The sequence below is a fragment of the Mus caroli genome, unplaced genomic scaffold (assembly GCF_978045245.1).
Source record: "Mus caroli unplaced genomic scaffold, Mus_caroli_1 scaffold_3, whole genome shotgun sequence".
Taxonomy (NCBI): Eukaryota; Metazoa; Chordata; class Mammalia; order Rodentia; family Muridae; genus Mus; species Mus caroli.
This window is the reverse complement of record NW_028227258.1, coordinates 66270134-66340786: the sequence shown is the minus strand read 5'-3', so window position 1 is coordinate 66340786 and position 70653 is coordinate 66270134. Positions and strand designations below refer to the sequence as shown.

General features: G+C 47.1%; 2 protein-coding genes, 1 long non-coding RNA gene and 1 pseudogene across 3 annotated transcripts; 3 read left to right on the top strand and 1 right to left on the bottom strand.

Annotated features, from left to right (window-relative positions):
- Positions 1–18298: 18298 nt before the first annotated feature.
- Positions 18299–25872, top strand: LOC115030626 (uncharacterized). Its single transcript, XR_003836224.2, has 3 exons — positions 18299–18462; positions 23804–23905; positions 25733–25872. It is a non-coding gene; the product is annotated as an uncharacterized LOC115030626 (long non-coding RNA).
- Positions 20747–20845, bottom strand: LOC147005522 (U6 spliceosomal RNA; annotated as a pseudogene).
- An 8117-nt stretch (positions 25873–33989) lies between the features above and the next one.
- LOC147005521 (methanethiol oxidase-like) lies at positions 33990–44815 on the top strand. Its single transcript, XM_085835685.1, has 12 exons — positions 33990–34109; positions 37078–37134; positions 37276–37388; positions 37592–37777; positions 38306–38426; positions 40109–40291; positions 40526–40704; positions 42848–42926; positions 43009–43130; positions 43895–43987; positions 44131–44249; positions 44463–44815. The coding sequence occupies exons 1-12, from the start codon at positions 34106–34108 to the stop codon at positions 44623–44625; spliced, it is 1419 nt and encodes a 472-aa protein (XP_085691811.1). The 5' UTR covers positions 33990–34105; the 3' UTR covers positions 44626–44815.
- A 12630-nt stretch (positions 44816–57445) lies between these two features.
- LOC110291878 (methanethiol oxidase) lies at positions 57446–68284 on the top strand. The gene is made up of 12 exons (XM_085835684.1): positions 57446–57565; positions 60528–60584; positions 60726–60838; positions 61042–61227; positions 61756–61876; positions 63562–63744; positions 63979–64157; positions 66299–66377; positions 66460–66581; positions 67366–67458; positions 67602–67720; positions 67934–68284. The coding sequence occupies exons 1-12, from the start codon at positions 57562–57564 to the stop codon at positions 68094–68096; spliced, it is 1419 nt and encodes a 472-aa protein (XP_085691810.1). The 5' UTR covers positions 57446–57561; the 3' UTR covers positions 68097–68284.
- The last annotated feature ends 2369 nt before the right edge of the window (positions 68285–70653 follow it).

Genomic DNA, 70653 nt, shown 5'->3' with positions numbered 1-70653 from the left:
AAGGGCTGCCTTTTTTGTCCCTTGTTGATCTCTACTCATTAGTCCAGTGTTGGCCTTTGCCACATCTTCTGCATATTCCAGAAGGCTGGGGCCTTATTTGTGGGTTATTTCCAGAAAAACACATTGTTTCTAGGAATGTCTCGTCTGTAATCTTTGATGACCTACATAGATGAGCCATCCACATGTTCCTTTCACATCTTGTACGTTTCATAGGAAAAGCTCTCCCTGGATTACTATTAGAGAAGACTTTATCCTTAGGAATGGATTCTTTACTTTAGGGAATGATTTGATCTTTCACAGCTATGGCTTTTTGTGTTGTAATTGTTTGTCTAACCACAACTCAATTGTGAGCATTAAGCTGTATATCTGCAGTAGTTTTAATCCATTCATAAAAGAGGTGTGGAGACAGCCCTTAAAGATCCAATAGCCAAAAAAACAAAACAAAACAATGCCGGGCGTGGTAGCGCACGCCTTTAATCCCAGCACTCTGGAGGCAGAGGCAGGCGGATTTCTGAGTTCGAGGCCAGCCTGGTCTACAAAGTGAGCTACAGGACAGCCAGAGCTATAAAGAGAAACCCTGTCTCGAAAAACCAAAAAAACAAAACAAAACAAAACAAAACAAAGATCCAATAGCCTTTTTGCATTCAACATTAGCATTTTCAAAAGCTAAAGATTTAATTAGAATTTCTGTAGCAGTTGGATCTGATATCGCTCTATTTAAAGCAGTAGTTAATTGAAGTGGAAACTTAAGGGTTCTTTGGAAGGTCGGTTTGGATGGTGTTTTGCTGGGGCGTACATGTGAAGGAACATTTAGCTGAAGAAAACACAGGTGAAATGATGTTCTGCTAAACCAAGCACATGAAACCACACATGATGAAGGATTCTTAGTTAACAACACGCGTGTATTGGTCCGCCTTAAATTTTGTACTCAAGCTGCATTTGTTGGGACTCCATAAAGAAAAACACACCAAAAAGCTTGTGGTGGCGTGCTGCAGTTTCTTGCAGCGTTCATGGACTCGGGCTGATCGGACTAATGTCAGCTGAGACAGATGCACGTGCTGAGGCAAGACCGGTGGAGGACGGACACGTGATGTTTAGAGGGTATAAATAGGACTCCATGGACAGTGATGGAGTCGGAGCTAGGCTTGCTTATAGAGCTAGCTAAACAACTCTTGAGGATCTAGTGTCCCTAAGAGAACTTCTGGTGTTCCTCCTGGTCCTTCCTGCTGACTTGAGTTGAGGCTAAGGCCTGGCTGTCTCTGCTACGTGGTACCACCACTGCTGATTCACATTTGTTACCCCAACTCAACCAAACTGCTGTATCTGTGAAGTGTTTGCAAGGGGATGAGCTGCCTTGCTGACCTGTGAACTGGACTGCCGATTTCCAGACAACACATTCAGGAGTCGCTCAAAAAAAAAAAAAAAAATTCTAAACTGGTTCACTTCCCCCATATCCTTTCTTTCCCACCACCTCTGGTGGTGATAGGTCAAAGGAGAGGTTAAAGCATTTAAGAACCATCATTAAAAATAGGATTTGAAAAAATTAAAGTTACAGTTAATTTTTGTAAAAAGTCAGTGAAAGATTCATGTTAACCGTGGGTTATAAATGGTTCAGCTCGTCCCTGTTGTTCAACCTTGTCTCAAGCATTCCTGGCAAATTGTACGACATTGTTCTAGGACAGCATCATCAAAGGCAATCTAAACTCTCAATTCAAAATATGGACCTTCACCTAGTCATTGATCCTCGACAATATCAATGTCTCTGGTTCTATTTTGGTTGCTCTGTGATTGAAGCCTCATCTTCTACCATGTCAGCCATTGTAACTGAGGGCCAGGTTCTAGGATCAAATATCTCCCATCTTTTGGAGTTATATGACAATGTGGAGCCCAGTTATTAAGCATCTGTTTGACATATGATGAGTGTAAGTCATACCTTGTTACTGCTTCCTTAAACCTCTTTAAATCCTGTGCCTCTATAGGTTGCCATTTGAATTCTTGATAACCCTGTGGCCTAACTCTCTCCAGCCAGTGTTTAACCATGCTAGTTGCAGCTTCTGTGCCCTCAGGCTCTGGTCAGTAAAAGAGTGTACCTCTGAAATGCATTCATCAGCGTGTGTGTGTGTGTGTATGTGTGTGTGTGTACATGTGCACACGTATACACACACACACACACACATGGAAGCCAGAAGACTCTTTAGTCTGATTTAGCAAGCACTACCCACTTTTTAATTTTTGTTTTTGTTCTGTTTGTTTGTTTGTTTGTTTGTTTGAGACAGGGTCTCATTATGTAGTCCTGGCAGTCCTGGAACTCACTATGTAGATCAGGCTGTCCTCAAACTCACAGAGATCTGTATCTGCCTCCCTTCTGGGGTTAAAGGTGTGTATGGCCACACCAGCTTTGTTCTTGTTTTATTTACTTTTATGTTTTGTGTTTGGATGTTTGTTTGAATGTGTGCAGTGCCCAAGGAAGCCAGAAAAGGGTGTCAGAGCCCCGTGGAAATGGAGTTATAGAGAGAGCAGTTGTGAGCTGCTAGGTAGATATTGAGAATCAAACCTAGGTCCTCTGTAAGAGCAGCCAGTGCTCTTAGCCACTAAACCACTCTCCAGCCCTTGCTTTCTTTGACATGGGGTCTCCTACTGTCCTGGCTGGCCTGCAGCTGATCCTCCTCTTTCACTTCCCAAGTGCCATAATTGCTGACGCACACCACCACACCGGCTTTGTGCAGTGCTAGGTTTATATCTCAGGCTTCATAAACGCCAGGCCAGCGTACTGTCCACTCAGCAATTCCCCCAACCTCAATAACCTTGTGTGGGAACTTCTCTTCAGCACCTTCTCTTGCTTATTTCTTTGGAAAGAAAGCTGCTTTTCCAGACTCCAGAAGTCAATAGCCCGAGACAGTTTGCTAGTGTCTCTGCGCCCTCTGCTGTTGGCTCTCTGTAATATTTTGAAACTCATTATGAGTTCCTCAACAGATCATTCCTGTTAGGTTCTCTTCCTTCTTCCCCGGGCCTCTTCACTTGCCTCTGCTGTCCTTGATCTGGGTTTTAGTCTTCTTACTCTGGGACTCTGCCTTAGACTGGGACAATGCTAGTCAACCTCAGGGTTCTTGGAACCAGAGAACTGGAGAGATGCTCAGCTTGTGAAAGTGTCCTCCGAGCAAACCTGACAATCTGTGATGGATCCCTCCATCTATGTAAAAAGCCAGATGCAGCAGTATGCATCTGTGATCCAATGCACATTGAGGACAGAGAGGGGAAGATAAGAGAATCAAAGATAGCTGACAACGACGACCACGACGACGACAACAACAACAACAACAACAATAACGAGAACAGTTCTTGGAATTAACTGAATTAACTGGCAGTGATGGCTCATACTTATAAGCTTAGATCTTGAGTGGCTGAGGCATCAGGATTGCTGTGAGTTAGGGTCAGAGCAGATTACACAGTAAATTGCTGGGATTTGAACTCAGGACCTTCAGAAGAGCAGTCAGTGCTCTTAACCACTGAGCCATCTCTCCAGGCCAAGACATTTCTATTGAGATTAGTTGAGTCTCCAAGTATCTCAGAACTTTTTTGTTTTTTGTTTTGTTTGTTTGGTTTTTGAGACAGGGTTTCTCTGTAGCCCTGGCTGTCCTGGAACTCACTCTGTAGACCAGGCTGGCCTCGAACTCAGAAATCCACCTGCCTCTGCCTCCAAGTGCTGGGATTAAAGGCGTGCGCCACCACTGCCCAGCAGTATCTCAGAACTTGACCCAGTGGCTAGCCCACACACCCTGTGCCTGCCCCCTGCCCTAGCCAGGGGATGACATATTGTTCACATGCTCCTTGCTCAACTAAGGGACTGCATGGGTGATTGGAGCCACACTCTGTCTGCCTCTGGCTTCTGCTTTGTTAGCTCTTGACAGTCTCCTGGTCATTAGCCCGACTGGTGTAGCTACAGACCTCATGGAGGCTGCTGTCTGTGTTGCCTACTTTTTGTGTCAACTGGATATAGATGGAGTCATTGGACAATAGAACCTCAATTGAACATCCCTGTCCACCCCAAGATTGGCCTGTAGGCAAGACTATGGTGCATTTTCTGGACAGATGGTTGATGTGGGAGGGCCCAGTTCAGTATAGGTGGTGCCATCCCTTAGCTGGTGGTACTGGGTGCTAGAAGAAAGCAGGCTGAGCAAACTTTGTGGAGCAAACGACTAAGTAGCACTCCCCCTTGGCCTCTGCATCAGTTCCTGCCTCCAGGTTCCTACCCTGTTTAAGTTCCTGCTCTGACTTCCCTTAGAAACAGAGCGTGACCTTAGAGTAGGCTGAAATGTAAGATGAAACCCTGTCATCTCTGGGCTGCTTAGGCCATGGTGCTCACCCAGGGATCCCTACACTGCAGTGCTGACGAGTCTTATGGTAACCTGGAATAAGCTGGCATTATCTGAAAGGAGGGAACCTCAACTGAGAAAACGTCTCCCTAAGATCCAGTTCTAGGGCATTTTCTTACTTAGTCACTGATGGAGGAAAGCCCAGCCCATTGTGGGTGGTGCCATCCCTGGGCAGGTGGACCTGGGGTCTATAAGAAAACAGGCAGAGGGGCTGGAGAGATGGCTCAGCGGTTAAGAGCACTGACTGCTCTTCTGAAGGTCCTGAGTTCAATTCCCGGCAACCACATGGTGGCTCACAACCATCTGTAACAAGATCTGGCGACATTTTCTGGAGTGTCTGAAGACAGCTACAGTGTACTTACATATGATAAATAAATCTTAAAAAAAAAAAAAGAAAAGAAGAAAAAGAAAGCAGGCAGAGCACGCCATAATAATCAAGTCAATAGCCAGCAGCTGTCCACGGTCTCTGCATCAGCTTTTGCTTCCAGGTTCTGGCCCTACCTGAGTTCTTGTCCTGACTTCCTCCAGGGATGAAGTACAATGTGGAATGTAATCCAAACAAACCCTTTCCTCCGCAACCTGCTTTTGGTCATGGTGTTTCATCACAACAATGGCAACCCTAATGGGACAACCGCTATGTGTAACAAATGCCCCAAGTATCCTGGCTGCTGTGGTGTCGCTTCTAGAAATTTGGCATTTGTCACTGGGCTCACGTTAGAAACACTGACCATAGGGCTTTGTCTACTACTTTACTTGGTTTTTTGTTGTTGTTGTTTTTTGGTTTTTTTTTTTTTTTTGAGACTGGGTTTCTCTGTATAGCCCTGGGAACTCACTTTGTAGACCAGGCTGGCCTCGAACTCAGAAATCTGCCTGTCTCTGCCTCCCAAGTGCTGGGATTAAAGGCGTGCGCCACCACCACCCCGCTACTACTTTACTTAATTACTATCCTATGTGATCTCCTTGCTTACTACTTTGCTTGAATACTTTGTCTTTGATCTGAGAACTGACCATGTTTTGGATGTACCTAGAATGATATAGAAGCAGGCCGGAGAAAAATAAACCTGCTTCAGCCTCAGCACGGGCTGGAGTCCTGTTTTGGTTCTGTCTAGTTGTTTTCCTTCTTTCTCAATCCTCACTCCCTCCCTTGAGACCCTGTTGACTGACTGAGCTGGCTTGGTCATCTCACAAAAGGAGAATGATTGTCTACACATGACGGTAGAGCCTTGCTCCCAAATCACAAAGGTCCCTTCTGTGATTCACATACAGGCCTGCCAAATGCTCTAAACAGCATCCCTATCTGTCCCCAACTCCCCAAGTATCATCCATCTGGTCATATTGTTCAAGAGGTGGACCAGCCTGCAGAGCAGCCAGGACCTGCTGAAAAACCTTTTCCTGTTTTAGACCCGACTCAGGGCAGCAGCTTTCCAAGTCACGTGGTAAATGGGCCTGAGTGACGCACCCGAGTGAGGAATGTGCTGTCTCCAGAATCCAAGTAGGCCTTCTAAACGTTAAGGTTCTTTCTTGATGTTGAGAGGGGCCAGATGCAATAACTTATCTTTCAATTTAAAAGGAATACCTCCACATGCCCCAAATCACTGGACTTCTAAAAATTTCACTGAAGTGAAAGGCCCTTGAATTTTGGGTAGATTTATTTCCCATTCTTGATGTGCACACGTGTTAGCAACAAATTCAAACTGACTGCTACCTCCTGCTCACTTGGTTCAATTAGCACAAAGTCGTCAATACAGTGTGAACCAACATGATTTTTTTTTTTAAGATTTATTTATTTATTATATGTAAGTACACTGTAGCTGTCTTCAGACACTCCAGAAGAGGGCACCAGATCTCGTTATGGATGGTTGTGAGCCACCATGTGGTTGCTGGGATTTGAACTCTGGACCTTCAGAAGAGCAGTCGGGTGTTCTTACCCACTGAGCCATCTCACCAGCCCCCAACATGATATTTTGTGGAAGAGACAGATGATCAGGACCCCTTCTAACTAAGTTATGACACAGGGGTGGAGAGTTAATATATCCTTGAGGCAAAGCTGTAAAGATAGACTGTTGTCCTTGTCAACTGAAAGTGAATTGCTTCTGGTGGCTCTTATGAACAGGTACTGAGAAAAAGGCATCTGCTAGATCAATAGCTGAATACTATGTGCCAGGAGATGTGTTAATTTGCTCAAGTAAGGAAACGACATCTGGTAGAACAGCTGCAGTCAGTCACTGCTTGATTAAGATTGCAATAGTCAACTGTCATTCACCAGGATCCACCTGACTTCTGCACTGGCCAGATAGGAGAGCTAAAGGGAGATGTGGTGGAAACCACCACCCCTGCATCTTTCAAGTCCTTGATGGTGGCACTAATCTCTGCAATTCCTCCAGGAATATAATACTGTTTTTGGTTCACTATTTTCCCTGGCAGAGGCAACTCTAAAGGCATCCATTTAGTCTTTTCAGCCATAATAGCCCTCACTCTACAGGTCAGGGAATCAATGTGAGAATTCTGCTGACTTCTAAGTATATCTACCCCAATTATACATTCTGGAACTGGGGAAATAACCATAGGATGAGTTCAGGAACCCACTGGGCCTACTGTGTGTTGGACTTTAGCCAAAATGCCATTAATCATCTGACCTCCATAAGTCCCTACTTTAACTGGAGGGCCACAGTGGTTTTTTTGGGGGGGATATCCTGGAGCCAGTGTTAATTCAGAATCAATATTCAATTGACCCCAGAAAGTCTCTTGTTTCGTTTCCTCCAGTGTATTGTTGCTCTTGTAAAAGGCCTTATGTCCATCTGAAAAGGAGTGGAGAAAGGCTAACTGTATAACTATTAGGTATTTTATTAAGGTCTTTCCTCAGGGGAACCTGGCTATATTTTCATTCAAAGGGTTCTGGGTCTGCAAACTGGCTCAAGTCTGGAAATTGGTTCACAAGCCGAGATTCCCTTTTGCTATTATCCAGTATGGCCTTTCTTTCACTTGTTTGAAAATTGTTTCCATTTATACAGATCAAACAAAAATGCAGTAGGCTTCACATCTATTTCATGTATGGAAGCATCATGATTGAAAGACCCATACAAGTCATGCCACCATAAAGATCACTTTGTCTGTGCTGACCACTACAGGTCAGGCCATTCTGAACATTGCTTTGTCTGTGATGCTCATTATGGTAACTATGACCACCATGCCATTGGCCATTCAGTGATGTCATTGGGTCCCTGCTACTTTGGGACCCAATTAAACCCATTTAATTGAATTCATCCAACTAAACAGCAGCACCTCCAACCCTAAGGTTGGGTACAAGGAAAAGGGCACAACAATATGCTGCTGATGCCTCTCGAAATTCTGCATTTTATAGGCCTAGTAAGGGGCATTCTCTAGGCCTTCCCATTGGGGAGGGCTATGTTTTACACAGTATACTCATCCAGCATTGCAATTTTCCTAAATATTAAAATTCCCTCATCAGACAAGGTGGTGGTGATGTAGGTCTTTAATCTGAGCTCTCTGGGGGCAAGGCAGGTGGCTCTCTATGAATCTGAAGCCAGCCTGGGCGACAAAGCTAGTTTCAGAACAATCAAGGCTATACAAAGAAACCTTGTCTCAAAAACCAAAACAACAACAAAATCTCTCATCAACATTAATTCAAGGTTTATCAGGCATCTCTAACTCCTTTTCAGTAGGCAATCTTTTGACAAATGCTTCAATCTTTTGACACCTTTAACAGTGTCCACTTCTATATTACACTGAGAACCTCCACTCACTGGCCCACATCAATAAACTCAGCCTGATCTGGTTTTATGTTCCTTCCATCATTATCCCATGCTCTTTTTTGTTTTTTAATAAGATTTATTTATTTAATTTATAAAAGTACACTGTCACTCTCTTTAGACACACCAGAAGAGGGCATCAGATCCCATTACAGATGATTGCGAGCCACTTGTGGTTGCTGAGAATTGAACTCGGGACCTCTAGAAAAGGAATCAGTGCTCTTAATGCTTAGCCATCTCTCCAGGCCCCTATACTCATAAAATCCATTCCCACACATATTTGCCCAGAGTTCTGTTTGAATAAGTTAGCAAACCCCTTAAGCTCCTTAATAGTGTAGGGCAACTCCATGAGAACTACACTTTCTACATCCCCTCTAGGAGCCTGATTAGCCCTAAGTGTAAGCAGATCTTAGGCAACTATTGGTGGGCACTGAGGGACACTGGTATTGTCCTGCCTCGCATCTCCTTCAGAGAAAAATCACTGCTGCCTTAGCAGGCAATAAAGGATTAATCCCTCCCTGAAAGTTGAAAAGGGCCACATTTAAGGGGGAGGGCACGGAAGTACATCTTCTTCTAAGACTTGGGGAGGCTACTTCCTCAGGTGAGATAAATCCTTGAGAATCTAGGGTTCGAAGTTCTTAGATTCAATAGGGTCCTCCTACCCACTCCCATCCCAAGTTACATGACACCCTTCTTTCCCAATTAATCCCCCTATTCAACACCAACATCTGCTGAGGCTGGAACTTGAATTTTCGCTGTAATTCAGCCAACCTGTGAGGACTTCAGTTTGATTTTCTGCAACTTGAGCTCTGTGGCTGCTGGAGAGGAGGTGCTTTTCCAGAACACACATAGAAACCTTTTGTGGTGGTCTGAATGAAGATGGCCCCCATAAACTCATAGGGAGTTGCATTATTAGATGTGTGGCCTTGTTGAAGAGGGGGTATTGATGAGTGAACTTTGAGGTCTCCGATATACAAGCCAAGCCCAGTGTCTCTCTCTTCCTGCTGCCTGTGGATCAAGATGTAGAACCCTCAACTGTTCCAGCACCATGTCTGCCTGCATGCTGCCATGCTTTCTCCTATGATGATAGTGGACTAAATCTCTGAACCTGTAAGCCAGCCCTAATTAAATGCTTTCCTTTATAAGAGTTGCCTTGGTCATGGTGTCTCTTCACAGCAACAAAACCCTAAGACATTTAGACTGCTTATACATATCTGGAATCATATAAATAGCTTAAAGTCAGCTTTATCCGTGAGTTGATTGTTGTCTACTGTATTCTGAGATGCTACAAGTTGGTTAATTTTATCTCAGAGCTCATTTTTCAGTTTATTTTGAGATGCAAAAATAAACTGATGCGACCAACCAGCAGCACCATTTTCCTTTTTCCCACAAATTGTCAAAAGTTTTATTTACAAGTCACCAAATTCATCGCCTCTCACAATTGGTAAACCAGGGTAATCAAAAGCATTTGGCTCCTTAAGTCTGTAAACTAGTTCACAGCATGGGCATTTGGTCTCCAGAGCTTCTAGGAGAGGTTTCAGTAACCGTCGTGCTGGCAAATTGGACATCCTATTCCAGTTATGTAAAAAATTCATCCTTATATTTCTGTACCTCTAGAACTACTTCTGGCATCAAGATTTGTATTAGTCAGGGTTCTCTAGGAACAGAACTTATAGAATGAATACACACATGAGTATATATGTATACACACATATATACATAAAGGGGATTTGTTAGAATGGCTTACAGGCTGTGGTCCAGCTACTCCAACAATGGAAGGTCCCAGAATCCAGTTTTCCAGTGCATAAGGCTGGATGTCTCAGTTTCAGTTTCTGTTAATTCCAGATGTAGTCAACTCGACAACCAAGAATGGCCACCATACTCAGATTCTGCTCAACTCTATCCACAGACACCTTAGGCATTTAATGAATTTTTTCCTGAACTGCAGTACAAGATGGATCTACCTTGAGTTTATATAATCTCTCTCTTCCCACTTTGAGGCTAACAGCACTTGAGGCTAATGTATTCTCAGAAAATGTAATGCACCAGGGGTCATTACAGCATTATTAATGCTGCTGGATTCACAACGTACATTCCAAACCACCTCAGTGCCCAGCCATCAGCCTTTCCCCATCTTTCTACCTTACCTGAAGTTAAGGGAGTTTAAAAGCTGAGCTGAGTTAAGATGCTCTTTATTAACAACCGGATGTCATGCTCCTGGCTCGATGGCGCTCCAGATCCTTTTCTTTTCTTTCTTTCTTTTTTTTTTTTTTTATTTGTTTTGTTTTGTTTTTGTTTTTTGAGACAGGGTTTCTCTGTGTAGCCCTGGCTGTCCTGGAACTCACTATGTAGACCAGGCTGACCTCGAACTCAGAAATCCACCTGCCGCTGCCTCCCCGAGTGCTGGGATTAAAGGCATGGTGTGAGCCACCACCACCCGGCGCTCTTTTTCTTTTAAACTTGTTGTCATCAACGTTGTTGTTGTTGTTTTGGTTTTCAAGACAGGGTTTCTCTGTATAGCCCTTGCTGTACTAGAACTTGCTCTGTAGACCAGACTGGCCTTGAACTCAGATCTGCCTGCCTCTTCCTCCCACCTCCTGAATGCTGGGATTAAAAGTGTGCTGTCATCACCCAGCTAACCTTTTTTTTTTTTTAAGATTTATTTATTATTATATCTAAATTCACTGTAGCTGTCTTCAGACACACCAGAAAAGGGCGTCAGATCTCATTACAGATGGTTGTGAGCCACCATGTGGTTGCTGGGATTTGAACTCAGGACCTTTAGAAGAGCAGTCAGTGCTCTTAACTGCTGAGCCATCTCTCCAGCCCTAAACTTTTCTTTTTTTAATGTGTACTTTCCCTATAGGATGTCTGTTGCCATGTGTGTGACTGGTGCAGAGAAAGGCCAGAAGAGTGTGTTGGGTCCCCTGGAATTGGAGTTACAGATATGAGGTTGCCAAGAATGAAACTCTTGCCCTCTGAAAGCACAGCCAGAGCTCTTAAGCACTGAGCCACCTCTCCAGCCTTGCCCCAAGATTCCTCTATAGGAGCAATGACCTGCATGAAACAGGCATAGTAAACATCTTCCATTTGTCACCAGGGGTTTGCTGCCACTCACGAAGCCACATTAGTACCCAGAAGGGTGGGCACATGTGTTCTCCCCTGACTATGGGGCCCACCAATCCCCTTCTGAACCTCACATGCTGAGAAGCCAGAGCCAGACTTGGAGGAAGTGCCCAGAGGAAAGCAAACTGTTTACACACTGACTCTCTCCCCTGTGTTTTGCCAACATTCCACCTTCAAGTGTTCCTGAACTTCAGTCTTGAGGAGGCTGAGAGGCTCCACACCCAACCATGACAGACTTACCAGCCATGGGAATCTACCTGGTTTTGATATCAAATTTCCCCTAATGCCTCCTGAATCAAACAAAAGCTGAGACTGGAGGTGAGAGGACTTCCTGCCAATGGTGTATATGCCGGGGTTGGAGACACAGCTCAGCAGTTAGGAACACTTGTTACTCTGTAGAGGATCAGGACCCAATTCCCAGCACCCATATGGTAACTCACAACCATCTGTAGCCCCGGTTCCAGGACCCGATCTGCATGCAGGCGAAAAATTCATAAACATGAAGTAAAATAAAGAAATCTTTTTAAAAATAGTATTTATGGCCTAAAGTCAGGTGAGATTACAGTCTGTTTTATTTCTCTAGGGAGTTACTGAGGCTTTAGGCAAGTTTAGGTTCATAACTATTTGTGAGAGTTGAACTGAAGCTAAGTAAGCTAAGTAAGTCATCACGTAATTCACCAGAATAAAAAGAGAACGAGATCGTCAAGAGGTGGTGGAGCACATCTCTCATCACCACACTCAGAGGCGGAGACAGGGGAATCTCTGTGAGTTTGAGGCCAGCCTGGTCTACAGAGTGAGTTCTAGGACATGCAGGGATACACCAAGAAAAAAAACGAGAGAGAGAGAGAGAGAGAGAGAGAGACTATATAATTATTTCAATGGAACAGAAGTAGAGTGTGCTAACATTTAACAGCCATGTATGAATAAATTATTTTTAAAATTATCACACTGGAAGCCTGGAGAGATGGCTCATCGGCTTAGGCCACTCGTTGCTCTTGCAGAGAGGATGGGTTCAGTTCCCAAGGTGGATCACAGCATCTGTAACTCCAGTTCCTGATGCTGTGATCTGATGAGTCATGGTTGGAGAGGTCACATAGGTGTTCATTTGACTAAGCAACAGTAGTGTGGTGTTGTGTTCACACACACACACACACACACCTATGACCTCTCCAACCATGACTTTTTAAACCAGGTTTACATCACCAGGCAAGAATTCCCTCCTGTAGAAAGGACCTCGGATCTAATAATAAAGCCATTGGTTACCACATAAACAGTCACACCACTACTGTACTGTGGGCACATCTTGCCCAGAAACTTAGTACTGCAGCATCCAACACTGACCACTGGATAAGCTACTGATGACTTCTTTCCCCCAGTGACCTATGTGATACCTTTTGGCTATGAGTTAGCCGCTAGGAAAGAAATTTTCAGGTCAGCTCCAACTTGATTTCTCTATTTTGAGTCTTCACAGTACTACGGATCCTCCTGCCTCCAGAATCTAAGATTACAAGCATACACCACCATACTGTTTAGGTAGTGCTGGGGGTGGGGGATCTACCAACCAACGGAGCCATATCCTCCACCTGTACCCCCACCCCATCCTGAATGGGTCAGAGTACTGAGTACTGAAGCTAAGTATTCATACATATGAAGCTTTTATACCTCTCCACCTCCCTTTCTGAGACAGGGTCTTCCCAAGCAGCCTTGGCTGGCCTGGAACTCACTAAGTAGAGGAGGCCAGTCTCAAACTCCCAGAGATCTGCTTGCCTCTGCCTGCCAGGTGCTGGGATTATGGACATGTGCCACCATCAGGCCTGGCTCCCATATTCTAATCAAGCTTTATTTGTCATTATAATTATAGATTCCCACATAGTTATAAGAGTCAAGATCAGGCTGGGCGTGGTAGCACATGCCTTTAATCCCAGCACTCGGGAGGCAGAGGCAGGCGAATTTCTGAGTTTGAGGCCAGCCTGGTCTACAAAGTGAGTTCCAGGACAGCCAGGGCTATACAGAGAAACCCCATCTCGAAAAACAAAACAAAACAAAACAAAACAAGAGACAAGATCAGGCCACTGTCCCTTTTAAACACTTCCACAGCAGCAGTACTTACAGAGGTCTAGTACAATATCACAACCAGGATTTTAACACCAACACAGCCAATATAAGAAGTTTGTTTGTTTGTTTGTTTGTTTGTTTGCCATTCCCCAGCCCATGCTGGCTTCACAGACAACTGCCTTGAGCTCCCAAGTGTTGGAATAAGAGCCATGTGTCACGGTGTTAATATGCAGACCATTCCTGTCACTCCCAGAGTCCCTTAGATGCCAGACTCACTTTGTCCCTTTACCCTGACCTCTTAACTGTTTGCATGAAGTGGTGAGTTTATTACTGTAATTTTGTCATTTCAAGAATGTCCTATACACGGGGCCATGCATTGTGTAACCTTTTACACTGGACTTTTGTCACCGGGCATGTTTTTCAGGTTGTTGTGTATCAATACTTCCTCCTTACTGCTGAGTAATAAGTATGGCGTGACAAGGATTGCTAAAGTCTGTTTAATCATTCTCAAGCTTCAAGGGCATCGGAGTCGTTTTCCTTCCAGTTTTGCCTATTCCAAAAACAACTGCAAAAAGCATTTCTATACAGATTTTCCTGTGCACTAGCCTCACTTTTACAACCGACCCCGAGGCTAGGCTAGGATAGATGGCTATGCTTTTTGTTTCTCTCCTTCCTTTGCTTTGTTAATAGCTCACATTTATGGCGTGTCTGTTACATGCCAGACCCTGTTCTAAGAACTTTACAGGCATCACTTACTTCTCACAATTACTATCTTGGGTATGAGTTAGTGTCTTCCCCACTGGGCAGATGTGGGAACTAATGACAAGAGAGACACACAGCCAGCTTGTGCTAGCATTGAGCCCTTGTAACCTGGGCTGCCCCTTCACCAGTATGTTACACAGCCAGGCTCCAGTTGACCCAACTTCTTTCCTTATGGAGTGGCCCAAGCCCTTCATTCGGGGAGGATCTAAACTTTTGGATGCAGCACCCAGGAGTGTTGCCCTGTGCCGTATCCCCTCTCCTCCCTGACCCCATGACAACACCATTTCCCATCATTTAACATCTTTTCTGCCTGATTACCCAATGGTTTAAAGAGCTCAGAAAAAGCCAGGTAGTCCAATTGAGTTCCTGCATATCAGAGCAAATCTTTTTGGAGTGCTGTTCTAGTTTGTTTTCCATTGCTGTGATAAACACCTCGGCCAAAAGCTACTTGAAAAGGATTAATCACAGTCCATCACTGAGAGAAGCCAAGGCAAGAACTCAACCAGGGTAGGGACATGGAGGCAGGAACTCACGCAGAGACCATGGAGGAATACTGCTTACTGGCTTGCTCTCCGGGTCATATAACTTAAACCTCCCAGAATCACCTGCCGAAGGATGGAACTGCCCACAGTGGTGTGGGTCTTCCCACATCAATCATTATCAGGAAAACTCCCACAGGCCTATATGATGAAGGCATTTCATCATAAAGAGATGAGAGGCCGGGCGTGGTGACGCACGCCTTTAATCCCAGCACTCGGGAGGCAGAGGCAGGCGGATTTCTGAGTTCGAGGCCAGCCTGGTCTACAAAGTGAGTTCCAGGACAGCCAGGGCTACACAGAGAAACCCTGTCTCGAAAAACCAAAAAAAAAAAAAAAAAAAAAAAAAAAAAAAGAGATGAGAGAATGAGGTTCCCTCTTCCCAGACGACCCTTGTTTGTGTTGACTTGACAAAAACAAACAAATAAAAACCCCTACCCATCACAGGTACCAAACCTATAAACCAGTAGACTCCCAAGTCATGGCATACAAGCTAAACTGTCATAAATGGGTCATAAGGTATAATAATCAGAGGCTCCACTTTGGCCTGGACCTCTTCCACCTGAGGCTCATCATGTGTTCTGAGAGAGAAAGGATAGTATAGAAGGGTCGTTGGTTCAAGCCATGTGTTCTGTTGCGGGCACTCCAACCTCCCAAGGCTTGCAATAGCCTGTTTCTACAAAGCCAGCTACTTCTGTGTCTTGACCCTATGGGTCTTCGTGGAATAGCTAAGAAGTATGAATCCCAGAGCCAAGATGTCTGGGTTTGAAAAACAGGTATCACTACTCATTCCACTACCATTCGTTGCCTTTAGACCATTTACAAACGCTTGTCTGTGACCAGGTTCCCATATTCACTACTCATTCCACTACCATTCATTGCCTTTAGACCATTTACAAAGGCTTGTCTGTGACCAGGTTCCCATATTCACTACTCATTCCACTACCATTCATTGCCTTTAGACCATTTACAAAGGCTTGTCTGTGACCAGGTTCCCATATTCACTACTCATTCCACTACCATTCGTTGCCTTTAGACCATTTACAAACGCTTGTCTGTGACCAGGTTCCCATATTCACTACTCATTCCACTACCATTCATTGCCTTTAGACCATTTACAAAGGCTTGTCTGTGACCAGGTTCCCATATTCACTACTCATTCCACTGCCATTCATTGCCTTTAGACCATTTACAAAGGCTTGTCTGTGACCAGGTTCCCATATTCACTACTCATTCCACTACCATTCGTTGCCTTTAGACCATTTACAAAGGCTTGTCTGTGACCAGGTTCCCATATTCACTACTCATTCCACTGCCATTCATTGCCTTTAGACCATTTACAAACGCTTGTCTGTGACCAGGTTCCCATATTCACTACTCATTCCACTACCATTCGTTGCCTTTAGACCATTTACAAAGGCTTGTCTGTGACCAGGTTCCCATATTCACTACTCATTCCACTACCATTCGTTGCCTTTAGACCATTTACAAAGGCTTGTCTGTGACCAGGTTCCCATATTTGACGGGTTACTATGAGGATTAGAAGAAATCATACAGAGCACTCTACATACTGGGTGTTCTAGTTGGGTTTGTTTCCTTGTTTGTTTGTTTTGTTCTGTTCTTTTTACAACTTGACACAAGCTATAGTTATCTTGGAAGAGAAACCCCAATTGAAGTCTTCTGCAGGCAATCTGAGGACCATTTTTCAGATTGATGATTGAGGTGGGAGGGCCCCAGCCCACTGTGGGCCGTGTTACCTCTTAGTAGGTAGCCCTGGGTGGTATAAGAATGCAGGCTGAGCAAGCCAGTAGTCCTCACTTCTCCAGGGCTTTATTTCCTGCCTTGGCTTTCCCCTGAAGATGGACTGTAACATGTAAGCCAAAGAAACCCTTTCCTCCCCAAGCTGCTTTTGGTAATGCAGTTTTACCACAGCAATAGAAAACCAACTAATCGAGCCTCTGAACTGAGAGAGTTGGTCAGAAACCACAAAATGTGGAACACCATAACCACATCTGAAACACACCAGATGCCCACAGATGGTAGACAGGGGTGGCAGGGGGATGGAACAAGGCAAGCAAAGAAACCAAAACCACATTTCTTTGTAGAGGGAACAACACATCTCTACACCTTCTCTGCTGGAAGAGAGCCAGTGTAAGCAGCCCTTCACAGGTGGCAAGTTGGTTTGGTAGCTTCTGTGTGCCAAGCAGACCTTCAGCACCAACCCCATCTGGGGTGAGTTGGTAAGGGGTGTTCTATGCTGTAGAGGGGTATTGGCAACATAGAAGTCTGGGAAGGAAATGAATGTCATCACTGAAGCAGGTGTGTCTTGTCTGCTCATCAGGAGTGGCTTCCTGAGGGCTGATGGGGAGTGGCTCTCTAGCCTGGGTTTTGCCCAGGAGGTCCATTTACAGGCCTCCTTCCCAGCCCCTCTTTCCCTAGCCCTCTGATGTTGCCGCACCCCAGTCTTTGTACCTAACCAAAACCTATGCCCTGTGCTGTGTCAGCCCCAGTAAAGACACGCTCAGGTTGGAATTTGCCCAGTGGAGGATTTTTTTGTCTCCACTAACTTCTAAGACCATCTCTCAAGGAGTTTATCTATTTTTAAATTTATTTTTATTTATGTGTCTGGAGCTAAAGTCACTCAGTAAGGATTCTGGGAACTGAACCTAGACCCCTGAAAGAGCAGCCACTACTTTGAGCATCTCTCCAGCCCTCTATTTATATATGTGTGTTAAGAGACACTTATTCATTATTTGAATCTGATGCAAAGACCACAGATTTACTCATGCACACATGGAATATACATGGATATAAAAATATGTAAATAAATGTAAAAAAAATTTTTTTTTTTTCTGAGACAGGGTTTCTCTGTGTTGCCCTGGCTGTCCTGGAACTCACTTTGTAGACCAGGCTGGCCTCGAACTCAGAAATCCGCCCACCTCTGCCTCCCGAGTGCTGGGATTAAAGGCGTGCGCCACCACGCCCGGCTGCAACCAGTACTCTTAACTGCTGAGCCATCTCATTGACCCTCTCTCTCTGACATAGTTACTGTAGAGCTCACTGGTGCCAAGCACAGAAACATTGCTGTGCCACAGGGTCCCCAGAAATCAGTCTCAAAAGGGCAGTGCCTTAAATCCCAGCACTGTGGAGGTGAATCTCCGTGAGTTCAAGGCTATCCTGGTCTACATATCGAGTTCCAGGCTAGCCAGAGCTGCATAATGAGACTCTGTCTCAAAAGGGGAGAGGGGCTTTACTACTGCAACAGCTACAGTTATATTTAGCACTCACTCTGGGTGCTTCTTGCATATTTTTCTCTCTCAGTTTTTCAAACAAGCTATTCTGTCTCTCTTGCAGAGATAAAACTGAGGTACAGAAAGGTTAAATCCTGTGCCCCAATTCGTACCTAGTAACTGCGGAAGCCAGAACACAAACACAGGCAGTGTAGTTCTAAAAGCTTTGTGGTTTATCTTTTCATAATGGGTCTCTGAGCTGCAGGTGTACAGAGGGAACACCCCCACACACATCCCCTGTACTCCCACAACCCCACCCCACCCCCGTAAGCCAGGCTGGAATGTTCTCTTCTGTGTCTGTCATGCTTGAGTACTCCTGAATCCTCTGCCGTGGGCGGAGAAAGGAGAGGTTGCCCACAAGCTGGCGCAAACCTCCCTCTGCCCTCAGCGCAGTCTCACACTCGCGCTTGAGAGCGCGAGGATCTGCGCTGACTCTATGGGTAAATCAGTTAATCCCTGGCTTGGGGGGAAGGATGAGTCATAAGGTCACCTGGTGTCCCATGATCCTGTGTTGTTTGTTGAGACCCAGAAGCTCCCAGTGGTTCTCAAGGTAAGAGCTAGTACTTTCTGAAGAGAGCTATGTCCACACCCTCAAGGTCGCCAGAGCCATTGCCACGGCTTGCCGGCCTCATAGATAGCCTGGTTTGCTGAGCACCGCTGGATCTGCTGAGTCACAGGCCCAGGTGGCAAATGTGACTGGACTTCATCTGGAAGCAGTCAGAGAGCTTTCCTGTCCGACTCGGAGGACACTGCCCCTACCCCTCAAGTTCCAAGTGATACCCTGGAAGCACTGGGCCTGGGGACTTCTGCAGCTACGCCCCACACTCCACACCCCACATCTGCCTTCCCTGCTCAGCCAGAGCTCACTGTGCAAGGCTTACAGGCACACGCAGAACAGGCACACGCAGAACAGGCACACGCTTGGTCTTGGTTGCAAAGACACTTGAGAGAAACTAACCTTTTGCTTCTCACCAAATACTATTGTTTAAAAAGTGCTAGCGGGGCAGTGGTCTTTAATCCCAGCACTTGGGAGGCAGAGGCAGGCGGATTTCTAAGTTCGAGACCAGCCTGGTCTACAGAGGGAGTTCCAGGACAGCCAGGGCTATACAGAGAAACCCTGTCTCGAAAAAAAAACAAACAAACAAACAAAAAAAAAAAGAAGTGCCGAATGGACTGACAGCCCTCTAAGCAGTAATCCCAAACAGTATGACTGGACGGGGCCTAGTGTGAAGAGCTATCTATGAGACTGAGGGACGTTAGTGCCCAGCGAGGTAGAGGCTCCAGGCCCAAGAATCTGAAGCTGGGTTCTGCCAAGAGTGACTTGACTTTAGGTAACTCTCCCTTTCTCAGCAGCCGCTTCCTGGTTTGTGAATTGGAGCTAATGGGAGCACCCACTTTATAGAGTTGTTTGGGGATTAAGGAGGACTACATAAAGAGCTTAGAGAAGTTAGTGTCAGCCTTTATGGGAGTGGGTGTGGTTCATCCTTCTACGCCAAAGGGTTTAGAACAGTGCTGAGGAGGCATTAAGCGTTTAACAACCAGTAACTGTTATTACTGCCTATATTTTGCCTGCTGGACATTCCAGGTCGTTGCACGAGGCTATAATTCCCATGAGGCTCAGTATGCCACTTTTACCTTTGATGGGTATTGGCAAATAGGCCCCATGGACCCATTCACAAGCCCTGAAGAGTGTGCCCTTTCTTCATAGTCTCGCCAATGCTGAGGCTTATTGTTTTGAAGGTTTATTTTCTTTTTAATGATGCGTAGCTGTGTCTTCCGTTTGTGGGTATGTGTAGGTGCCCACAGAGGCCAGAGGCATCTGATCCCCTGGAGCTAGGATTACAGGTAGTTGTAAGCTGCCTGGGAACCAAACTTGGGTCCTCTGGAAGAGACTTATGTAATCATAACTGCAGAGCCATCTCTCCAGCCTTACTGGGTTTTAATCCTTACCATGTTTGCTCATCTTCTAGGCAGCATCATTATTATATTCTCACACTATTTCAATTTTTAAATTATGCTTAAGACATATGTGTCTTAAGCTCAATATAAAGCTTAGACACATATGACTATCAACCTTCATCACCAAAAGAAAAGGCAAATAAATACATAAGTGTAAAATCTATAAACACTATGAAAAGCAAAATATCTCTAAAATCCAAGCTTTCAAAAGCCAGGCATGGTGGCCCGGGATGGGATACCAGCACCAGAGAGATGGAGATAGAGGGGCTGCCTCAGGTTCCAGGCCATCCAGAGCTACCTGGGAGAGGGGTGGGCCGGGGAATAGCTCAGAGAGTGCTGGCTTGGAGGCACGAGGTCCTGGGTTCACCCCTCAACACCCACAAACCACGGCAAAGCAGCAGGATTAGAGGTGCAAGGTCATCTCCACTATGCACTGAGTTTGAGGCCAGCCTGGGCTACGTGAAAAGCCACCTTAACACACACGCGAGCACACACACACACACACACACGTGAGCGCGCGCACACACACACACACACGCGAGCACACACACACACACACACACACACACGTGAGCGCGCGCGCACACACACACACGAGCACACACACACACACACACAGGAAAAAAGGTGACTATTGTTAGTTATACTTATATGGTAAAAGAAGGTTTATCTCTACAAATTATTTTCTGTTTGCCTATAAATACATAATTGTATATGATATTTAGTCTATCTCATTTAAATTCATACATACATATATAATATACACACATATGTATATGTATGTATATATATTTTTTTTAAATTGAAATGAGGTCATAGTTTTCTCCTCTACCCAACTAACTGCATTTCTTTTTCTTTTCCGTTTCTTTTTTTTTTTTTACACAGAGCACTTCACAAATTCCTGTGCCATCTTTGCATAGGACCATGCTAATCTCTGTATCATTCCATTTTTAGTATCCTGGCTGAGGAAGCAGCTGTATTTCGTGGCTGTCCCTCCATGTCATCCACACACAGACTGCTTCTTGGTGGCTTGATACTGCACATTTACCAAGACGCAGTCATATCAGGGCAGTATCTCTGCTCCGCATCGGCTGCTCAGGTTTTTTCATTGTTGTGGGGTGCTACAGGGATCACCCTGTTCACGCTGCCCTGTTTCAATAGAGATCTCAGGAAATTTGCTAAATGTGTGCATCCTAGAATCACCCCACCATTTTATACTTTTGATAATAAAATAGAAATGCCGGTTCCCACCCACTTCTAACCTTGAATGTTATCAGCTTTAAAGTTTTACTGTTTATTGAAGGGTGGCTGTGTGGTGTCAGGCACCTATGTGTTGATTAGAGGAAACCTTCTGGGAGGGTTTTCTCTGCTTCCACACCGTGGGTCCAGGGTGCCAGACTTGATAATAAGTCCCTTTACCCCTGTCTCCTCAGCTTTTTGTTGTTGTTGTTTGTTGTTATATCACTGAGACAGAGTCTATGTAGCTCAGGCTGGCCTCAAACCCTGAATCTTCCTGCTTCAGGCCCCTAGGTGCTAGGGTCACAGGGGTGCACCATCTACCCAGACAGATACTTTGTAATTTTGACATTCATGCTCACTAGTGCTTTAACACGTATTTCTCTAATCACTAATGAGATCCAGTTTATGTTTCGTGTTTGTCAGCTGCTCAACTTTGACTTTCTGGTCCTAGATTTATTCCCCCTTCTCCCTTCCTCCTCACATTCTTCTTTCCTTCCAACAGAAATGCATTCTTCTCTTGCATCCTTGGGCCAAAAGGGAACTCCCATCAAGATGTCTGCAGGCCCCACTCCCTCTGATGTTTCTGAGGGAGAGCCCCTCCTTGCTGATGCTTAGCCTTGGCAGCACTTGCTGATCTCTGGCTTTCTTTGGCTCAGTGTTAAATCGCTCCAGCTTCTGTCTCAGTAGCCACACTGCTGCCTTCCCTGTCTGTTGTCTTTCCAGCAGGTGGACTGCTGAGTGTGCTCAGCACAGTTGTTTTAAGTTTTTTGAAACCTGGATTAGTTTATTTGAGGATGTGGCCACTGGTAGGTTTCCCATGCTCTGATGGTCCACACCCCTGGGTTATCTAGAAGAAGAAAAAGGAAAAGAAAGATGAGGAAGAAGAAAAAATGGTGACATCAAGTTGAAGGGTAGACATTCTGTATGGTATAGGGGAGAAATGTGGGTGTGGATATAATCGTATTGCATTGTATTCGTGTATAACATTCTCTCCTTTTTTATCATTTCTTTTTTGTTTTCCTTATTTATTTATTTATTTATTTATTATTTTATGTTAGTACACTGTAGCTGTCTTCTGACACACCAGAAGAGGGTGTCAGATCTCATTACAGATGGTTGTGAGCCACCATGTGGTTGCTGGGAATTGAACTCAGGACCTTCGCAAGGGCAGTCAGTGCTCTTACCCGCTAAGTCATCTCACCAGCCCCCATGTATAACATTCTCAACGGATAAAAAATAAGTTAAAAAGCCCTAACAAGTTTGGTTTCTGGGCAGCTTTTGGTCAGTTGGGCAGGCAGTCTGGGACTCCCACGTCTCACACTTTCATCCACAGAGAAAGCTTTCAGTGTTGCTGCAGCATCTGATGGACCCTGGGGAGAGCTTAGTGGCAATGAGCAGCTCCGCACTGTGTAGCAAGACAGATGGGACACACAGGCCAGGTGACCGGTCTTCCTTCTGATCTCAACATCGAACTAAGTCTTCCCGGTACACTGGGAGAGTGATCCCCTGCCCTCTTCCCAGGTAGCACCTAAGTACTGAGGTGAGAAAGGGTGCCCTGGCATCCTTAGAGGGCAGGGATTTGCTCCTGCCTGTCCTGAGGCTTAACAAGGAAACAGTGAATCAGGGTTAGAATGACTCCAGGTCTTCCCAGCCCCAAAGACAAGCGCTTTCATTTTCCTTTGGATATTCTGGGGTTTGAAACCTGTTCAAGATGGGAGCTTTATTAGGGAGTTTGATAGCTTAATTTAAGCCATTAACTGAGACACATTTCTTCACTCCCAGGCTCTTGACTGCGAAGGTGTTAGCCAAGTCTGTGAAGCCAGAGACTGTTGCATAAAAGCTGTTTTATGGCTTTTGTCTCAACTCTTCTGGAGCCAGGCTTGGCACAGTAGGAGAGTCAGAGGGAGGGTGCTCTGGGAAGCTTGGGCCCTGCCTCCCTGTAGTCTGAAGCACCCCTTCCTCTCCCAGGCTGCACAGCTGCATGTTCCATCTCTCCCACACTGGAGGTACAGCAGAGGACCTGACTTCTGAGTCGGCCACACCCCTCTTCACTTAACAGAAGAATCAGGGTCTCACAGTGGTGAAAACCTATTAGTTTAGAAATGATCGTGATATTAGAATATTGTTTATTTACTTACTGTAACAGTTGAAGCAAGGTGTTTATTAGATGTGAAGAAATATACACATGCAACAGACGCAAAGAGAAAGATCCTCTGCAAAGCAGAGAGAGGCAGGACTCATAAAGCCGAAAGTCCCATACGTAATTTTAAAAGAATGTTTTGTTGTTGTTGTTATTGTTGTTGTTGTTGTATTTTTTAAAAAGATTTATTTATTTTATTTATATGAGTACACTATAGCTGTCTTCAGACACACCAAAAGAGTGCATGGGATCCCATTACAGATGGTTGTGAGCCACCATGTGGTTGCCGGGAATTGAACTCAGGACCTCCGGAAGAGCAATTGGTGCTCTTAACCGCTGAGCCATCTCTCCAGCCCCCTGTTGTTGTATTTTTGAGACAGGTTATCACTATGTACCTAAGGCTGGCCTTGAACTCATGGCAATCATGCCTTTTGAGCCCTGGAATTACAGGTATAAGACTCATGACCAATTAAAAATTCTTATTCCTCTTTCTCTTCCTCCTCCTCTCCCTCCTCTTCCTCTTCTTCCTCATCCTCCTCCTTCTTTGAGGCAGGATCTCATGTAGCCGAGGCTGGCCTCAAACTCACTAAGAAGCAGAGGATGAGCTTGAATTCTTGCTCCTTCCGTCTTGAAGTCCTGAGCACTGGGATTGCAGGTAAGCATCCACTACACCAGGTTTTTTGTATTGCTGGGAGTTGACCCTCTACCGACTAAGCTGCACTCCCAGGCAAGGATTCTTATATTAACGATCCGTAATCTAAAATATTTACACAAGGAATAATGCTTAGTGTTATTTATTTATTTATTTATTTATTTATTTATTTATTTATTTAGCTAGGCACAGGAGTACATGTCTTTAACACAAGCACACAAGAGGCTGAGCTGGGTGAACCTCCATAAGTTAGAGCCTACCCTGGGCTACACAGCAAGGTCCAGGGTTATGTAGTGAGATCCTGTCTCAAATAAATGGATAAATAAATAAAGCTCTAAGGTGGAAGTTGGGTGCAATGATATATACCTGTAATCCATTTGGGAGAGGTAGAGGCAGGAAGATTTGTAGTTCAAGGCTAGCCTAAACCATCTATGGGGTTTGAGGACAGCCTGGGCTTCACAATACCCTGTCTCAAAAAGAAATAAATTCAGGACAAGAAAGATGACTCAGCGGTTAAGAGCAGTGGCTTCTGCATCATGAGGGCTGGAATTCAGATCTCAGCATCCACACAGGTTCAGGGGCGGCTCACAACCTGTAACTCCAGCTCCAGGGGATCTGACGTCCTCTGGGCTACTCTGTACCCTGCACACACAGGTGCAAAAATAAATGATAAACCTTAATCATAAAATAAATAGCTAGGTGTGGTGGTGCAAGCCTTTAATCCTAGCCCTTGGGAGGCAGAAGCAGGCGAATCTCTGTGAGTTTGAGGACAGCCTAGTCCACAGAGTGAGTTCCAGGACAGCCAGGGCTACACAGAGAAACCCTGTCTCAGAAAAGAAAAGAAGAAAAGAAAAAAGAAAAAAGGGAGGAAGGGGGAAGGAAGGAAAGAAAGAAAAGGAAGGGATGGGGAAGGTTTGGTGTTTGAGAACATGCTCGGTAATCTTATTTTTACCACATTACAGGTTTGCCAGAAGGAAAAGATGTGGATGACCTGGCTTTTCCCTCCTAGTGTTGTTTTGATCTCTAAGACTGAGAGGGGATGAGTCCATGAGAATTCTTACTGTTAACCTTTATCTGTCTGTTCATCACTGTGTGTGGACATAGTTTGTATGTGGGCACACTGTGGACTACAGGGTCACTGGCCCAGTCTCCTGCCTTTGAGTGGGTTTCTGGGATTGAACTCAGATCTTGAGTGGAAAACATTTACTTGAGATATTTAGCCAGTTTTCTTACTCTTCCCCCTCCTCTTCTTCTTCTTCTTCCTTATCTTCCTTCTCCTTTTTGTGGGGAGGGTATTGGTGAAGCTAGAGCCTTGCATATAGCACTAAACTATATCCCTGATTCTCTTTTTCACTTTTACTTCAAGACATGGTTTCACCCAAGTTGCCCAGGATAGTCTTGAATTAAACCTGTAGCCCAGGCTAGTCTTGAATTTGTAATCGTTTGCCTCAGCCTGTGCCACCAGACCCAACTCTTTATGGGTTTTAGATGAGGTCTTCTATAGCTCAGACTGTCCTCAAACTCCCTGCATACCTGAGAGTGACTTTGAGCTAACCCTCTTGCCTCTCTCTCAAGTGCTTGGTTTTCAATCATTCACCACCACCAGATAGTTGTTTAACCATCTTATAAAAAGTTCTGAAATTCAAAAGTCTACTGCTTGGTAAGATTATATGGATAGCTGATTGCCTAAGCTACTGAATAGAAGGAAAAAGCCAGGGGAATATGCCCAGTATCAAAGGTGAAATTACATGGTACTAAGCCCATTTCATGTGCTTTCTCTTTGATGTCTGGCACTGCCTAAGATGTTTATGGTATCTATCACCTTTGTAGGAGCACCCCAGACTCCAGCACAGCCGTGGTTATTTCTCTGATATTCCTGCAGTGGCTTACTCCCACTGAGATAAGATCTGCAGCGCTGGGGATGGATGCAGCCACTGGTATAGAACACTTGGTGAGCACACAGGAGGCCCTGAGGTTCATCCCAGCAACGAATGAACCTGTCATGGTGGTACATAACTGTAATTCCAGAACACAGGAAATGGAGGCAGGAGGGTCAGAAATCTAAGGTCATCTTCAGCTAAATAGGAAGTCAGAGGTCAGCCTGGCCAGAGATTCCATCAACGGGAAGGAAGGAAGGAAGGAAGGAAGGAAGGAAGGAAGGAAGGGAGGGAGGGAGGGAGGGAGGGAGGGAGGGAGGGAGGGAGGAAAGAAGGAAAGAAGGAAGGGGAAAAGGAAAAGGAGAGGAGGGAGGGAGGAAGGAAGAGAGGGAAAGAGGAAAGAAGAGAGGGAGAGAGAGAGGTCAGCCTATAATTAATCTAAGAGACAGTAAGCCCTTTCCCACTTCCTATATCAAAACACAACTTTTGATTGATCTTTGTTGTTTGGGTTTTTTTTTTAAAGATTTATTTATTTTATGTGAGTACACTGTTGCTCTCTTCAGACAGACCAGAAGAGAACATCAGATCCCATTACAGATGGTTGTGAGCCACCATGTGGTTGCTGGGATTTGAACTCAGGACCTCTGGAAGAGGAGTCAGTGCTCTTAACTGCTGAACCATCTCTCCAGCCAGATCTTTGTTGTTTTGTTTGAGGCTTTCTGTGTGTCTGTTTTTAAGATGGGGATCTAATGTAGTCTGGGCTGGCCTTAAAATGGCTGTGTAGCTGAGGAGAACCCAGAACTCCTGATCTCCAATTCCTGGGATGGGACAGGCCTGAGTCCCCATACCTGGCTCTCGATTAATCTTTGTATCATTGTCTGCATACAAACAGGGTGGTGGCTTTATGATGTGTTAACTTAGAATGAATGGAGAACAGACTTACTTGTGAAAGACAGAGGGAAATTTGAGAATAGAGCAATTGGGTTTTTTCACCCCTTTTTGCGTTGTGCTGGATTTTAAACTCAGAGCCTCAGGCATGGTATGTCCCACCACTGGGCTGCACTTCCAGCCAATAATTACTTTTACTTGCTTTTTTTTTTTTTTTTTTTTGCGTCTAATGTGTATGTGTGTGCACATTCATGTGTGTGAACATGGGTGGTTTGGTGTCATGGAACATTTTTGGAAGTCAGGGGACAACCTTGGGTATCAGTCTTCAGCTTGCCCCTCGTTTGACAGGGTCTCTAGTTTTTAGGTGCCTAGAGCTCTCCTGTCTCCACCCAACATCTCTCCTCCGGGGCACTGGAAATGCAGATACACACAACTGCTCCTGGCTTCACGCATGTTTTGGGTATTCAAACCTAGGTCCTCTCACACGTATGACAAGGTTTCACCAAACTGACCCATCTCCCCAGCCCAACAACTGCTTTTTAAAACACCGAACACCGGAGCCTAATCGTGAGGCCACAGCCCCCACTCAGCTCTGCTCGATATGAGGCAAGTTCTGATTAAAAAAAAAAAAAAAAAAAAGCTATGGTGCACCATGAGGAATTTAAAGAGTTGCCCCAGAGATAAGATTGCAGCCCAGAGGTGAAAGGAAGCTGCCCTAAACGCAAAGAAAGAAACTAGAGATGCTGAGTTTGAAGCACCAGAAATAGCCAGATAGGATGGTACTTGTAAGTATTTGGAGATAGGAACACTGTCCTGTGGTTGCTCTCCCAATCAGCTCTCCACAGGAGCCTGGTGTTATCCTGAGCACCAGGGTGTGAACTCATTCTTGTTCAGAAAAAAACACGAGGTAAACTGTGGGGAAACCAGTTCAAATGTAAGACAAAGAAACATGCTGCCTTCCACTGAGTTTGCCCAGGGCTGTGCTTGAGCTAACTGTTGAGAGCCTGGCCTGGCCTGGCCTGGTGTCAGCCACATTGGGCAACAGGTTTAGTCTCCAGTGCTCCCTTCCTCTGAGGGTGTGTACTTGGTCCTTTCATATGAGGAAAAATGAATAGAACACAATCCAAAACTCTGCATAGCTGGGAAAGATCTCAACCTGTGCAGCCAGGCCTGCCTCAAGCCTCTGCACGCTGTGTCTTCATGTTCCAGATATTCTGCACATACGAACCTTCTCACACTTTACATATGAGATGACCCTGCGGAATAGGGCACGCTACACTGTCTTAGATACACTTATTATGCTGTAATGAAACACTATGGCAGAAAGCAAGCTGGGGAGGAAAGGGTTTAGTTAGGTTACTATCTTGACTATAATCCATTGAAGGAAGCCAAGGCAGGAACTCACACAGGACAGGAACCTGAAGGCAGGAGTTGATGTGAGGCCATGGAGGGGTGATGCTTGCTGGCTTGCTCCTCATGGCTTGCTCAGCCTGCTTTTTTATAGCACCCAGGATCTCCAGGCCAGGAAAGTTGCCACACACAATAACCATCAATCACTAATTAAGAAAATGCCCTACAGGGTTGCCTATAGGCCAATCTTATGAAGGCAACCCCTCCTCTCTGATGACTCTGGCTTGGGTCAAGATGACATAAAACTAGTCATATCCTGCCTTTATTTATATTTTTCCCTTAATGCTTTTATTTGAATTTTTCCTTATAAAAGGACCACGTGCTTATTTAAAACACACACACACAAAGTATATAAAATGACAATGGGAACCCCTCCCCTCCTTCATCTGCTCAGGGTAGGTGACAACAGGTACCACTGAGGCTGTAAATCTCCCCAGTTGCTCTGCTGCAGGGACAGGGTCTGCCCAGGCCTCACTGTTCCACCAAGAAGACCTCCTTTCTCAGTCCTGTACACAGCCACTTCTTCACTTCGGTTCCCTCACAGAGAACCAGGCTGTCTGTCCTGGGACTTCTAAGAAATGAACCCCCATAGTCTTAGTATTCTTTCAGGATCTTCCACCTCCCAGGCTCCCTTTCCCCTCAAGACAGAAAAAAAGCGAAGGAAACACAGAGATCTCGGCCGGGCTGCAAGAACTGTGTGTCCTGGGTTAGGGAGGCTGTTAAGCCTCCTGCTCTGCATCTCCCAGTGGCCTTGACCCTGTCTGGGCCCTTCACCTCCTCACAGGCACCAAGAGGATGGTCTGTCCTAAAGACTAGATAGATGTACTGATGCAAGCCAATTACTCGTTTTTCCCTCCCTATATCTTGTCTTTTGTGGGTGTCTATGCACCTGTGTGGTCCTGTGTGCACCTGGGTATGCAGGTGCAGTGCACAGAAGTTGACCTTGGCTTTTTGTGCTAGTGCTGAGGACCAAACTCGGATCCTCACTCTTACAAGATGCCTTGCTCATTTCCTGTTGTGACAAAAATACTCTAACAAAAGCAATTGAAGAATGGGAGGGTTGGGCTGGAGAGATGGCTCAGCAGTTAGAAGCACTGACTGTTTTTCCAGAGGTCCTGAGTTCAATTCCCAGCAACCATATGGTGGCTCACAACCATCTGTAATGGGATCTGATGTCCTTTTCTGGTGTGTCTGAAGACAGTGATGGTGTACACTCACATATAAAGAAAAAACTGGAAGAACTGTTCTGGGGAGAAGGCTCAGCTGCTAAGAGCACCTGTGGGCCTGAGTTCAGTTCCCAGAATGTACATGCAGGCTCACAGCTCTCTGTAATTCCAGTGCTAGGGGACTGACACCCTCGTATAGACATACATACAGGCAAAATACCAATGCACATGAAATATAAATAAATCAAGCTAGGCGGTTGTAGCTCATGTCTTTAGCCCCAGTACTTAAGAGGCAGACAGGTGGATCTCTGAGTTTGAGGCCAGCCTAGTTAGTCTACAGCGTGAATACACAGAGAACCCCTGACTCAGAAATTAATTAATTAGCTAATAATTTAAAAAGAGCAAGAGAGGGACAGGTGGTGACAGTGCATGCTTTTAGTTCCAGCAGTTGGGAGGCAGAGACAGGTGGATCTTTGGATTCAAGGCCAGTCTGGTGTACAGAGAGAATTCCAGGACAACCAGAAGTACACAGAAGAACCCTGTCTCAAACAAGAAGAAGAAGAAGCAAACGACATAAAACAAAAAGGGAGGGCTGGGGCTGGGGCTGGGGCTGGGGCTGGGGCTGGGGCTAGGGAGATAACAGCAGTTAAAAGCACTTACTGTTTTTGCAGAGGACCTGGGTTCCACTCCCAGCACCCACATGGTGGTTCACAGCCATCTGCAACTCCAGTTCTAGGGGTCCAATATTCTCTTCTGGCTTCCTTGGGCACTAGACATACACCTGGTGCAAAATAATTGCAGACAAATATTCATACATATAAATCTTTAAAGAAACCCGGCAGGGAGTCAAAGAGGCAGACCTTGAAGCACCTCCTCACAGTGCACCTGTGTTCAGGGAGACTCGGGAGCCGGAAGCTTGCCGCTAGCCTTCTCCATTTTATTCAGCCTAGGACCCAATTGAGAAAAAACAGGCAAAGAGACAAAAGCATCCTTCTTCCCTGGCCTGACATAGGCATGCAGCAGAAAGCCTGGCCCAGATGAGCACTGGGTCTTCCTGCCTCAAAGATCTGGATTAGAAGTGGATCTTCCCGCTTAAAATTATGCCCCCCCCCACAAAAAAACAAAAAACAAAACAAAACAAAAAACCTCACAGGTGTGCTTCTCCATTTTTGGGTTTTAGTTAATTCCAGATGTAGTCAAGTTGACAGCCAAGAACAGCCATCAGAATCTGAGACTTTGAATTCATGATTCTTATATGGCAGCCTCCAGTGACACAGAATTGCAGGCTTAACCACCAGGCACGGTTTTGTTTGTTTGTTTGTTTGTTTGTTTGTTTGTTTTTTGTCTTCTCACTTTAAGGTTTTTGTTTTGTTTTGTTTTGTTTTGTTTTGTTTTGTTTTTCGAGACAGGGTTTCTCTGTATAGCCCTGGCTGTCCTGGAACTCACTTTGTAGACCAGGCTGGCCTCGAACTCAGAAATCCGCCTGCCTCTGCCTCCCGAGTGCTGGGATTAAAGGCGTGCGCCACCACGCCCGGCTTTAAGTTATTTTTGAGCACCAGTTCCAGTGTCTCCCTCCCTTCTCTTCACTGGGTTTAATTTTTTTTTTTCACCATCCTCCCATCTTGCCCATCTCAAAGCCTGTTAAGTGGGCCCAAGGAGGGTGGCTGAAGATGAGTGTAAGAAGGTGCCCAGGTAGCAGCCTGACCTCCTGTGGCATGCCCTGTGTCAGGGCCTCCACTTCTGTTCTCAGAGCCCAGGGCCGAAGTTCACAAGCAATATTAACCAGACACTAGATCCTCTGTCTCCTCCGTAGTAGCTGCCATGGCCTGGGCTTAGAAATAACAGCAACAAATGCAGGCCCCGCCCCCTGGTCCTCCAAGCCCATTGCTGTGGTCCGGTATTGGCTGGCTGGCAGCAAACGGGGTTAGCTTTGGGGATGTCCTTGCTACCACCACTGGCTGTGAATACCATAGTTGGCTTCTGGCTAGAGAAGGGCAAGCTAGATTGGGGAGTGAGCCCTTCGGCTCCTGAGAAGGACTGGCAGCAGCTGCTGCTGGGAGTGGGAAGAGTTCCTTCCAGCCCCACTCTGGAAGCCCAAGGCCCTGGGGTGGTTCTGTCCATAGCTGGCTTCTCTCCCTGGACTGGATTGGACAACTTCTCCCTAAAACAGCTTCATTAGCTCTGAAGCAAGATGTCAGTGAGAAAAACAGCAGACAGAAGTTAGGGGTGCTATGGAGAAACTGCCAAGACCAGCCAGGTCAGAGTGCAGGGCCAGGAATGAGCTCCTTGTCAAAACAGACTCAAGGACAAACAAAACTCGCCAGTGCCTCCTTTGGATTTATTGATTTAGGAGGGCAAGTAAGGGAGCAGCCTCAGAGCAGATGCACACACTGGGCCAGCTTTGCAGCCTCAGGGCAGATACACACACTAGACCATCTTTGCAGCCCCAGGGCAGCTGCACACACTAGGTCAGCTTTGCAGCCTCAGGGAAGATGCACACACTGGGCCAGCTTTGTTGGCTGGCTGATGGTGGACAGTGAAGAAGATACCACAGCAAGCCAAGAGATTCATTTTTGTTGATTAATTTTCTCTACCCCCTTAAATCATTTTAAAAATATATTTATTTAACCCGTATGTGTGTGCCTGAGCTTATGGATGTACACCATGTGCCCATGGAGGCCAGAAGAGGGCATTAGATTTCCTGGAATTTGCATTGCTTGTGAGCCACCCATTTTTGGGTGCTGGGAACTGAACCTATGTCTTCTGCAAGAGCAGCAAATGCTTTTAAACACTGAGCTAAATGTATCTCCAGCCCCCACTTACATCGTTTTCAGTGAACTTTTGTAAACTCCAGGTTTAGAAGCTTATGCCTTGAATCCACAGAAGGTCTAGCTTGGCATTTACTGTGTAGACCAGGCTGGCCTCTGACTCCATGTCGAGATTACAGGAGTGTGCTACCAAAACTTGGCTGGGGAACTTTATGATAGGGAAATGACCTTTCTGACAGGCTTCTGAAGGAAGGTGACCAGTGCACTGAGCCCTGTTTTGCACAAACACACACACACACCCTGCAACACACACCTTCCTTTCTTCCCTTCCACAAAATGCATTTACATCTGATACTCTACACAGTGAGTTAATCCAGAGAAACTCCTCTCAGGCTGGGCTAGCTTCTTCCTTCAGAAGTAAAAGGTGGCTTACAATGTGTCACGTGAGCTCCAGCCCTGCCACCAGAGGCCTGCCTTCTATCATAACTGTACCTAAGGCAATTTCTTCTGGTGGTTATCTTGAGCCCATGTTACCCATTTCCCTATTCAATGAGAGCCTCACTCAGAGCTTTTATCTAAGATGAAAGTAGTGTCTACCAACAGTTGGATTCCCTGAAGTGTGTGGACAGGAGCCTTCCCTGGGCAAGCACCTCACGCTGAGGACAGTGGCAGCCCCTGCTCCATGGTAGAGACGGTTACATAGTCCTCCTGCTGAGTCCTTCAAACCCACACTTTCCTAGGTGAAGGGCAGCACTGCACGGAGGTTAACAGGATCAGGCCTCAGCCTAGCTTTGAGGAGCCCTGTTAATGGGCCTCAGTGAGAGAGGATATGTCTAATCCTGTTGGGACTAGATGTCCCAGGATGGGGTGACCCAAGGTGGGGGGGAGGAAGTAACAGGGGGAGGTATTTATCAGGGCAGGACTGGGCAGGACTGGGTGGAGAGGAGGGGGAAGGGGGCTTCAATCCGGATGCAAAGTGAATAAAAATAAATAAATTACTGAAAAAAAGAAAGAGTTCTTCAGCAAGCAATGATTTACTGGTGTATATTACAGCCACAGGCTTAATAACCTGAGCAGACACTCTTCAAGCTAGAGGACCCACCCCAAGACAAGCAGTGCCCCTGAACATTTTCTGTCGCCACCCAATTGGGGACAGTTGGCCTCCTCTCTGACCCTGCATCCAACCCCTCAGGGCAGCAGACTCTGTGGCAGGGGAAGGTAGTTCACTTTCACCTTTTGAGGTTTATGAGGGTAACTGGCAGTAATAGCAAGCACTAGGCTTTCTCCCACTTCAAAGCTCAAGGCTAATGAGTGGTTCTGGGGAAAGTGGGACCTAGGCTCACCCCTCAGCCTTGGCTCTGTGGGCAGCTGCTGTGGAAAGGCCTGGGGGAGGGGTCTCGGTGATCAGAACTGTTTTTTTGGAGCATGAATGTCTAGAAGAAGAGGACAATCTTCAGATAAGGCTGGCTTTTGATGCAGCAGTGGGAACAAACAGGTCCTCAGTCCTGGGTACCCTGAAATGTCCACGGGCATGGCCAGACACATAAACGAGCGTTTGAAGGCACAGGAACATGTGAATGCATACATATAAACACTCCTCTCACACAGTTCCTGCTCACATGGGCACACACAAGCATATACACGTCCAGGCAGAAGCACATACAAATTCATATCCATGCATACACAAACATAAAGGCACATGCATAGGAACCCACAGGAGAAGGCTACACAGGCACACAAACTTAATACAGACCCAGGTACCCACTAATGGCCCAGATGTTTTTTGCATGTGTATATACACGTACACATGTGCACACATGTGCACAAGTGTGCGTGCGTGCGTGCACACACACACCCTGTAATTTGAACAGCCAGGCCACTTGACAGCTTCCTGGCTAGCTGCCCTTTATAGTTTACCCTGGAAGGCAGCCAGGTCCCTCCCCTTGCTCCACCTCTCCCCCAATTGGTTGCATAAATTCCCTCCCTTTGCCCCTTGCCTGTGCAGTCTGCACTTATTACCAGCATTGGTCTCTGCTGAGCCTCTGCTCATTCCTGGCAAATCCTGCAGGACCCGAGTGTCAGCCAGCCAGCAGCATGGGTAAGGAAAAGGGTCTCAAACCATGTGTAGGCTGCCCTTAGTTTGGAGGGTCCTCCTCCTACCAGGAAATGGCCGGGAACTGTGGGGAGGACAGTGACGAAAGAGTTGGACTCTTGTTCCTACCCTACAGGCATGCGCATAGCAGCTCAAGTGAAAGCTTCATGCACACTATTTTTCAGCCTAGCCTAAATTCTAAGGAACAGAAAGGGACCGCCAGAAATGGTGGTTTGTGAATCCTACCCAACCTCGGTAGGGGAAGGGGCAGGGGCAGTGCAGCTTGTCACCCTAGTAAATTCTGGTTTTAGCAGGGGGTCAATGGGTTGGGGGGGGTGTTACAAAAGAACAATCATCACACTCTGGATCTCTCAAGCTGCTTCATATCACCAGTCACCGGGGGAAGTCAGGGGCAGCCACACTAGCGCACTGAGGGCCTGATTCTGTGTTCTCCCAAGTCCCACAGCCCTCTTATCCTGTGAGTTCCTGGGTATCCGTCTGAGAGCCTGGGTTTGGGAAGGAAAATTGAGGCCCTGCTCCCCTTATTGCTGGCTCTTCCCAAGGCTAGTAGAAAGACCAGTGGCCATCCTGGCACAGAAAACCCACTTGAACTTTGCCTGGGTTCCCCAAACTCAAAATGGCATAGATCTTGCTTAAAATGCTTAAGACTGGAGGATGCCACACAGAGAAAGATGGTGCCCCAGGCGACCTAGCAGCCTGGACCAAGCCTTGGGTGGCAGGAAAAACCTCCTCTTCTTAAAGATGTTTGATTTTATGAACATTTCTGTATACTCATGTGTAGCACATACGTATCTAGTGTCAACCAGGGCCAGAAGAAGGTGTCAGACTGTTCTGAGTTCCATGGGTGTGTTCTTCATCCCGGAGCCATCTCTTGAGCCCTAGAACAGCATTTGTTGTTGTTTTTGTTGTTGTTAGAGTTCTTTGTTTGTGGTTGGTTGGTTGGTTGGTTTCTGAGACAGGGTCTCACTATGTAGCTCTGGCTGATCTGGAACTCACTGTATGTAGATCAGGCTGACAGAGATCCTCTGGCCTCTGCCTCTTGAGTGCTGGGCTTCAAGTGTTGCATCCCTTTAAGTCAGTGTGTGGCAGCTCATGCCTGTCACCTCAGTGCTAAGGAGACTGAGGCAGAAGGAATTTGGGGAGATCGGGCTCCCCGACTCCAACGCTGTAACTGCTTCCCTACTTCATATACCTTCTCGATGTGGATCTCCCAGCTGCAGAAGAGGCTGCTCTGGCCTTGAGGCTTCCTTATCATTTCCTTACATGTTTACTTGATGTTGTCTGCATAGGTGTTTGGCTTGCATTTATGTGCACCATATATGTACCTTTATGTGTGTGAGGCCAGAGAGGGTGTTGGATCTCCTGGAAGTGGAGTTACAGTTCTTTTTTTTTTCCAAGACAGGGTTTCTCTGTATAGCCCTGGCTGTCCTGGAACTCACTCTGTAGACCAGGCTGGCCTTGAACTCAGAAATCTGCCTGCCTCTGCCTCCTGAGTGCTGGGATTAAAGGCGTGCACCACCACGCCCAGCTGGAGTTACAGTTTTTAACCACCATGTGGATGCTGTGAATCAAATCTGGGTTCTTCATAAGAGCAGTCATTGCTCTTAACCTGAACCATGTCTCTAACCTCTCTCTGGCCTGCTTGTGGACCTGGGTCAGGGCAGGGGGCAGAGCACAGTCCTGTGAGCTCCACTTCAGAATTTCTTTCAACCTACATGAGCCTGTTCAACCTCCACAGTCTGGCCCACACTCAAAAAGCTGGAATCTTGGCAACTGTCTTGTCAGACTGTAGGGTCCGGAAGGGCCTCTCCCTACAGCTGTGGTCACTAGGAAAATAGAAAGAAGTCTAAGGACACACAGCTGGCATAAGTCTTGACCAACACACACACTCACTGGGGTTGGATTGATTGTGTAATCCTGAGTGTGACCAGCAACCCGGCTCAGGACCCCAGCTGGATGGAGGAAGTTCCTGGGTCCTGCTCTGGCTGAATTTGGTGGAAGATGCAGCCTTCCCATTCTTGAAGGCTGCTCCTCAGAATAGACCTCAGAAGGCTGCCTACCTGGTTTAGGTCTCACAGAGGCCCCTCCGGGATTTTGTTTAATCATGTTGAACCAAAAGCCTTTCAATGCTAGGCAAGTGCTCTATCACTGAGCAGCTTCCCTTGGTGGGTCATTTGATTTTAAGATTTAGTTTGTGAGTGGTGTGTGTGTGTGTGTGTGTGTGTGTGTGTGTGTGTATGCCCTTGTGAGTGGTGCAGCCCTCAGAGGTCAGAGGCATCTGACCTCCCCAGAGCTGAACTCTGTGCTTGCTGGTAACTGGGGATTGAACTGCTGAGCCTCCCCAACTCACTTTTGCTTTTTTGAGACAGGGTCTTTCTATGTAACCCTGACTGTCCCAAAACTATGTAGACCAGGCTGGCCTTGAACTTGCAGATCTCCACCTGCCTCTGCTTGCTGGGATTAAAAGCATTAAAGGCATGAGCCCTGAATCAGTTTTTGCTATATAGCAAGGCTAGTCTTGAACTCATGCTCCTCCTGCTTCTGCCTCCCTATAGCCGTGTGCCCATCCCCCTGTGGTGCTCTCACTTATCTCTTCTTCACATACAAACTGGAAACCGAGTTACATAATTTGCCCAAGTTCTGCCCAAGACTGGCCAGGTAGGCTACGGCAGGAATCGAAGTCAATGTTATGATTACTGAGGACACAGGCTCTGCCTCACCTCCTCCAGTCCACTTCCAGGTCATGTGGTTCCACTCTTCAACTTCACCCTCATCAGAGATGGGGGACTGGGTTGGGGGATGGGTTGGGGGTACTGGGCCAAAGTGATGGGGCTGAAGTAGGGACCTGGGGCACCAGTGAATCTGCCTTGCCTGCCAGATGTGTCAGGCTGCATAAAGAGAGAATCACACTCCAAAGCAGGCCCCAGCCAACGTGTTCCCATTATTTCTACAGCTACAAAATGCACAAAGTGTGGTCCAGGTTACCCCACCCCTGTGGAGGCCATGAAAGGTAATTGCGAATCTAAGGGCCAGCGTCCCTCTGCAGACCCCAGGGTAGGGTTGGGGGACTGCAGATCTACCTTTACCCCTCTGATCCTCCCTGAGCTGCCTCTGCCTGGTGGATTACCACAACCTGCTTTCTACTTTCCAGGACCCCGAGAGGAGATTGTCTACGTGGCCTGCATTTACCGGAACACAGGCACTGAAGCCCCAGATTATTTGGCCACTGTGGATGTAGACCCTAAGTCTCCCCACTATAGCCAGGTGAGGTGAAGCATGGTCACTAGTGTCCCTGAGACTCCCACCACAGCCCCGGTTCCCTACCTCCACCCTCCTTTGTCCTCATGGTAATGGAAGCTATTCATTGCACAGGGTGCTGAACTGAAACCCTATCTATGCCTAGTCAAAAATGAGTCTGTAAAGGCAGGACCTGGGCAATCAGCACTTCCTGTCCCTCTCCATCCTAGGTCATCCACAGGTTGCCCATGCCCTACCTGAAAGACGAGCTGCACCACTCAGGATGGAACACCTGCAGCAGCTGCTTTGGGGACAGCACGAAGTCACGCAACAAGCTGATACTGCCTGGTCTCATGTCCTCCCGCATCTACGTGGTGGATGTGGGCTCTGAGCCTCGTGCCCCGAAGTTGCACAAGGCATGTCCTCTGTCCTTGTGACTAGCTGTCTCCAGATTTGACACAGGGTCTGGCTCAGCAGCAGGGATGAAGGGCACACTTCAGAGGGCTCCTGAGCTGGCACCATCAAGCAAGTTTCAAGCATGGGCTGGGATGCCAGGAGAGGAGGTTTCTTCTTTGAGCATGGTGTCAGAGCCAGCTAGCTCAGGGCTTCCTCTCAACACGTCATTGGATATCCATCCTCTGCACCAGATGCTCAGAGCTGACTGCTGAGGGTACAGAGCTAACAGTGGCCTGGGATGGGGCCCCAGGAGATGGGAGTGCCTTCAAGAGGGACGAGGGAATGTCAATGCTCTCTGACTGAAGACTTACTGGTGGTTTCTCTGCCTCTTCCTTGCTGGTCTCCGAGTTACCAGACTGAATCTGTGCTGTCTTCCCTCAGGGAGAGGAAAAGGAGGCAGGGCCCACAGACAAAGCAGGGAGAATGACAGCAGGTAGTGGAGACTCCTGGCTCTGTAAAGTTCTGACCCTATTCCTCACCTTCTCCAGGTCATTGAAGCCAGTGAAATCCAAGCCAAGTGCAACGTGAGCAGTTTGCACACCAGCCACTGCCTGGCCAGCGGAGAAGTCATGATTAACACCTTGGGGGATCTCCAGGGCAATGGCAAAGGTACCTGCTGGCACTGTGGACTTGTAAAATCTCAGCAGCTAAGAAGTGCGGAAGGCATCCCTCTGTGTGGGGAACAGAACCAAAGCCTGGGGAGCAATAGAGTGAGACACCAGGGGGAACTGGCTGAGTCTTATCCAGCATCTAACATGTCAGCGAGTGACATCAGTTGTTTCAATTATTACTACAGTGATGAGGCTGAGCCTGGTCGTGTGGGGTATAAGTTCAGCTATTTTCTAGGTCATAGCAGAAAGATCACAAGTTCAAGGCCTGCCTGGAAAACTTAGCAAGACTTTGTCTCAAAATACAAATAAAAGAAGGTTGGAGTTATAACCCAGTGGTAGAGCACTTGTCTACATTCTTGAAGTCCCAGTTTCAACCATCAGTACACACACACACACACACACACACACACACACACACACAGGATGATCTGTAACTGCATGGTCAGGAGTCTGCCATAAGGATGTAAACTTGCATGTGAAGTTAGAAGTACCTATGTAACATAACTCTGGCCTTTGTGAATTCATGAACAACCCTCACAGCCCTTGTCTTACGGGTTGTTTTGTTGGTTTTTGTGTGTGTGTGTGTGTGGTTTTTGTTTGGTTGTTTGGGTTTTTTGTTGTTGTTGTTGTGTGTGGGGGGGTTGTTTGTTTTTTTGGTTTGTTTTAGTTTTTAATATAACTGGGCATATGATGCACACATTTAGTCTCAGCATTTGGGAGGCAGAGGCAGGAAGAACTCTGTGAGTTTAAGGTCAGTCTGGTCTACATAGTGAGTTCTAGGTCAGCTACATGGAGAAATCAGGTCTCAAGAAAGAGGGAGAGGGCTGGAGAGATGGCTCAGCGGTTAAGAGCACTGACCCGCTCTTCCGAAGGTCCTGAGTTCAAATTCCAGCAACCACATGGTGGCTCACAACCATCCATAATGAGATCTGATGCCCCCTTCTGGGGTGTCTGAAGACAGCTACAGTGTACTTACATATAATAAATAATTAAATAAATCGAAAGAAAGAAAGAAAGAAAGAAAGAAAGAAAGAAAGAAAGAAAGAAAGAAAGAAAGAAAGAAAGGGAAGGAAGGAAGGAAGAAAGAAAGAAAGAAAGAAAGAAAGAAAGAAAGAAAGAAAGAAAGAAGAAGGGAGGGAGAGAAGAGGGGGGAGGGTGAAAGGGAAGGAGGGAAGAAAATTGAATGCACAAAGGATAGCTGGCTGGAAGGAACTGGAGCTTTGCCTGTAGCTGCTTGAGATTCTTTTTTTTTTGTTGTTTTGTTTGTTTGTTTGTTTGTTTGTTTCGAGCAGGGTTTTTCTGTAGAGCCCTGAATGTCCTGGAACTCACTTTGTAGACCAGGTTGGCCTCGAACTCAGAAATCTGCCTGCCTCTGCCTCCCAAGTGCTGGAATTAAAGGTGAGCGCCACCACTGCCTGGCACTGCTTGGGATTCTTACTGGACCAACAAGGCTTAGACTCTGAGAAGAACCCATAGTGGTTGTTTCCCATCCACTGTCAGGTGCAGGAACATCCATTTTAGAGATGGCAGGGGTCAGGGAGGCCCTTACTCTGTACTCTTCTAGCAGCTTCACCCTTCTCTTAGAGGGCTTGGGAAAATGTTCTCCCTCTGAACAGACAGGGAACGGTGGGAAAGAGTGATGGCCCACCACTTCTACATAAGCCCCTTTTCCCTGCTCAGGGAGTTTTGTCCTGCTGGATGGGGAGACCTTCGAGGTGAAAGGGACATGGGAGAAGCCTGGGGATGCAGCTCCACTGGGCTACGACTTCTGGTACCAGCCTCGACACAATGTCATGGTCAGCACTGAATGGGCAGCTCCCAATGTCTTCAAAGATGGCTTCAACCCGGCTCATGTGGAGGCTGGTGAGAATCACCCTAAGGGCAGGCAGGGGTCCACAGCCCCTTGGTCCACAGCCTCTGCTTTCAGCTCTCTACCCTACAGCAGATCTGCACTTGTCTTGCTTAGGATGCTCAGATCTGCTCAGGAGTCCTCTGTGCCCATTCCAGCTCCCCATCCTAGCTGGCACCCTGCCCCGGCCCATGCCCTCCCACCCTGACCTGAGCCCAGCCTCTGGTCCCTGTCCCCTCCCTGCTCAGGGCTGTACGGGAGCCGCATATTTGTGTGGGACTGGCAGCGCCATGAGATTATCCAGACCCTGCAAATGAAAGATGGGCTGATACCCCTGGAGATCCGCTTCCTGCACGACCCAACTGCCACCCAGGGTTTTGTAGGCTGTGCCCTCAGCTCCAACATCCAGCGCTTCTACAAGAATGAGGTAACTTTGACCCCTGCCTTCCACCCCACCCCCAACACTCAGCTATGAGAGTCTCTCTCACAAGGACCTCCTCCCAGACTTCAGTGTCCATGGTTCTTGGCCCCACCAGCCAAGGCTTCCCCAGGAAGCAATGCTGCCTGCTATCTGTGCTGGGCTAATTTCTACCTTGCCTGAGTCTGTCTTCTGTTGCTGTAACTCAGCAACTGAGTGTCATACGCAGAATAAGGAATAGAGGTTTATGTAGCTCATAGGTCTGAGGCTAGGCCCTCCAAGGTTGAGGAATAGCATCTGGTAAAAGCTCTCATTGGGAACTCTGCCTCTAGGGACTTTACTGGATGAGAGAGCCATCTGCAAGTAACAAATTGGCTTTGTTGATTGATTCATTTTCAAGACAACCATAAACATTCTCATGGGTGAATCCATCTTCTGTGAGCTCTGACTTAATTAAGTAAAGGTCCCAACTAGTCACCAGGTGGTGAGTGGTATTGAACCCCAGCACTTGGGGGAGCAGAAGTAGGTGAAGCTTTGTGGGGGCCAACCTTGTCTACGTAACAAGTTCCAGACCACCCAAGCCCACATAGTGAAACCATGCCTCATGAGACAAACAGAAGCTGGAGAACTGGCTCATCAGTAAGCATCTGCCACTCTTCTGGGGGACCTGGCTTCCATCCCCAGAATTCACATGTGGCTGACAACTGCCTGTAACTCCAGTTCCAGGCAATCTGAGTTCTCCTCTGGCCTCTGCAGGCACCAGGAAGGTATGTGGTGCACAGATATAGATGTAGGCAAAATACTCCTGTATATAGAACAAAGTAAAAGCAAATTAAGTTAAAAACAAACAATAACTAAAACAAAGAGGTCCCAGCTACCCAGTTAAAATGTAACCTTAGCACTTGGGAGGTGGAGGCAGGAGAATTGCAAGTCCAAAAAATAAAAAGACACAATTAAGGTCTCACCTCTTAATTCCTCACAGTGGTAATTAAATTTCACCATGACTTTTGGTAGGGATACTCGAAACCTAACTGGCCATATTGATAAATTCATTCAAAACCTAAGGCTGGACACCTGGGATCCCAGCCCTTGGAAAGTGGAGGCAGGGGGACCAGGAGTTCAAGACCAGCCTCAGCTACAAAGTGTCTGAGGTCAGCTTGGGCTACATGAAACTGTCTCAAAAAGGAAAAAATAAAAATCTACTTAGCGAGTGAAAGGAACGGAATTGACTCAAAACACAACAAGATGGAGTTCTCAGCACTAAAGAGATTTATTTGCCCCGGAGGGACAAAGAGCAGGGACAAAAATACAAAGGCAGAAGATAGAGGGCTTGGTGGAACATTCTTTTAATCCCAGTACTCCAGAGGCAGAGGCAGGGAGATCTCTGAGTTCAAGGCCAGCCTGGTCTATTGATCCAGTTCCAGGACAGCTAAGGCTACAAAGAAAAACCCTAATCAAAAAAAAAACAAAACAAAAAACAAAAAACAAAACAAAACAAAGAAAAAAAAAAGACAAAAAAAAAAAAAAAAGAGGAGGGAAGGGACAGAAAAAGGGATGGAGGAAAAGGGGTAGGATGAGGGAGATGAGGGAGAAGAGGGATAGGAACAAGGGAGAGAACAGGGATATCTGCCATGGAGGGACAAAGGACTGCCTCTGGATAGAGAGGAGACAGATGTAGCCCGTAGGCAAATGGCAGATTATAAAGGTAAAAGAGAAACCTCTTGTTAGGATGAGTTGGTTCATTTTAATTAGGCATGTTAATTAGGTGACCAAGGGGGCCTTTGATGTCTGGACTTCAATACTTTGATAGCTGGACCTTTGTGGTCAGCCTCAGGAGGCGGAAGTGTCCAAAGGACGGAATAGGCCTTGGTGACTAGCTTTAGGAATGTAATTGAATACTTTTTAGCAAGAAGAAGGGTGAAAGGTGAAACCTGTTGGCGCCATGTTTGCCATGCTCTGACCTGCTAGAGCCCTTCAGTGGGCATCTGTGTTAGACACTCTGACAGGGATTGGTGATGCCATGGTGAGGCAGTCAAGCTCTTTGCCCTCCTGGCTGAGGTCCCCTTCCCTGCAAGCCAGGAGAACCAGCATTTCTTCCCCCCCCCCCCGTCCCCAGTTCTGATAAGTACCTTCTCTCCTTTCCCCAATGTAGGAAGGCACTTGGTCAGTGGAGAAGGTGATCCAAGTGCCCTCCAAGAAAGTGAAGGGCTGGATGTTGCCAGAAATGCCTGGTGAGTGCCCACTAGAGAAAGCAGGTTGATTCCTGGCCTGGGAAGAGAGACAGACTCCTTACAGCCCCTCAATCCTGCTTAGGTTTGATCACCGACATCCTGCTGTCCCTGGATGACCGTTTCCTTTACTTCAGCAACTGGCTGCATGGGGACATTCGGCAGTATGACATCTCTAATCCACAGAAGCCTCGCCTCACTGGGCAGGTAGAGGCACTAGCAAAAGCTGCTGGGGGCTGATAAGGAAAGAGCAGGAAACGCAAAACTGTGGGCAAAGGGATAGGCCCAGGACTGGAGAGCCATGGCTGAACACAGGGACTGTGTCTGACAAGAAAGGGATGGTCTCTGGGTATGAAGGAGCATACCTTTAAGGCCAGCCCTAGAGAAATAGGTGGATCTCTGTGAGTTCAAGACCAGCCTGGATTACATAGTGAATTTCAGGCCAGCTAGAGTTACACAGTGAGATGGTCTCTTAAACAAAACACACACACACACATGGGAAGAGATTCTAATGAGGCAATGTCCACACCCATATGAGTTACTCTTGTTACTGTGATTAAATACTCGACCAAAACAAAGGAAGGAAAGGTTTATTCTACCATGGTCAGAAGGTGTGCTGATAAAGTGTATTTTACAGGAGGCATGAGTTGATTGCTGGTACTCACCTGTCTTCTCCTTTTTGACAGTCTAGAATCCCTGTCCACGGGCTGGTGCCACTCACATTCAGGGTGGATCATCCCTTCTAGTTACACCTCTCTATAATGCCCCACAAACAGCCCAGAGTGTGTGTGGTGGGGTGTGTGTGTGTATGTATGTGTGTGTGTACGTGTGTGTGCACATATGTGTGTATGTATGTGTGTGTGTGTGGTGGTGGGGGTTTGCTGACTCTAAAACTCAGTGAGTTTGGATCATGAAGATGATCACTACATCTGTAACCGTTGTCCCCCTTTCCCTCTGAACCCTGCTTCCAGATATTCCTTGGAGGCAGCATTGTTAGAGGAGGCTCTGTGCAAGTGCTGGAGGACCAAGAGTTACCCTGTCAGCCGGAGCCCCTAGTGGTCAAGGTGAGAACTTCTCCCTGCTCCCTCAGAGTCATGCTCAAGAAATGTCTGGTTGGATGCTTTGGGATCCAGCTGGTATGCCAAGGGGCACCAGTTGCTTAGGCCATTTGGGGGTTACTTAGAGTCTGACCTCTTGTTTCCCCAAGGGAAAACGAATTCCTGGAGGCCCTCAGATGATCCAGCTCAGCTTAGATGGCAAGCGTCTTTACGCCACTTCATCACTGTACAGCACCTGGGACAAGCAGTTTTACCCTGACCTCATTAGGTGAGAAGCAGTGTGGGGGCTCATTTCTCCAACTGTCTTCTCCCACAAGCATCACTTGGCCTTCTGAAGACTCCTCAGGAACTCCATCTGTACCCCACCATACAGATGGCCCACGGACCCTGTCCCATCCCCAGGAACCAACTATACTCACAGAATCCTGGGGTGTGGGGTTGGCTACATACAACTTCTAGCTTACCTCTTCTTCTCTTCCAGGGAAGGCTCCGTGATGCTTCAAATTGATGTAGACACAGTAAATGGAGGGCTGAAGTTGAACCCCAACTTTCTGGTGGACTTTGGGAAGGAGCCCCGAGGGCCAGCACTGGCTCACGAGCTTCGTTACCCAGGGGGTGACTGCAGTTCTGACATCTGGATCTGAAGGCTGGCACTAGGGCCCCCCCTCCACATTCTGAGCCTGCCTGGCTTCACTCTGCTCTCAGCCCCAACTCTCCAAGGCCACTCTGAGACCAGCGAGATCTGTAGAGCAGCACCTCTGTACGGTTGCTTGTTGTTTGTGCTTTTCTTAAGTGAGCTCCTGGAAGCACCAAGAAATAAAATGCTGAAACTTCTCTCAGATCACCCTGTGATGGAGGGGGAGTGGGTTGGGTCCTCTGCCATGGCCAGTTTCTTGTGTAAAGAAGCCCTGAAGAGGACTTCAGGGGGTTGTGGTGACGAGTGTATGCCAGTGACTCCAGCATGAGTCCAATGCTGTCAAACATTTCTGTTCTGTGGCCATATATAACCATTTAGGGGGAGGATTGCCACAGGAAACCTGGGTGAGCAAGTCAATCAATATTTTAAGACTATTTTGGCATATGTATATGGTGTGTGTGTGTGTGTATGGGTATGGTATGGAAGTGTGTCACTGTATGGGTAAGCCTCGAGGTCTCCCATGCTCAGGCTCCACTCAGTGTGAAAGATAGTCTTCTCCTGGCTGCCTTTGAATCAAGATGTAGAACTCTCAACTCCTTCTCTAGCACCGTGTCTGCCTGCATCCAGCCATGTTTATAATGGACTAAACCTCTGAAACTGCATGCCAGCCCCAATTGCATGTTTTCCTTTATAAGAGTTGCCTTGGGCCAGTCAGTGGTGGTGCACGTCTTTAGTCCCAGCACTTGGGAGGCAGAGACAGGTGGATTTCTAAGTTTGAGGCCAGCCTGGTCTACAGTGTGAGTTCCAGGACAGCCAGAGCTACACAGAGAAACCGTTTTCAAAAACCAAAACCAAAAAAAAAAAAAAAAAAGAGTTGCCTTGGAGATGTTAATGTCACATGAAATCCTATCTTTCACATGCCTTAGGTAACATCCTGTTAAAACATCTGGACTTCTTTTTTTTTTTTTTTTTTTTTTTTAAAGATTTATTTATTGATTATATGTAAATACACTGTAGCTGTCTTCAGACACTCCAGAAGAGGGCGCCAGATCTCATTACGGATGGTTGTGAGCCACCATGTGGTTGCTGGGATTTGAACTCTGGACCTTCGGAAGAGCAGTCGGGTGCTCTTACCCACTGAGCCATCTCACCAGCCCCACATCTGGACTTCTTGATCTTTATGGAAATATTCCTTTTTATGAAACATGTTTGCATTTTTACATCCTTTTGACATGATTTTCTTCTACTTAGTGGTTTTCGTTCCTTTTCTTTTTGTTTTGTTTTGTCTTGTTTTGTTTTCAAAGTTTTTTTTTTTTTTTTTTTTTTTTTTTCTGTACAGCACTAGCTATCCTGGAACTCACTCTGTAGACCACGGTAGCCTCAAACTCAAGAGATCCACCTGCCTCTGCCTCCCAAGGGCTGGGATTAAAGGTGTGTGTCACCACTGCCCCCAAGGGTTTTCTTTCCTTCTTAAGGACAAAAGACACAGGAGCATTATTGATTTGCTTCCTGTGGTGAGAACTTTTGCCTTGAAATGGGACTGTATTATCTCTGTCCTTCTAATGTTTGACTTGGGAAACCAGTGAGTTTCCTAAGCTCCCTTATGGAACATGGGTGAAGGGTTACCGACAGGTGTGTGGGTGACCCAAAAGGCGCTGTACTGAAAGTCTTCACCCACTATATATAATGGCTTCCCCACTGCTGCATAGGTGAAGCCCCCTCCCCCCGCCCAGTCTTCCCAGTCTATATATTTTAGCTTCTCTCTAAGACCTTGAAACCACATGCAATTAGGGAAGAATTGCATACAATGGGCTGGATACTCAGGTGAGGGTCCAATGACTCTCCTTAAGCCCCTTGTTCTAAGAAGGAACCAGCCTAGATGTGACAATTTTTATTAACTGTGTGTGTGTGCCTGTGAGTGAAGAGGCCAGTAGAGACCAGAGATGTGAGATCCCACTAGAGCTGGGGATACAGGTGTTGTGAGCTGCCTGATGTGAGTGCTGAGAACTGAACCTGAGCTACCTCTCCAGTCCCCAGGTGAGGATCCTTTATAAGCAGATACACCTGGTCTTATGAAGTGTCTGTGTGTCTGTGTATGAATATAATCAAACCATGTCTGGAACTCTCAAATACTAAATCTTTAAAAACATGGTGCTAGAGTTGTTGAGGTTTTGTTTTGTTTTGTTTTTTTAAGCAGAGGGGCCTCTCCATCCTCTCCATGTCCCGACAAAGAACAGTCTTCTACTTTGTTATTATTGTTGCTACTGCTGATTTGGTGCCCATAGTCTGGAGAACACAGACCACAACAATCTTAAAGAACCTGGAGATGGATGGCACTGGCCTGTTATTTTCCTTAGCCTTTCTATGTCACTGTAACTGCAAAGTAAAAGCAACAGCAAGCAAACCCAGAGGAAAAGCTGAGGGCAAGCATGGAACAGAGCAGTCTCAGGAAGGGAAGGAATAGTCTATCAGAGAAAAACAGGCTTGGAGATACCCGGCGGAAAGAACAGGCATTGCGGTGCAGCAGAGCCCGAATTTCCAGCCTCCGCCCGAGGAGATGGATCTTTCTGCCTCGAGCTGTTGTAGCTGCCCACTTAACAGTAGTTTGGCCAGCATTTGGGAGGCAGAGGCAGGCAGATTTCTGAGTTCGAGACCAGCCTGGTCTACAGAGTAAGTTCCAGGACAGCCAGGACTACAGAGAAACCCTGTCTTGAAAAAACAAAAAACGAGAGAGAGAAAGAGAGAGAGAGAGAGAGAGAGACCCACAACCATCTGTAACGGGATTTGATGCCCTCTCCTGGTGTGTCTGAAGAGAGCAATAGTGTGCTTTTATACATAAAATAAATGAATATTTTTTAAAATGACAGAGAAAGATCAGAAAGTATGCCATTCATGGTGGCATATGACTGTAATCCTGCCACTTGGGTGATGCAGAAAGGAAGATCAGGAGAAGGCATAGAGTTCTAGGTTAACTTGGGCTATGCAAGACTTGTCTCCAAATAAAAGAATAACATTTTTGAATAATAAAAGGATAACCAGAGCATATATGCATCGCAACATCTAGATGCAACAGAAATTACACAATACCACCTAAAATATCCTTGATAGAAAAATTAAGATAAGCTGATGACACCTCTAGATTTCTTTTTTTTTAATGTAGTTTTTTTTCTTTTTTTTTTTTTTAAAGATTTATTTATTTATTATATGTAAGTACACTGTAGCTGTCTTCAGACACTCCAGAAGAGGGCGCCAGATCTCATTACGGATGGTTGTGAGCCACCATGTGGTTGCTGGGATTTGAACTCTGGACCTTTGGAAGAGCAGTCGGGTGCTCTTACCCACTGAGCCATCTCACCAGCCCCACCTCTAGATTTCAATGGGGCTCCGGAGAAAGACAGGGATAGGAGAACGAGCCTCAGAAAACTATGCAGTCTCTATTTTGCAGTTCCTGGCTTTGGTAACACTGACATCAAAGAATGGAGTTAGTAGTGTTCCTTCACCTTGTATTTTTGTTTGTTTTTTGAGACAGGGTCTCTTCATGAAGCCCTGTTTGTCCTAGAACTCACTCTGTATGCCAGGCTGGACCTCAAACTCACAGTTCTGCTTGCTTTTGCCTCCTGCATGCTGGGACTAAAGGCATCCTCCGTCACCCCCCACCCCCCGACTTCACCTTCTAACCTTCTATGTGTAGCCTTGGCTGTCCTGGAACTCACTGTGCAGACTAAGCTGGCCTTGAACTCGGAAATCTGCCTGCCTCTGACTTAGGAGTGCTGGGTAAAAGAGGCACGCCCCACCACTGCCCTTAAAGGAAAGGCTTTTATAAACAGCTTCCATCTCAATGTTTGTAGGATGTGATAATTTTATTACAGGGCTTAATCTTAGTAGATAATGTGAGTTGAGAACACCTTTTATTTCTTCTGAGTTATGCAGCTTTTCAGAGTTTAATCTTTCACAGTAATTTCTAATGATGTTCTGAATTTCATTGGAGTCCATTGTAGTGACACCCTTTGACCTCTGATTTTATTGTGTCTCTTCTTTCTTCTTGTTAGATTAGCTAAAAGTTGCTTATCTTACTAACTTAAAAAAAAAAAAAAAAAAAGCCAGGCGTGGTGGCGCACGCCTTTAATCCCAGCACTCGGGAGGCAGAGGCAGGCGGATTTCTGAGTTCGAGGCCAGCCTGGTCTACAAAGTGAGTTCCAGGACAGACAGGGCTACACAGAGAAACCCTGTCTGGAAAGACAAAACAAAAAAGAAAGCAGTCCCAGGGAGTACAACCCTGCTGGAGGTATTATGACACCCGACCTCAAATTATACCATAGAGCGATAGTGACAAAGACAGCCTGGTCCTGGCAGGAAATAGGCAGTAGACCAATAGTCTACTGCTTGGTAAGATTATATGGATAGCTGATTGCCTAAGCTACTGAATAGAAGGAAAAAGCCAGGGGAATATGCCCAGTATCAAAGGTGAAATTACATGGTACTAAGCCCATTTCATGTGCTTTCTCTTTGATGTCTGGCACTGCCTAAGATGTTTATGGTATCTATCACCTTTGTAGGAGCACCCCAGACTCCAGCACAGCCGTGGTTATTTCTCTGATATTCCTGCAGTGGCTTACTCCCACTGAGATAAGATCTGCAGCGCTGGGGATGGATGCAGCCACTGGTATAGAACACTTGGTGAGCACACAGGAGGCCCTGAGGTTCATCCCAGCAACGAATGAACCTGTCACGGTGGTACATAACTGTAATTCCAGAACACAGGAAATGGAGGCAGGAGGGTCAGAAATCTAAGGTCATCTTCAGCTAAATAGGAAGTCAGAGGTCAGCCTGGCCAGAGATTCCATCAACGGGAAGGAAGGAAGGAAGGAAGGAAGGAAGGAAGGAAGGAAGGAAGGAAGGAAGGAAGGAAGGAAGGAAGGGAGGGAGGGAGGGAGGGAGGAAAGAAGGAAAGAAGGAAGGGGAAAAGGAAAAGGAGAGGAGGGAGGGAGGAAGGAAGAGAGGGAAAGAGGAAAGAAGAGAGGGAGAGAGAGAGGTCAGCCTATAATTAATCTAAGAGACAGTAAGCCCTTTCCCACTTCCTATATCAAAACACAACTTTTGATTGATCTTTGTTGTTTGGGTTTTTTTTTTTAAAGATTTATTTATTTTATGTGAGTACACTGTTGCTCTCTTCAGACAGACCAGAAGAGAACATCAGATCCCATTACAGATGGTTGTGAGCCACCATGTGGTTGCTGGGATTTGAACTCAGGACCTCTGGAAGAGGAGTCAGTGCTCTCAACTGCTGAACCATCTCTCCAGCCAGATCTTTGTTGTTTTGTTTGAGGCTTTCTGTGTGTCTGTTTTTAAGATGGGGGTCTAATGTAGTCTGGGCTGGCCTTAAAATGGCTATGTAGCTGAGGAGAACCCAGAACTCCTGATCTCCAATTCCTGGGATGGGACAGGCCTGAGTCCCCATACCTGGCTCTCGATTAATCTTTGTATCATTGTCTGCATACAAACAGGGTGGTGGCTTTATGATGTGTTAACTTAGAATGAATGGAGAACAGACTTACTTGTGAAAGACAGAGGGAAATTTGAGAATAGAGCAATTGGGTTTTTTCACCCCTTTTTGCGTTGTGCTGGATTTTAAACTCAGAGCCTCAGGCATGGTATGTCCCACCACTGGGCTGCACTTCCAGCCAATAATTACTTTTACTTGCTTTTTTTTTTTTTTTTTTGCGTCTAATGTGTATGTGTGTGCACATTCATGTGTGTGAACATGGGTGGTTTGGTGTCATGGAACATTTTTGGAAGTCAGGGGACAACCTTGGGTATCAGTCTTCAGCTTGCCCCTCGTTTGACAGGGTCTCTAGTTTTTAGGTGCCTAGAGCTCTCCTGTCTCCACCCAACATCTCTCCTCCGGGGCACTGGAAATGCAGATACACACAACTGCTCCTGGCTTCACGCATGTTTTGGGTATTCAAACCTAGGTCCTCTCACACGTATGACAAGGTTTCACCAAACTGACCCATCTCCCCAGCCCAACAACTGCTTTTTAAAACACCGAACACCGGAGCCTAATCGTGAGGCCACAGCCCCCACTCAGCTCTGCTCGATATGAGGCAAGTTCTGATTAAAAAAAAAAAAAAAAAAAGCTATGGTGCACCATGAGGAATTTAAAGAGTTGCCCCAGAGATAAGATTGCAGCCCAGAGGTGAAAGGAAGCTGCCCTAAACGCAAAGAAAGAAACTAGAGATGCTGAGTTTGAAGCACCAGAAATAGCCAGATAGGATGGTACTTGTAAGTATTTGGAGATAGAAACACTGTCCTGTGGTTGCTCTCCCAATCAGCTCTCCACAGGAGCCTGGTGTTATCCTGAGCACCAGGGTGTGAACTCATTCTTGTTCAGAAAAAAACACGAGGTAAATTGTGGGGAAACCAGTTCAAATGTAAGACAAAGAAACATGCTGCCTTCCACTGAGTTTGCCCAGGGCTGTGCTTGAGCTAACTGTTGAGAGCCTGGCCTGGCCTGGCCTGGTGTCAGCCACATTGGGCAACAGGTTTAGTCTCCAGTGCTCCCTTCCTCTGAGGGTGTGTACTTGGTCCTTTCATATGAGGAAAAATGAATAGAACACAATCCAAAACTCTGCATAGCTGGGAAAGATCTCAACCTGTGCAGCCAGGCCTGCCTCAAGCCTCTGCACGCTGTGTCTTCATGTTCCAGATATTCTGCACATACGAACCTTCTCACACTTTACATATGAGATGACCCTGCGGAATAGGGCACGCTACACTGTCTTAGATACACTTATTATGCTGTAATGAAACACTATGGCAGAAAGCAAGCTGGGGAGGAAAGGGTTTAGTTAGGTTACTATCTTGACTATAATCCATTGAAGGAAGCCAAGGCAGGAACTCACACAGGACAGGAACCTGAAGGCAGGAGTTGATGTGAGGCCATGGAGGGGTGATGCTTGCTGGCTTGCTCCTCATGGCTTGCTCAGCCTGCTTTTTTATAGCACCCAGGATCTCCAGGCCAGGAAAGTTGCCACACACAATAACCATCAATCACTAATTAAGAAAATGCCCTACAGGGTTGCCTATAGGCCAATCTTATGAAGGCAACCCCTCCTCTCTGATGACTCTGGCTTGGGTCAAGATGACATAAAACTAGTCATATCCTGCCTTTATTTATATTTTTCCCTTAATGCTTTTATTTGAATTTTTCCTTATAAAAGGACCACGTGCTTATTTAAAACACACACACACAAAGTATATAAAATGACAATGGGAACCCCTCCCCTCCTTCATCTGCTCAGGGTAGGTGACAACAGGTACCACTGAGGCTGTAAATCTCCCCAGTTGCTCTGCTGCAGGGACAGGGTCTGCCCAGGCCTCACTGTTCCACCAAGAAGACCTCCTTTCTCAGTCCTGTACACAGCCACTTCTTCACTTCGGTTCCCTCACAGAGAACCAGGCTGTCTGTCCTGGGACTTCTAAGAAATGAACCCCCATAGTCTTAGTATTCTTTCAGGATCTTCCACCTCCCAGGCTCCCTTTCCCCTCAAGACAGAAAAAAAGCGAAGGAAACACAGAGATCTCGGCCGGGCTGCAAGAACTGTGTGTCCTGGGTTAGGGAGGCTGTTAAGCCTCCTGCTCTGCATCTTCCAGTGGCCTTGACCCTGTCTGGGCCCTTCACCTCCTCACAGGCACCAAGAGGATGGTCTGTCCTAAAGACTAGATAGATGTACTGATGCAAGCCAATTACTCGTTTTTCCCTCCCTATATCTTGTCTTTTGTGGGTAAGTGTCTATGCACCTGTGTGGTCCTGTGTGCACCTGGGTATGCAGGTGCAGTGCACAGAAGTTGACCTTGGCTTTTTGTGCTAGTGCTGAGGACCAAACTCGGATCCTCACTCTTACAAGATGCCTTACTCATTTCCTGTTGTGACAAAAATACTCTAACAAAAGCAATTGAAGAATGGGAGGGTTGGGCTGGAGAGATGGCTCAGCAGTTAGAAGCACTGACTGTTTTTCCAGAGGTCCTGAGTTCAATTCCCAGCAACCATATGGTGGCTCACAACCATCTGTAATGGGATCTGATGTCCTTTTCTGGTGTGTCTGAAGACAGTGATGGTGTACACTCACATATAAAGAAAAAACTGGAAGAACTGTTCTGGGGAGAAGGCTCAGCTGCTAAGAGCACCTGTGGGCCTGAGTTCAGTTCCCAGAATGTACATGCAGGCTCACAGCTCTCTGTAATTCCAGTGCTAGGGGACTGACACCCTCGTATAGACATACATACAGGCAAAATACCAATGCACATGAAATATAAATAAATCAAGCTAGGCGGTTGTAGCTCATGTCTTTAGCCCCAGTACTTAAGAGGCAGACAGGTGGATCTCTGAGTTTGAGGCCAGCCTAGTTAGTCTACAGCGTGAATACACAGAGAACCCCTGACTCAGAAATTAATTAATTAGCTAATAATTTAAAAAGAGCAAGAGAGGGACAGGTGGTGACAGTGCATGCTTTTAGTTCCAGCAGTTGGGAGGCAGAGACAGGTGGATCTTTGGATTCAAGGCCAGTCTGGTGTACAGAGAGAATTCCAGGACAACCAGAAGTACACAGAAGAACCCTGTCTCAAACAAGAAGAAGAAGAAGCAAACGACATAAAACAAAAAGGGAGGGCTGGGGCTGGGGCTGGGGCTGGGGCTGGGGCTGGGGCTGGGGCTGGGGCTGGGGCTGGGGCTAGGGAGATAACAGCAGTTAAAAGCACTTACTGTTTTTGCAGAGGACCTGGGTTCCACTCCCAGCACCCACATGGTGGTTCACAGCCATCTGCAACTCCAGTTCTAGGGGTCCAATATTCTCTTCTGGCTTCCTTGGGCACTAGACATACACCTGGTGCAAAATAATTGCAGACAAATATTCATACATATAAATCTTTAAAGAAACCCGGCAGGGAGTCAAAGAGGCAGACCTTGAAGCACCTCCTCACAGTGCACCTGTGTTCAGGGAGACGCGGGAGCCGGAAGCTTGCCGCTAGCCTTCTCCATTTTATTCAGCCTAGGACCCAATTGAGAAAAAACAGGCAAAGAGACAAAAGCATCCTTCTTCCCTGGCCTGACATAGGCATGCAGCAGAAAGCCTGGCCCAGATGAGCACTGGGTCTTCCTGCCTCAAAGATCTGGATTAGAAGTGGATCTTCCCGCTTAAAATTATGCCCCCCCCACAAAAAAACAAAAAACAAAACAAAACAAAAAACCTCACAGGTGTGCTTCTCCATTTTTGGGTTTTAGTTAGTTCCAGATGTAGTCAAGTTGACAGCCAAGAACAGCCATCAGAATCTGAGACTTTGAATTCATGATTCTTATATGGCAGCCTCCAGTGACACAGAATTGCAGGCTTAACCACCAGGCACGGTTTTGTTTGTTTGTTTGTTTGTTTGTTTGTTTTTTGTCTTCTCACTTTAAGGTTTTTGTTTTGTTTTGTTTTGTTTTTCGAGACAGGGTTTCTCTGTATAGCCCTGGCTGTCCAGGAACTCACTCTGTAGATCAGGCTGGCCTCGAACTCAGAAATCCGCCTGCCTCTGCCTCCCGAGTGCTGGGATTAAAGGCGTGCGCCACCACGCCCGGCTTTAAGTTATTTTTGAGCACCAGTTCCAGTGTCTCCCTCCCTTCTCTTCACTGGGTTTAATTTTTTTTTTTCACCATCCTCCCATCTTGCCCATCTCAAAGCCTGTTAAGTGGGCCCAAGGAGGGTGGCTGAAGATGAGTGTAAGAAGGTGCCCAGGTAGCAGCCTGACCTCCTGTGGCATGCCCTGTGTCAGGGCCTCCACTTCTGTTCTCAGAGCCCAGGGCCGAAGTTCACAAGCAATATTAACCAGACACTAGATCCTCTGTCTCCTCCGTAGTAGCTGCCATGGCCTGGGCTTAGAAATAACAGCAACAAATGCAGGCCCCGCCCCCTGGTCCTCCAAACCCATTGCTGTGGTCCGGTATTGGCTGGCTGGCAGCAAACGGGGTTAGCTTTGGGGATGTCCTTGCTACCACCACTGGCTGTGAATACCATAGTTGGCTTCTGGCTAGAGAAGGGCAAGCTAGATTGGGGAGTGAGCCCTTCGGCTGCTGAGAAGGACTGGCAGCAGCTGCTGCTGGGAGTGGGAAGAGTTCCTTCCAGCCCCACTCTGGAAGCCCAAGGCCCTGGGGTGGTTCTGTCCATAGCTGGCTTCTCTCCCTGGACTGGATTGGACAACTTCTCCCTAAAACAGCTTCATTAGCTCTGAAGCAAGATGTCAGTGAGAAAAACAGCAGACAGAAGTTAGGGGTGCTATGGAGAAACTGCCAAGACCAGCCAGGTCAGAGTGCAGGGCCAGGAATGAGCTCCTTGTCAAAACAGACTCAAGGACAAACAAAACTCGCCAGTGCCTCCTTTGGATTTATTGATTTAGGAGGGCAAGTAAGGGAGCAGCCTCAGAGCAGATGCACACACTGGGCCAGCTTTGCAGCCTCAGGGCAGATACACACACTAGACCATCTTTGCAGCCCCAGGGCAGCTGCACACACTAGGTCAGCTTTGCAGCCTCAGGGAAGATGCACACACTGGGCCAGCTTTGTTGGCTGGCTGATGGTGGACAGTGAAGAAGATACCACAGCAAGCCAAGAGATTCATTTTTGTTGATTCATTTTCTCTACCCCCTTAAATCATTTTAAAAATATATTTATTTAACCCGTATGTGTGTGCCTGAGCTTATGGATGTACACCATGTGCCCATGGAGGCCAGAAGAGGGCATTAGATTTCCTGGAATTTGCATTGCTTGTGAGCCACCCATTTTTGGGTGCTGGGAACTGAACCTATGTCTTCTGCAAGAGCAGCAAATGCTTTTAAACACTGAGCTAAATGTATCTCCAGCCCCCACTTACATCGTTTTCAGTGAACTTTTGTAAACTCCAGGTTTAGAAGCTTATGCCTTGAATCCACAGAAGGTCTAGCTTGGCATTTACTGTGTAGACCAGGCTGGCCTCTGACTCCATGTCGAGATTACAGGAGTGTGCTACCAAAACTTGGCTGGGGAACTTTATGATAGGGAAATGACCTTTCTGACAGGCTTCTGAAGGAAGGTGACCAGTGCACTGAGCCCTGTTTTGCACAAACACACACACACACCCTGCAACACACACCTTCCTTTCTTCCCTTCCACAAAATGCATTTACATCTGATACTCTACACAGTGAGTTAATCCAGAGAAACTCCTCTCAGGCTGGGCTAGCTTCTTCCTTCAGAAGTAAAAGGTGGCTTACAATGTGTCACGTGAGCTCCAGCCCTGCCACCAGAGGCCTACCTTCTATCATAACTGTACCTAAGGCAATTTCTTCTGGTGGTTATCTTGAGCCCATGTTACCCATTTCCCTATTCAATGAGAGCCTCACTCAGAGCTTTTATCTAAGATGAAAGTAGTGTCTACCAACAGTTGGATTCCCTGAAGTGTGTGGACAGGAGCCTTCCCTGGGCAAGCACCTCACGCTGAGGACAGTGGCAGCCCCTGCTCCATGGTAGAGACGGTTACATAGTCCTCCTGCTGAGTCCTTCAAACCCACACTTTCCTAGGTGAAGGGCAGCACTGCACGGAGGTTAACAGGATCAGGCCTCAGCCTAGCTTTGAGGAGCCCTGTTAATGGGCCTCAGTGAGAGAGGATATGTCTAATCCTGTTGGGACTAGATGTCCCAGGATGGGGTGACCCAAGGTGGGGGGGAGGAAGTAACAGGGGGAGGTATTTATCAGGGCAGGACTGGGCAGGACTGGGTGGAGAGGAGGGGGAAGGGGGCTTCAATCCGGATGCAAAGTGAATAAAAATAAATAAATTACTGAAAAAAAGAAAGAGTTCTTCAGCAAGCAATGATTTACTGGTGTATATTACAGCCACAGGCTTAATAACCTGAGCAGACACTCTTCAAGCTAGAGGACCCACCCCAAGACAAGCAGTGCCCCTGAACATTTTCTGTCGCCACCCAATTGGGGACAGTTGGCCTCCTCTCTGACCCTGCATCCAGCCCCTCAGGGCAGCAGACTCTGTGGCAGGGGAAGGTAGTTCACTTTCACCTTTTGAGGTTTATGAGGGTAACTGGCAGTAATAGCAAGCACTAGGCTTTCTCCCACTTCAAAGCTCAAGGCTAATGAGTGGTTCTGGGGAAAGTGGGACCTAGGCTCACCCCTCAGCCTTGGCTCTGTGGGCAGCTGCTGTGGAAAGGCCTGGGGGAGGGGTCTCGGTGATCAGAACTGTTTTTTTGGAGCATGAATGTCTAGAAGAAGAGGACAATCTTCAGATAAGGCTGGCTTTTGATGCAGCAGTGGGAACAAACAGGTCCTCAGTCCTGGGTACCCTGAAATGTCCACGGGCATGGCCAGACACATAAACGAGCGTTTGAAGGCACAGGAACATGTGAATGCATACATATAAACACTCCTCTCACACAGTTCCTGCTCACATGGGCACACACAAGCATATACACGTCCAGGCAGAAGCACATACAAATCCATATCCATGCATACACAAACATAAAGGCACATGCATAGGAACCCACAGGAGAAGGCTACACAGGCACACAAACTTAATACAGACCCAGGTACCCACTAATGGCCCAGATGTTTTTTGCATGTGTATATACACGTACACATGTGCACACATGTGCACAAGTGTGCGTGCGTGCGTGCACACACACACCCTGTAATTTGAACAGCCAGGCCACTTGACAGCTTCCTGGCTAGCTGCCCTTTATAGTTTACCCTGGAAGGCAGCCAGGTCCCTCCCCTTGCTCCACCTCTCCCCCAATTGGTTGCATAAATTCCCTCCCTTTGCCCCTTGCCTGTGCAGTCTGCACTTATTACCAGCATTGGTCTCTGCTGAGCCTCTGCTCATTCCTGGCAAATCCTGCAGGACCCGAGTGTCAGCCAGCCAGCAGCATGGGTAAGGAAAAGGGTCTCAAACCATGTGTAGGCTGCCCTTAGTTTGGAGGGTCCTCCTCCTACCAGGAAATGGCCGGGAACTGTGGGGAGGACAGTGACGAAAGAGTTGGACTCTTGTTCCTACCCTACAGGCATGCGCATAGCAGCTCAAGTGAAAGCTTCATGCACACTATTTTTCAGCCTAGCCTAAATTCTAAGGAACAGAAAGGGACCGCCAGAAATGGTGGTTTGTGAATCCTACCCAACCTCGGTAGGGGAAGGGGCAGGGGCAGTGCAGCTTGTCACCCTAGTAAATTCTGGTTTTAGCAGGGGGTCAATGGGTTGGGGGGGGTGTTACAAAAGAACAATCATCACACTCTGGATCTCTCAAGCTGCTTCATATCACCAGTCACCGGGGGAAGTCAGGGGCAGCCACACTAGCGCACTGAGGGCCTGATTCTGTGTTCTCCCAAGTCCCACAGCCCTCTTATCCTGTGAGTTCCTGGGTATCCGTCTGAGAGCCTGGGTTTGGGAAGGAAAATTGAGGCCCTGCTCCCCTTATTGCTGGCTCTTCCCAAGGCTAGTAGAAAGACCAGTGGCCATCCTGGCACAGAAAACCCACTTGAACTTTGCCTGGGTTCCCCAAACTCAAAATGGCATAGATCTTGCTTAAAATGCTTAAGACTGGAGGATGCCACACAGAGAAAGATGGTGCCCCAGGCGACCTAGCAGCCTGGACCAAGCCTTGGGTGGCAGGAAAAACCTCCTCTTCTTAAAGATGTTTGATTTTATGAACATTTCTGTATACTCATGTGTAGCACATACGTATCTAGTGTCAACCAGGGCCAGAAGAAGGTGTCAGACTGTTCTGAGTTCCATGGGTGTGTTCTTCATCCCGGAACCATCTCTTGAGCCCTAGAACAGCATTTGTTGTTGTTTTTGTTGTTGTTAGAGTTCTTTGTTTGTGGTTGGTTGGTTGGTTGGTTTCTGAGACAGGGTCTCACTATGTAGCTCTGGCTGATCTGGAACTCACTGTATGTAGATCAGGCTGACAGAGATCCTCTGGCCTCTGCCTCTTGAGTGCTGAGCTTCAAGTGTTGCATCCCTTTAAGTCAGTGTGTGGCAGCTCATGCCTGTCACCTCAGTGCTAAGGAGACTGAGGCAGAAGGAATTTGGGGAGATCGGGCTCCCCGACTCCAACGCTGTAACTGCTTCCCTACTTCATATACCTTCTCAATGTGGATCTCCCAGCTGCAGAAGAGGCTGCTCTGGCCTTGAGGCTTCCTTATCATTTCCTTACATGTTTACTTGATGTTGTCTGCATAGGTGTTTGGCTTGCATTTATGTGCACCATATATGTACCTTTATGTGTGTGAGGCCAGAGAGGGTGTTGGATCTCCTGGAAGTGGAGTTACAGTTCTTTTTTTTTCCAAGACAGGGTTTCTCTGTATAGCCCTGGCTGTCCTGGAACTCACTCTGTAGACCAGGCTGGCCTCGAACTCAGAAATCTGCCTGCCTCTGCCTCCTGAGTGCTGGGATTAAAGGCGTGCACCACCACGCCCAGCTGGAGTTACAGTTTTTAACCACCATGTGGATGCTGTGAATCAAATCTGGGTTCTTCATAAGAGCAGTCATTGCTCTTAACCTGAACCATGTCTCTAACCTCTCTCTGGCCTGCTTGTGGACCTGGGTCAGGGCAGGGGGCAGAGCACAGTCCTGTGAGCTCCACTTCAGAATTTCTTTCAACCTACATGAGCCTGTTCAACCTCCACAGTCTGGCCCACACTCAAAAAGCTGGAATCTTGGCAACTGTCTTGTCAGACTGTAGGGTCCGGAAGGGCCTCTCCCTACAGCTGTGGTCACTAGGAAAATAGAAAGAAGTCTAAGGACACACAGCTGGCATAAGTCTTGACCAACACACACACTCACTGGGGTTGGATTGATTGTGTAATCCTGAGTGTGACCAGCAACCCGGCTCAGGACCCCAGCTGGATGGAGGAAGTTCCTGGGTCCTGCTCTGGCTGAATTTGGTGGAAGATGCAGCCTTCCCATTCTCGAAGGCTGCTCCTCAGAATAGACCTCAGAAGGCTGCCTACCTGGTTTAGGTCTCACAGAGGCCCCTCCGGGATTTTGTTTAATCATGTTGAACCAAAAGCCTTTCAATGCTAGGCAAGTGCTCTATCACTGAGCAGCTTCCCTTGGTGGGTCATTTGATTTTAAGATTTAGTTTGTGAGTGGTGTGTGTGTGTGTGTGTGTGTGTGTGTGTGTATGCCCTTGTGAGTGGTGCAGCCCTCAGAGGTCAGAGGCATCTGACCTCCCCAGAGCTGAACTCTGTGCTTGCTGGTAGCTGGGGATTGAACTGCTGAGCCTCCCCAACTCACTTTTGCTTTTTTGAGACAGGGTCTTTCTATGTAACCCTGACTGTCCCAAAACTATGTAGACCAGGCTGGCCTTGAACTTGCAGATCTCCACCTGCCTCTGCTTGCTGGGATTAAAAGCATTAAAGGCATGAGCCCTGAATCAGTTTTTGCTATATAGCAAGGCTAGTCTTGAACTCATGCTCCTCCTGCTTCTGCCTCCCTATAGCCGTGTGCCCATCCCCCTGTGGTGCTCTCACTTATCTCTTCTTCACATACAAACTGGAAACCGAGTTACATAATTTGCCCAAGTTCTGCCCAAGACTGGCCAGGTAGGCTACGGCAGGAATCGAAGTCAATGTTATGATTACTGAGGACACAGGCTCTGCCTCACCTCCTCCAGTCCACTTCCAGGTCATGTGGTTCCACTCTTCAACTTCACCCTCATCAGAGATGGGGGACTGGGTTGGGGATGGGTTGGGGGTACTGGGCCAAAGTGATGGGGCTGAAGTAGGGACCTGGGGCACCAGTGAATCTGCCTTGCCTGCCAGATGTGTCAGGCTGCATAAAGAGAGAATCACACTCCAAAGCAGGCCCCAGCCAACGTGTTCCCATTATTTCTACAGCTACAAAATGCACAAAGTGTGGTCCAGGTTACCCCACCCCTGTGGAGGCCATGAAAGGTAATTGCGAATCTAAGGGCCAGCGTCCCTCTGCAGACCCCAGGGTAGGGTTGGGGGACTGCAGATCTACCTTTACCCCTCTGATCCTCCCTGAGCTGCCTCTGCCTGGTGGATTACCACAACCTGCTTTCTACTTTCCAGGACCCCGAGAGGAGATTGTCTACGTGGCCTGCATTTACCGGAACACAGGCACTGAAGCCCCAGATTATTTGGCCACTGTGGATGTAGACCCTAAGTCTCCCCACTATAGCCAGGTGAGGTGAAGCATGGTCACTAGTGTCCCTGAGACTCCCACCACAGCCCCGGTTCCCTACCTCCACCCTCCTTTGTCCTCATGGTAATGGAAGCTATTCATTGCACAGGGTGCTGAACTGAAACCCTATCTATGCCTAGTCAAAAATGAGTCTGTAAAGGCAGGACCTGGGCAATCAGCACTTCCTGTCCCTCTCCATCCTAGGTCATCCACAGGTTGCCCATGCCCTACCTGAAAGACGAGCTGCACCACTCAGGATGGAACACCTGCAGCAGCTGCTTTGGGGACAGCACGAAGTCACGCAACAAGCTGATACTGCCTGGTCTCATGTCCTCCCGCATCTACGTGGTGGATGTGGGCTCTGAGCCTCGTGCCCCGAAGTTGCACAAGGCATGTCCTCTGTCCTTGTGACTAGCTGTCTCCAGATTTGACACAGGGTCTGGCTCAGCAGCAGGGATGAAGGGCACACTTCAGAGGGCTCCTGAGCTGGCACCATCAAGCAAGTTTCAAGCATGGGCTGGGATGCCAGGAGAGGAGGTTTCTTCTTTGAGCATGGTGTCAGAGCCAGCTAGCTCAGGGCTTCCTCTCAACACGTCATTGGATATCCATCCTCTGCACCAGATGCTCAGAGCTGACTGCTGAGGGTACAGAGCTAACAGTGGCCTGGGATGGGGCCCCAGGAGATGGGAGTGCCTTCAAGAGGGACGAGGGAATGTCAATGCTCTCTGACTGAAGACTTACTGGTGGTTTCTCTGCCTCTTCCTTGCTGGTCTCCGAGTTACCAGACTGAATCTGTGCTGTCTTCCCTCAGGGAGAGGAAAAGGAGGCAGGGCCCACAGACAAAGCAGGGAGAATGACAGCAGGTAGTGGAGACTCCTGGCTCTGTAAAGTTCTGACCCTATTCCTCACCTTCTCCAGGTCATTGAAGCCAGTGAAATCCAAGCCAAGTGCAACGTGAGCAGTTTGCACACCAGCCACTGCCTGGCCAGCGGAGAAGTCATGATTAGCACCTTGGGGGATCTCCAGGGCAATGGCAAAGGTACCTGCTGGCACTGTGGACTTGTAAAATCTCAGCAGCTAAGAAGTGCGGAAGGCATCCCTCTGTGTGGGGAACAGAACCAAAGCCTGGGGAGCAATAGAGTGAGACACCAGGGGGAACTGGCTGAGTCTTATCCAGCATCTAACATGTCAGCGAGTGACATCAGTTGCTTCAATTATTACTACAGTGATGAGGCTGAGCCTGGTCGTGTGGGGTATAAGTTCAGCTATTTTCTAGGTCATAGCAGAAAGATCACAAGTTCAAGGCCTGCCTGGAAAACTTAGCAAGACTTTGTCTCAAAATACAAATAAAAGAAGGTTGGAGTTATAACCCAGTGGTAGAGCACTTGTCTACATTCTTGAAGTCCCAGTTTCAACCATCAGTACACACACACACACACACACACACACACACAGATGATCTGTAACTGCATGGTCAGGAGTCTGCCATAAGGATGTAAACTTGCATGTGAAGTTAGAAGTACCTATGTAACATAACTCTGGCCTTTGTGAATTCATGAACAACCCTCACAGCCCTTGTCTTACGGGTTGTTTTGTTGGTTTTTGTGTGTGTGTGTGTGTGGTTTTTGTTTGGTTGTTTGGGTTTTTTGTTGTTGTTGTTGTGTGTGGGGGGGTTGTTTGTTTTTTTGGTTTGTTTTAGTTTTTAATATAACTGGGCATATGATGCACACATTTAGTCTCAGCATTTGGGAGGCAGAGGCAGGAAGAACTCTGTGAGTTTAAGGTCAGTCTGGTCTACATAGTGAGTTCTAGGTCAGCTACATGGAGAAATCAGGTCTCAAGAAAGAGGGAGAGGGCTGGAGAGATGGCTCAGCGGTTAAGAGCACTGACCCGCTCTTCCGAAGGTCCTGAGTTCAAATTCCAGCAACCACATGGTGGCTCACAACCATCCATAATGAGATCTGATGCCCCCTTCTGGGGTGTCTGAAGACAGCTACAGTGTACTTACATATAATAAATAATTAAATAAATCGAAAGAAAGAAAGAAAGAAAGAAAGAAAGAAAGAAAGAAAGAAAGAAAGAAAGGGAAGGAAGGAAGGAAGGAAGAAAGAAAGAAAGAAAGAAAGAAAGAAAGAAAGAAAGAAAGAAAGAAAGAAAGAAAGAAAGAAAGAAGAAGGGAGGGAGAGAAGAGGGGGGAGGGTGAAAGGGAAGGAGGGAAGAAAATTGAATGCACAAAGGATAGCTGGCTGGAAGGAACTGGAGCTTTGCCTGTAGCTGCTTGAGATTCTTTTTTTTTTGTTGTTTTGTTTGTTTGTTTGTTTGTTTGTTTCGAGCAGGGTTTTTCTGTAGAGCCCTGAATGTCCTGGAACTCACTTTGTAGACCAGGTTGGCCTCGAACTCAGAAATCTGCCTGCCTCTGCCTCCCAAGTGCTGGAATTAAAGGTGAGCGCCACCACTGCCTGGCACTGCTTGGGATTCTTACTGGACCAACAAGGCTTAGACTCTGAGAAGAACCCATAGTGGTTGTTTCCCATCCACTGTCAGGTGCAGGAACATCCATTTTAGAGATGGCAGGGGTCAGGGAGGCCCTTACTCTGTACTCTTCTAGCAGCTTCACCCTTCTCTTAGAGGGCTTGGGAAAATGTTCTCCCTCTGAACAGACAGGGAACGGTGGGAAAGAGTGATGGCCCACCACTTCTACATAAGCCCCTTTTCCCTGCTCAGGGAGTTTTGTCCTGCTGGATGGGGAGACCTTCGAGGTGAAAGGGACATGGGAGAAGCCTGGGGATGCAGCTCCAATGGGCTACGACTTCTGGTACCAGCCTCGACACAATGTCATGGTCAGCACTGAATGGGCAGCTCCCAATGTCTTCAAAGATGGCTTCAACCCGGCTCATGTGGAGGCTGGTGAGAATCACCCTAAGGGCAGGCAGGGGTCCACAGCCCCTTGGTCCACAGCCTCTGCTTTCAGCTCTCTACCCTACAGCAGATCTGCACTTGTCTTGCTTAGGATGCTCAGATCTGCTCAGGAGTCCTCTGTGCCCATTCCAGCTCCCCATCCTAGCTGGCACCCTGCCCCGGCCCATGCCCTCCCACCCTGACCTGAGCCCAGCCTCTGGTCCCTGTCCCCTCCCTGCTCAGGGCTGTACGGGAGCCGCATATTTGTGTGGGACTGGCAGCGCCATGAGATTATCCAGACCCTGCAAATGAAAGATGGGCTGATACCCCTGGAGATCCGCTTCCTGCACGACCCAACTGCCACCCAGGGTTTTGTAGGCTGTGCCCTCAGCTCCAACATCCAGCGCTTCTACAAGAATGAGGTAACTTTGACCCCTGCCTTCCACCCCACCCCCAACACTCAGCTATGAGAGTCTCTCTCACAAGGACCTCCTCCCAGACTTCAGTGTCCATGGTTCTTGGCCCCACCAGCCAAGGCTTCCCCAGGAAGCAATGCTGCCTGCTATCTGTGCTGGGCTAATTTCTACCTTGCCTGAGTCTGTCTTCTGTTGCTGTAACTCAGCAACTGAGTGTCATACGCAGAATAAGGAATAGAGGTTTATGTAGCTCATAGGTCTGAGGCTAGGCCCTCCAAGGTTGAGGAATAGCATCTGGTAAAAGCTCTCATTGGGAACTCTGCCTCTAGGGACTTTACTGGATGAGAGAGCCATCTGCAAGTAACAAATTGGCTTTGTTGATTGATTCATTTTCAAGACAACCATAAACATTCTCATGGGTGAATCCATCTTCTGTGAGCTCTGACTTAATTAAGTAAAGGTCCCAACTAGTCACCAGGTGGTGAGTGGTATTGAACCCCAGCACTTGGGGGAGCAGAAGTAGGTGAAGCTTTGTGGGAGCCAACCTTGTCTACGTAACAAGTTCCAGACCACCCAAGCCCACATAGTGAAACCATGCCTCATGAGACAAACAGAAGCTGGAGAGCTGGCTCATCAGTAAGCATCTGCCACTCTTCTGGGGGACCTGGCTTCCATCCCCAGAATTCACATGTGGCTGACAACTGCCTGTAACTCCAGTTCCAGGCAATCTGAGTTCTCCTCTGGCCTCTGCAGGCACCAGGAAGGTATGTGGTGCACAGATATAGATGTAGGCAAAATACTCCTGTATATAGAACAAAGTAAAAGCAAATTAAGTTAAAAACAAACAATAACTAAAACAAAGAGGTCCCAGCTACCCAGTTAAAATGTAACCTTAGCACTTGGGAGGTGGAGGCAGGAGAATTGCAAGTCCAAAAAATAAAAAGACACAATTAAGGTCTCACCTCTTAATTCCTCACAGTGGTAATTAAATTTCACCATGACTTTTGGTAGGGATACTCGAAACCTAACTGGCCATATTGATAAATTCATTCAAAACCTAAGGCTGGACACCTGGGATCCCAGCCCTTGGAAAGTGGAGGCAGGGGGACCAGGAGTTCAAGACCAGCCTCAGCTACAAAGTGTCTGAGGTCAGCTTGGGCTACATGAAACTGTCTCAAAAAGGAAAAAATAAAAATCTACTTAGCGAGTGAAAGGAACGGAATTGACTCAAAACACAACAAGATGGAGTTCTCAGCACTAAAGAGATTTATTTGCCCCGGAGGGACAAAGAGCAGGGACAAAAAGACAAAGGCAGAAGATAGAGGGCTTGGTGGAACATTCTTTTAATCCCAGTACTCCAGAGGCAGAGGCAGGGAGATCTCTGAGTTCAAGGCCAGCCTGGTCTATTGATCCAGTTCCAGGACAGCTAAGGCTACAAAGAAAAACCCTAATCAAAAAAAAAAACAAAAAACAAAAAACAAAACAAAACAAAGAAAAAAAAAGACAAAAAAAAAAAAAGAGGAGGGAAGGGACAGAAAAAGGGATGGAGGAAAAGGGGTAGGATGAGGGAGATGAGGGAGAAGAGGGATAGGAACAAGGGAGAGAACAGGGATATCTGCCATGGAGGGACAAAGGACTGCCTCTGGATAGAGAGGAGACAGATGTAGCCCGAAGGCAAATGGCAGATTATAAAGGTAAAAGAGAAACCTCTTGTTAGGATGAGTTGGTTCATTTTAATTAGGCATGTTAATTAGGTGACCAAGGGGGCCTTTGATGTCTGGACTTCAATACTTTGATAGCTGGACCTTTGTGGTCAGCCTCAGGAGGCGGAAGTGTCCAAAGGACGGAATAGGCCTTGGTGACTAGCTTTAGGAATGTAATTGAATACTTTTTAGCAAGAAGAAGGGTGAAAGGTGAAACCTGTTGGCGTCATGTTTGCCATGCTCTGACCTGCTAGAGCCCTTCAGTGGGCATCTGTGTTAGACACTCTGACAGGGATTGGTGATGCCATGGTGAGGCAGTCAAGCTCTTTGCCCTCCTGGCTGAGGTCCCCTTCCCTGCAAGCCAGGAGAACCAGCATTTCTTCCCCCCCCCCCCCCCCCCGTCCCCAGTTCTGATAAGTACCTTCTCTCCTTTCCCCAATGTAGGAAGGCACTTGGTCAGTGGAGAAGGTGATCCAAGTGCCCTCCAAGAAAGTGAAGGGCTGGATGTTGCCAGAAATGCCTGGTGAGTGCCCACTAGAGAAAGCAGGTTGATTCCTGGCCTGGGAAGAGAGACAGACTCCTTACAGCCCCTCAATCCTGCTTAGGTTTGATCACCGACATCCTGCTGTCCCTGGATGACCGTTTCCTTTACTTCAGCAACTGGCTGCATGGGGACATTCGGCAGTATGACATCTCTAACCCACAGAAGCCTCGCCTCACTGGGCAGGTAGAGGCACTAGCAAAAGCTGCTGGGGGCTGATAAGGAAAGAGCAGGAAACGCAAAACTGTGGGCAAAGGGATAGGCCCAGGACTGGAGAGCCATGGCTGAACACAGGGACTGTGTCTAACAAGAAAGGGATGGTCTCTGGGTATGAAGGAGCATACCTTTAAGGCCAGCCCTAGAGAAATAGGTGGATCTCTGTGAGTTCAAGACCAGCCTGGATTACATAGTGAATTTCAGGCCAGCTAGAGTTACACAGTGAGATGGTCTCTTAAACAAAACACACACACACACATGGGAAGAGATTCTAATGAGGCAATGTCCACACCCATATGAGTTACTCTTGTTACTGTGATTAAATACTCGACCAAAACAAAGGAAGGAAAGGTTTATTCTACCATGGTCAGAAGGTGTGCTGATAAAGTGTATTTTACAGGAGGCATGAGTTGATTGCTGGTACTCACCTGTCTTCTCCTTTTTGACAGTCTAGAATCCCTGTCCACGGGCTGGTGCCACTCACATTCAGGGTGGATCATCCCTTCTAGTTACACCTCTCTATAATGCCCCACAAACAGCCCAGAGTGTGTGTGGTGGGGTGTGTGTGTGTATGTATGTGTGTGTGTACGTGTGTGTGCACATATGTGTGTATGTATGTGTGTGTGTGTCTGTCTGTCTGTCTGTGTGTGGTGGTGGGGGTTTGCTGACTCTAAAACTCAGTGAGTTTGGATCATGAAGATGATCACTACATCTGTAACCGTTGTCCCCCTTTCCCTCTGAACCCTGCTTCCAGATATTCCTTGGAGGCAGCATTGTTAGAGGAGGCTCTGTGCAAGTGCTGGAGGACCAAGAGTTACCCTGTCAGCCGGAGCCCCTAGTGGTCAAGGTGAGAACTTCTCCCTGCTCCCTCAGAGTCATGCTCAAGAAATGTCTGGTTGGATGCTTTGGGATCCAGCTGGTATGCCAAGGGGCACCAGTTGCTTAGGCCATTTGGGGGTTACTTAGAGTCTGACCTCTTGTTTCCCCAAGGGAAAACGAATTCCTGGAGGCCCTCAGATGATCCAGCTCAGCTTAGATGGCAAGCGTCTTTACGCCACTTCATCACTGTACAGCACCTGGGACAAGCAGTTTTACCCTGACCTCATTAGGTGAGAAGCAGTGTGGGGGCTCATTTCTCCAACTGTCTTCTCCCACAAGCATCACTTGGCCTTCTGAAGACTCCTCAGGAACTCCATCTGTACCCCACCATACAGATGGCCCACGGACCCTGTCCCATCCCCAGGAACCAACTATACTCACAGAATCCTGGGGTGTGGGGTTGGCTACATACAACTTCTAGCTTACCTCTTCTTCTCTTCCAGGGAAGGCTCCGTGATGCTTCAAATTGATGTAGACACAGTAAATGGAGGGCTGAAGTTGAACCCCAACTTTCTGGTGGACTTTGGGAAGGAGCCCCGAGGGCCAGCACTGGCTCACGAGCTTCGTTACCCAGGGGGTGACTGCAGTTCTGACATCTGGATCTGAAGGCTGGCACTAGGGCCCCCCCTCCACATTCTGAGCCTGCCTGGCTTCACTCTGCTCTCAGCCCCAACTCTCCAAGGCCACTCTGAGACCAGCGAGATCTGTAGAGCAGCATCTCTGACGTTGCTTGTTGTTTGTGCTTTTCTTAAGTGAGCTCCTGGAAGCACCAAGAAATAAAATGCTGAAACTTCTCTCAGATCACCCTGTGATGGAGGGGGAGTGGGTTGGGTCCTCTGCCATGGCCAGTTTCTTGTGTAAAGAAGCCCTGAAGAGGACTTCAGGGGGTTGTGGTGACGAGTGTATGCCAGTGACTCCAACATGAGTCCAATGCTGTCAAACATTTCTGTTCTGTGGCCATATATAACCATTTAGGGGGAGGATTGCCACAGGAAACCTGGGTGAGCAAGTCAATCAATATTTTAAGACTATTTTGGCATATGTATATGGTGTGTGTGTGTGTGTATGGGTATGGTATGGAAGTGTGTCACTGTATGGGTAAGCCTCGAGGTCTCCCATGCTCAGGCTCCACTCAGTGTGAAAGATAGTCTTCTCCTGGCTGCCTTTGAATCAAGATGTAGAACTCTCAACTCCTTCTCTAGCACCGTGTCTGCCTGCATCCAGCCATGTTTATAATGGACTAAACCTCTGAAACTGCATGCCAGCCCCAATTGCATGTTTTCCTTTATAAGAGTTGCCTTGGGCCAGTCAGTGGTGGTGCACGTCTTTAGTCCCAGCACTTGGGAGGCAGAGACAGGTGGATTTCTAAGTTTGAGGCCAGCCTGGTCTACAGTGAGTTCCAGGACAGCCAGAGCTACACAGAGAAACCGTTTTCAAAAACCAAAACCAAAAAAAAAAAAAAAAAAAAAAAAAAGAGTTGCCTTGGAGATGTTAATGTCACATGAAATCCTATCTTTCACATGCCTTAGGTAACATCCTGTTAAAACATCTGGACTTCTTTTTTTTTTTTTTTTTTTTTTTTTAAAGATTTATTTATTGATTATATGTAAATACACTGTAGCTGTCTTCAGACACTCCAGAAGAGGGCGCCAGATCTCATTACGGATGGTTGTGAGCCACCATGTGGTTGCTGGGATTTGAACTCTGGACCTTCGGAAGAGCAGTCGGGTGCTCTTACCCACTGAGCCATCTCACCAGCCCCACATCTGGACTTCTTGATCTTTATGGAAATATTCCTTTTTATGAAACATGTTTGCATTTTTACATCCTTTTGACATGATTTTCTTCTACTTAGTGGTTTTCGTTCCTTTTCTTTTTGTTTTGTTTTGTCTTGTTTTGTTTTCAAAGTTTTTTTTTTTTTTTTTTTTTTTTTTTCTGTACAGCACTAGCTATCCTGGAACTCACTCTGTAGACCACGGTAGCCTCAAACTCAAGAGATCCACCTGCCTCTGCCTCCCAAGGGCTGGGATTAAAGGTGTGTGTCACCACTGCCCCCAAGGGTTTTCTTTCCTTCTTAAGGACAAAAGACACAGGAGCATTATTGATTTGCTTCCTGTGGTGAGAACTTTTGCCTTGAAATGGGACTGTATTATCTCTGTCCTTCTAATGTTTGACTTGGGAAACCAGTGAGTTTCCTAAGCTCCCTTATGGAACATGGGTGAAGGGTTACCGACAGGTGTGTGGGTGACCCAAAAGGCGCTGTACTGAAAGTCTTCACCCACTATATATAATGGCTTCCCCACTGCTGCATAGGTGAAGCCCCCTCCCCCCGCCCAGTCTTCCCAGTCTATATATTTTAGCTTCTCTCTAAGACCTTGAAACCACATGCAATTAGGGAAGAATTGCATACAATGGGCTGGATACTCAGGTGAGGGTCCAATGACTCTCCTTAAGCCCCTTGTTCTAAGAAGGAACCAGCCTAGATGTGACAATTTTTATTAACTGTGTGTGTGTGCCTGTGAGTGAAGAGGCCAGTAGAGACCAGAGATGTGAGATCCCACTAGAGCTGGGGATACAGGTGTTGTGAGCTGCCTGATGTGAGTGCTGAGAACTGAACCTGAGCTACCTCTCCAGTCCCCAGGTGAGGATCCTTTATAAGCAGATACACCTGGTCTTATGAAGTGTCTGTGTGTCTGTGTATGAATATAATCAAACCATGTCTGGAACTCTCAAATACTAAATCTTTAAAAACATGGTGCTAGAGTTGTTGAGGTTTTGTTTTGTTTTGTTTTTTTAAGCAGAGGGGCCTCTCCATCCTCTCCATGTCCCGACAAAGAACAGTCTTCTACTTTGTTATTATTGTTGCTACTGCTGATTTGGTGCCCATAGTCTGGAGAACACAGACCACAACAATCTTAAAGAACCTGGAGATGGATGGCACTGGCCTGTTATTTTCCTTAGCCTTTCTATGTCACTGTAACTGCAAAGTAAAAGCAACAGCAAGCAAACCCAGAGGAAAAGCTGAGGGCAAGCATGGAACAGAGCAGTCTCAGGAAGGGAAGGAATAGTCTATCAGAGAAAAACAGGCTTGGAGATACCCGGCGGAAAGAACAGGCATTGCGGTGCAGCAGAGCCCGAATTTCCAGCCTCCGCCCGAGGAGAT

Bases quoted from the DNA above. Each gene is read 5' to 3' on its own strand.
- LOC110291878 (XM_085835684.1), top strand. The intron at 60,839-61,041 runs GTGAGGTGAAGC...TCTCCATCCTAG, and splicing joins AGTCTCCCCACTATAGCCAG to GTCATCCACAGGTTGCCCAT. The intron at 67,721-67,933 runs GTGAGAAGCAGT...CTTCTCTTCCAG, and splicing joins TTTTACCCTGACCTCATTAG to GGAAGGCTCCGTGATGCTTC.
- LOC147005521 (XM_085835685.1), top strand. The intron at 43,131-43,894 runs GTAGAGGCACTA...CCCTGCTTCCAG, and splicing joins AGCCTCGCCTCACTGGGCAG to ATATTCCTTGGAGGCAGCAT. The intron at 43,988-44,130 runs GTGAGAACTTCT...TGTTTCCCCAAG, and splicing joins CGGAGCCCCTAGTGGTCAAG to GGAAAACGAATTCCTGGAGG.